General features: G+C 43.8%; 1 protein-coding gene across 1 annotated transcript; it reads left to right on the top strand.

Annotated features, from left to right (window-relative positions):
- Positions 1-829: 829 nt before the first annotated feature.
- LOC147120768 (peptidyl-prolyl cis-trans isomerase H-like) lies at positions 830-22677 on the top strand. The gene is made up of 6 exons (XM_085987005.1): positions 830-914; positions 6360-6402; positions 6760-6852; positions 7003-7090; positions 12600-12640; positions 21785-22677. The coding sequence occupies exons 1-6, from the start codon at positions 850-852 to the stop codon at positions 21851-21853; spliced, it is 399 nt and encodes a 132-aa protein (XP_085843131.1). The 5' UTR covers positions 830-849; the 3' UTR covers positions 21854-22677.
- The last annotated feature ends 38720 nt before the right edge of the window (positions 22678-61397 follow it).

The raw sequence follows: 61397 nt of genomic DNA, 5'->3' as shown, positions 1-61397 counted from the left end.
AATAAGTAAGTCTCCACACTGACCAGTGATTTACCAGCTGTCATCAGGGAGCTATGTTGTATATTCTACTCATGCAGGTGAGTGAAGAGTGGGTAAGAAATCACCATGTGGTAAATGATGGTTGTGAATGCTTATTCTCCACACATGGGCGGTACTCGAGCATGCCTTCTGCTATATACTCTTGCTCACTGTCCCCTCATTTGCCACTGTTCGATCAGTTATATAATAGGTTATGCACCAGTGACAAGCAGCTATCACTGAAATGATTTTGCTGACTGCATCTCAGCCGGCTAAATGCAGTTGTTTAATTTGTGTTCTGGGGTCCAGCCTCTACTGATTTTTGGATTGGAGTTTTAATTAGATAAGACCCACAAGCTTCAAGATTAGCAATTTGTGTCAGTTTCAAGTACAGGAAACTCTTTGGTATCCAGCACCGACGGGATCGGGATGGTGCCGGTTGATTAAAAATTCCGGATGACGGAGAGGGTTATCTACCGAGGCTATTTTTAACAAACAAAAATAAAAAAATGTGCAGTATAATTGGGTACTCACCTACAGAATGTTGTGTTAAAGAGACCACCGGCAGCGCGGGAGAGTCAGACTCCTGTTATTGAGGTGTTCGGACTTCCGACAGCGCCAAGAAGCCAAGTAGTGGCAGTTTGGAGAACTACCCCCACTGACTAACTCGGCCACCACGGGAGACTTGGACTCGGCAACATTTCCGGTTATTGAGGTGTTGTTTTCGGAGTATGAACTTTGCCAGTTAATAGAGAATTCCAGATATTTAAGTGACGTTTAAACGAGAGTTTCCTGTACCTTGAATTAATCTATTAACTCCATGGATTGAAGATGGCTTTTTTTTTCAACAGGAAGGATGGTGTCCCTATAGGTTACAAAGGAAGTACGTTCCACAGGTATGCCCTGAAATTGAAGACTCTTTTTAATCCCAGTTTTGCATTTTGGGTTTTGACATAGTTATAGCACGAGGGGTCAGCTTCATTCACCACTCCGTAAGATCTTGGGTCCCTTATGGACCAGAGTGTGTCTTTATTTGCCCAGTGTTTAGGTAAATGTAGCAAGACTCAGGGATTCAACAGAGAACCTTTGACACTGGATTCTGGCTTATTATAATCTTGTATCGTACCTTGGTTAGACCACACTGGTGAGTATTGTGTGCAGTTCTGGTCACCATATTATAAACAGGAGGCATTGGAGAGGCTGCAAAAAAGATTTACAAGAATTATACCTGAACTGCGAGGTTATAACTATCAGGAAAGGATGAACAGGCTGGATTTTTTCTTGAAAAGAGATCGCTGAGGGGTGACCTAATAGAGGCCTTTAAGATTATGAAAGGGTTTGATAGAGTAGATACAGAGAGAGTGTTTCCACTTGTGGGGAAGAGCAAAACTCGATTTTACATTTGTCTATTCTAGGATATTTGTATGTTTAATGCAAAGATTTTTGTTGTAAGATTTGGATCTGCGGAACTATTTCGTCATGTATGAAAAACAAAAAATGGTCAGTTGGCATCTATGGGGACAACAGGCAAGTTAATGTTTCAGGTGTAACCCTTCCTCAGAATTGGAACAAAATTACAGATGAACAGCAATTAAAAAGAAACAGAAGGTGGAAGAGGGAGGGGGAAAACATACTGGAGAGAAAGTAGAATGACCTGTAAAGTGCTTAAGAGGAAAACAGGAGATAGCTAAAAGACCGAAGGTGGTAGGAGAAAACATAGAATAATAGAAATTTACACCACAGAAGGAGGCCATTCGGCCCATCGTGTCTGTGCCGGCCGAAGAGCTATCCAGCCTAATCCCACTTTCCAGCTCTTGGTCCATAGTCCTGTAGGTTGCGGCACTTCAAGTGCATATCCACGTACTTTTTAAATGTGATGATGGTTTCTGCCTCGACCACCCTTTCAGGCAGTGAGTTCCAGACCCCCACCACCCTTTGGGTGAAAAAAGTTCTCCTCAACTCCCCTCTAATCCTTCTACCAATTACTTTAAATCTATGGCCCCTGGTTATTGACCTCTCTGCTAGGGGGAATAGCTCCTTCCTATCCACGCTATCTAGGCCCCTCATAATTTTATACACCTCAATCAAGTCTCCCCTCAGCTTCCTCTGTTCCAAAGAAAACAAACATGTGTGACAAGCTAATGCAGGTCTGTAATGGAAACAGGCCAATTTGGTAAAGTGCTCGATTCTGTTCCACTTTGCCAGGCCCTCCTATTTCCATTTTAGACCTCCCTCACACCCACCCAGTTGTCTTGGCTATTCACATGTTCTCCGTCTCTCTCAAATGTCTTTTAATTCCTTTTTAGAATGCTCTTTCCTATCATCTCTTGTTAATATTGCTTTAGCCATTTAACCATCTCCTATTTTCTTTTTAAGTACTTTACAGATCATTCTTCTTCTACGACAACATGCATTTATATAGCTCTTTTTTAATGTAGAAAAAAACAGCCCAAGGCACTTCAGAAAAGTAATCAACAAATAAAATAGATGTTAAGCCCAAAGAGGTGGATTTTAAGGAGGGTCTTGAAGGAGGTGAGGAAGGTGGAGAAGCAAAGGGGTTTAGGGAAGAAATCTATTTCTTCTCACATTTATCTCTTTTATTGCCTTTTCCCTCACTTTATGTTCAGTTTTAAATGCTGTTCATCTGTAATTTTTTCCAGTTCTAATGAATGGTTACACCTAAAACATTAGCTCCTCTGTTCTCTGTACAGATGCTGACTGGCCAGTTGAGCGTTTCCAGCATTTTGTGTTTTTATTTGATTTCCAGTATTTAAACTAATTTGGCAGGGGGCACCAGACTGTACCATTAGAAGGCAGAAACAAAGTGCAGAAAGGATTGGGAGAGACAGCTAGCACTAGAGTAAGAAATAGCCTGGTATTCGGTGGGGTCAGATTAAGAGAATACAAGAAGGTCCAAGAGGTTTATAGTGCATGTGTGGAAACACAAGAAGCCTGGTAAATAAGGTTGGTGAGCTACAGGCGCAAATAGCCACATGGGATTATGATGTTGTGGCGATAACGGACCCCGGCTCAAAAAAGGGCAGAATTTGGTATTAAATATTTCTGGATATAAGCTGTTCAGGAAAGATAGGGAAGGAGAGGAGGTGAGGTGGCACTCTTGGTAAGGAGAATGTTACAGTGCTGGAGAGAGAGGATGTCCTGGAGGGGACAGAATCTATTTGGTTAGAGTTAAGAAATAATAGAGGTGCCATTACACTACTAGGTGTATTCTATAGGCTGCCAACTAGATGGAAGGATATAGAGGAGCAAACTTGCAAGGAAATTACAGCGAGTTGCAAGAACTATAGAGTAGTGATAATGGGGAACTTCAACTATCCTAATTTAGACTGGGATAGTAATAGTGTAAAGGGCAGAGAGGGGGAAGAATTTCTGAAGTGTGTTCAGGAAAACTTTCTTGATCAGTATGTTTCCGGCCCAATGAGGAAGGAGGCATTGCTGGATCTGGTTCTGCGGAATGAGGTGGAGCAAGTGTCAGTAGGGGAACATTTAGGGAACAGTGATCATATCATAAGGTTTAGATTAGCTATGGAAAAGGACAGGGAGCAATCTAGAGTAAAAATGCTTAATTGGAGGAACGCCAATTTCAGTGGGTTGAGAATGGATCTGGCCCGGGTAAATTGGAATCAAAGAATGGCAGGCAAAACTGTAATAGAACAATGGGCTACCTTTAAAGAGGAGATGGTTCAGGTACAGTCGAGGTACATTCCCGGGAAGGGGGGGGGCGGGGGAGGAGAGAGAAAGGTAGGGCAACCAAAGTCAGGGCTCCCTGGATGACGAAAGAGATAGAGAGTAAGATGAAGCAGAAAAAGAGCGCATATGACAGATGTCAGGTTGAGAATACAAGTGAGAATCAGGCTGAATATAGAAAGTTCAGAGGGGAAGTGGGGGGAAAAAAATAAGAGGGGCAAAGAGAGAGTATGAGAATAGATTGGCAGCTAACATAAAAGAGAATTCAAAAGTTTTCTATAGGCATATAAATAGTAAACTGGTAGTAAGAAGAGGGGTGGAGCCGATTAGGGACCGGAAAGGTGACCTATGCATGGATGCAGAGGGCATGGCTGAGGTACTAAATGAGTACTTTGCATCTGTCTTCACCAAGGAAGAAGATGCTGCCAAAGTCATAGTGAAAGAAGAGGTAGTGGAGACACTGGATGGGATAAAAATTGATAGAGGAGGAACTAGAAAGGCTGGCTGTACTTAAAGTAGGTAAGTCACCAGGACCGGATGGGATGCATCCTAGGATGCTGAGGGAAATTAAGGTGAAAATCACGGAGGTACTGGCCATAATCTTCCAATCCTCCTTAGATACAGCAGTGGTGCCAGAGGACTGGAGAATTGCAAATGTTACACCCTTGTTCAAAAAAGGGTGTAAGGATAAACCCAACAACTACAGGCAAGTCAGTTTAGCCTCAGTCATGGGGAAGCTTTTAGAAAAGATAATCCGGGCCAAAATGAACAGTCACTTGGACAAGTGTGGAATAATTAAGGAAAGCCAGCACAGATTTGTTAAAGGCAAACCGTGTTTAGCTAACTTGATCGAGTTTTTTGATGAGGTAACAGAGTGTTGATGAGGGCACTGCGGTTGACGTGGCGTACATGGACTTCCAAAAGGCGTTTGATAAAGTGCCACATAATAGGCTTGCCAGCAAAGTTGAAGCCCATGGTGTAAAGTGTCAGTCGTGGCTCAGTTGGTAGCACATTTGCCTCTGAGTCAGAAGGTTGTGGGTTCAAGTCCCACTCCAGGGACTTGAGCACATAAAGCTAGGTTGACATTCCAATGCAGTACTGAGGGAGTGCTGCACTGTCGGAGGTGCCGTCTTTCGGATGAGACGTTAAACCGTGGCCCCGTCTGCAGGGGACTTCTCCCCGGTGTCCTGGGGCCAATATTTATCCCTCGACCAGCATAACAAAAACTGATTATCTGGTTATTATCACATTGCTGTTTGTGGGAGCTTGCTGTGCGCAAATTGGCTGCCGCGTTTCCCACATTACAACAGTGACTCCACTTCAAAGGTACTTCATTGGCTGTAAAGTGCTTTGAGACGTCCGGTGGTCGTGAAAGGCACTATATAAAATGCAAAGGGACAGTGGCAGCATGAAATTGGCTAAGTGACAGGAAACAGAGAGCAGTGGTGAACGGTTGTTTTTCGGACTGGAGGAAGGTGTACAGTGGTGTTCCCCAGGGGTCGGTTCTAGGACCACTGCTTTTCTTGATATATATTAATGACTTGGACTTGGGTGTACAGGGCACAATTTCAAAATTTGCAGATGACACAAAACTTGGAAGTATAGTGAACAGTGAGGAGGTTAGTGATAGACTTCAAGAGGACATACAGGCTGGTGAAATGGGCGGACATGTGGCAGATGAAATTTAATGCAGAGAAGTGCGAAGTGATACATTTTGGTAAGAACGAGGAGAGTCAATATAAACTAAAGGGTACAATCCTAAAGGGGGTGTGTAAACAGAGAGACCTGGGGGTGTATATGCACAAATTGTTGAAGGTGGCAGGGCAGGTTGAGAAAGCGGTTAAAAAAGCATACGGGATACTGGGCTTCATAAATAGAGGCATAGAGTACAAAAACAAGGAAGTTATGATGAACCTTTATTAAACATTGGTTCGGCCTCAACTGGAATATCGTGTCCAATTCTGGGCACCGCATTTTAGGAAGGATGTGAAGGCCTTCGAGAGGGTGCAGAAAATATTTACGAGAATGGTTCCGAGGATGAGGAACTTCAGTTGCGTGTATAGACGAGAAGCTGGGGTTGTTCTCCATGAAGCAGAGAAGCTTGAGAGGAGATTTGATAGAGGTGTTCAAAATCATGATGGGTCTAGACAGAGTAGATAGAGAGAAACTGTGCCCATTGGTGGGAGGGTCGAGGACCAGAGGACACAGGTTTAAGTGGCAAAAGAACCAAAGACGACATGAGGGAAAACTTTTTTACGCAGCGAGTGGTTAGGATGTGGAATGCACTGCCTGAAAGGGTGGTGGAGGCAGACTCAATCGTGGCTTTCAAAAGGGAATTGGATAAGTACCTGAAGGAGAAAAATTTGCAGGGCTACGGGGAAAGGGCAGGGGAGTGGGACTAGCTGAAGTGCTCTTGCAGAGAGCCGGCACGGGCCGAATGGCTGCCTTCTGTGCTGTAACCATTCTATGATTCTTTGATTTGCAGTTTTTTGCTTTTAATTTGTATTGTTTTTCATGTATATTCAAATACATTCTTGCTACAGTTTCAAGTAATTGTAGCTGTGATTGATTCTGTAAAGCAATTGTGCCTTAGTTCCATTGCATTACTGCAATAGAGTACTTTTATTTTTCAGGGTAATCAAGGACTTCATGATACAAGGGGGAGACTTTGTAAATGTAAGTAACGTATTGCAAGTTATTGTACACCAATAACAGCTCATCATTCTGCTTTAAATATTACACTTGATTACACTTACACTCACTCACATCAGGCAGACCAGTCCTGGCTGACTTTTCCCCTTCATCGTATGGGCCTGAAATCATTTGTAAAGCTCTCACTGCTGTTTCAAAATGAGATAACTAAATCAGATGGAACAGATGCACTTCCCACATGCTTTACATTCTTCCTGGTAGAAATTGTAGGAAATAACTCATTTATTTTCTACAAAATGTTTTCTCTTTTGCATTTGCTGATACTTTGCTCTTCTACTGTGTAAATATATCAATGCAGTGCTGCTAATGTCTTGCCCATAGGGAGATGGAACCGGTGTATGCAGCATTTACAGAGGGCCGTTTGCTGATGAAAACTTCAGACTCAAACACAATGCCCCTGGTCTCTTGTCCATGGTAAGGGAGCCTCATTATTTATGTAACCTTTCTGTAAAATTCACTCCAATTTAAAATTTGTATTTGTTAAGGATGGAAACCCTAAAATGATATTGAAACTTTCCATTTAAGTACTGTATTAACCAAGTTATTTTTTTGTATCTCTAACAGGCAAACAGTGGCCCAAATACAAACGGTTGTCAGTTCTTTATTACGTGCTCTAAATGTGATTGGCTTGATGGGAAGCATGTTGTTTTCGGTAAGGAAAGGATTTCATTTGAAGCAGTTGTCCATTGACCTGGGAATGTGGCTACAGATTTAGAGCCAATAGAAAAGTAAATCATTCATTAAATACAGAAGTGTCAGATTTCCACACTTTTTGTCCAGATTTTACAAATAAAACCATGCAACAGAACTCTGTCTCAGAACATAAGAAATAGGAGCAGGATTAGGCCATACGGCCCTTTGAGCCTTCTCCACCATTCAATAAAACGTGGCTCATGCGCTACCTCAACTCCACCTTCCTGCACTATCCCCATATCCCTTGATTTCCTTAGTATTCAAAAATCTATCAATTTGTCTTGAATATAATCAGTGACTGAGCCTCCACAGCTCTCTGGGGTAGAGAATTCCAAAGATTCACAACCCTTTGAGTGAAGAAATTTCTCCTCCTCTCAGTCCTAAATGGCTGACCCCTTATTCTTAGACTTTGACCCCTAGTTCTAGACTCTCCAGCCAGGGGAAACATCCTCCCAGTATCTACCCTGTCAAGCCCCTTAAGGATTTTAAATATTTCATTGAGATCACCTCTCAGTCTTCTAAACTCTAGGGAATATAGGTCTGGTCTACTCGATCTCTCCTCATAGGGCAATCCCAGGAATTTGTCTAGTGAACCTTCGTTGCACTCCCTCTAAGGGTAGTATATCCTTCCTCAGATAAGGCGACCAAAACTGCACACAATACTCAGGGTGTGGTCTCACCAAGGCCCTGTACAACTGCAGCAAGACATCCTTGTTCTTGTACTCAAACCCTCTCGCTACGAAGGCCAACATACCATTTGCCGCCTTAACCACCTGCATGCTTATGCTTACCTTCAGTGACTGGTGCACAAGGACACCCAGGTCTCGTTGCACTTCCCCTTCTCCCAATCTATTGCCGTTCAGATAATAATCTGCCTTCCTGTTTTTGCCACCAAAGTGGATAACCTCGCATTTATCCACATTATACTGCATCTGCCATGCTTCTGCCCAATCACCCAACCTGTCCAAATCATACTGGAGTTTCTCGGCATCCTCCTCACAGCACACACGCCCACCCAGCTTTGTGTCATCTGCAAACTTGGAGATATTACATCTAGTTCCCTCATTTAGATCATTTATATGCCTGTATATTGTGAATAGCTGGGGTCCTAGGACCGATCCCTGCAGTACCCCACTAGTCACTGCCTGCCACTTGGAAAAAGAGCCGTTTATTCCAACTCTTTGCTTCCTGTCTGCCAACCAGTTCTTTATCCAAGTCAGTACCTTGCCCCCCAATCCCATGTGCCTTAACTTTACACGCTAATCTCTTATGCGGGACCTTATCGAAAGCCTTCTGAAAGTCCAAATACACCACATCCACTGGTTCTCCCTTATCTATTCTACCAGTTACATCCTCAAAAAATTCCAGTAGTTTAGTCAAGTACGATTTACCTTTTGTAAATCCATGTTGACTTTGTCCGATCCTGTCACTGTTTTCCAAGTGCTCTGCTATTACATCTTTCACAATGGATTCTAGCATTTTCCCCACTGCCGATGTCAGGCTTACTGGTCTATAATTCCCCGTTTTCTCTCTACCACCTTTTTTGAATAGTGGGGTAACATTACCCTCCAATCCATGGGAACTGCTCCAGAGTCTATCGAATTTTGGAAGATGAACAGCAATGCATCTACTATTTGTAGGGCCACTTAAGTACCCTAGGATGTAGATTATCAGGCCCTGGGGATTTATCGGCCTTCAATCCCGTCAAGATGTGAGTGTACAGGGCACAATTTCAAAATTTGCAGATAACGCAAAACTTGGAAGTATAGTGAACAGTGAGGAGGAGAGTGATAGACTTCAAGAGGACATAGACAGACTGGTGGAATGGGCGGACACAGGGCAGATGAAATTTAATGCAGAGAAGTGCGAAGTGATACATTTTGGTACAAAGAATGAGGAGAGGACATATAAACTAAAGGGTACAATTCTAAACGAGGTGCATGAACAGAGAGACCTGGGGGTATATGTGCACAAATTGTTGAAGGTGGCAGGGCAGGTTGAGAAAGCAGTTAAAAAAGCTTACGGGTTCCTGGGCTTCATGAACAGAGGTATAGAGTACAAAAGCGTGGAAATTATGATGATCTTGTATAAAGCACTGGTTCGGCCACAACTGGAGTATTGTGTCCAATTCTGGGTGCCACACTTTAGGAAGGATGTGAAAGTCTTATAGACGGTGCAGAAAAGATTTACGAGAATGATTGCAGGGATGAGGAACTTCAGTTACGTGGATAGACTAGAGAAGCTGGGGTTGTTCTCAGAGCAGAGAAGGTTGCAAGGAGATTTGATAGAGGTGTTCAAAATCATGAGGGTTCTGGACAGAGTAGATAGAGAGAAACTGTTCCCATTGGCAGAAGGGTCGAGAACCAGAGGACACAGATTTAAGGTGAAGTCCCATGTTAGCTGATATTGTTAACAGTTCTCGCTCCTCCAGTACTGTCCCCTTCTCCATCAAATCTGCCATCATCACTCCTCTCCTCAAAAAAACAACCTTTAATCCCACCGTCCTTGCAAACTACTGCCCCATCTCCAACCTCCCTTTCCTCTCAAGTCCTTGAACGTGTTGTCGTCTCCCAAATCCGTGCCGATCTTTCCCGCAATTCCATGTTTGAATCCCTCCAATCAGGTTTCCGCTATTGCCACAGTAGCAAAACAGCTCTCGTCAAAGTCACAAATGACGTCCTTTGTGACTGTGACAAAGGTAAACTATCCCTCCTCCTTCTTGACTTGTCTGCAGCCTTTAACACGGTTGACCACTCCATCCTTCTCCAACGCCTCTCCATCATCGTCCAGCTGGGTGGGACTGCATTCGCTTGGTTCCATTCTTATCTATCTAATCGTAGCCAGCGAATCACCTGCAACAGCTTCTCTTCCCGCTCCCACATCATTGCCTCTGGTGCCCCTCAAAGATCTATCCTTGGCCCCCTCCAATTTCTCATCTACATGTTGCCCCTTGGCGACATCATCTGTAAACACAGCATCAGTTTCCACATGTACGCTGACGACACCCAGCTCTACCTCACTACCTCTTCTCTCGACCCTTCCGCCATCTCTAAATTGTCAGACTGCTTGTCCGACATACAGTTCTGGATGAGCAAAAATTTTCTTCAATTAAATATTGGGAAGACCGAAGCCATTGTTTTCGGTTCCTGCCACAAACACCGTTCCCATGACACTGACTCCATCCCTCTCCCTAACATCTGTCTGAGGCTGAACCACACTGTTCGAGACCTTGGTGTCATATTTGACCCTGAAATGAGCTTCCGACCACATAGCCGCAGCATAACAAAGACCGCCTACTTCCACTTCCGTAATATCGCCCGTCTCCGCTCTTGCCTCAGCTTATCCGCTGCTGAAACCCTCATCCATGCCTTTGTTATCACTAGACTTGACTATTCCAACGCACTCCTGGCTGGCCTCCCACATTCCACCCTACGTAAACTTGAGGTCATCCAAAACTTGGTTGCCCGTGTCTTAACTCGCACCAAGTCCCGTTTGCCCATCTCTCCTGTGCTCACTGACCTCCATTGGCTCCCGGTTAAGCAGCGCCTCGATTTCAAAATTCTTATCCTTGTTTTCAAATCCCTCCATGGCCTCGCCCCTCCCTATCTCTGTAATCTCCTCCAGCCCCACAGCCCCCTGAGATATCTGTGCTCCTCTAATTCTGCCCTCTTGACCATCTCTGATTATAATCGCTCAACCTTTGGTGGCCGTGCCGTCTGTTTCTTAGGCCCTAAGCTCTGGAATTCCCTGCCTAAATCTCTCCGCCTCGCTACCTCCCTTTCCTCCTTTTAAGATGCTCCTTAAAACCTACCTCTTTGACCAAGCTTTTGGTCACCTGCCCTAATTAATCCTTATGTGGATCGGGGTCAAATTTGTTGTCTTAAAATACTCCTGTGCAGTGCCTTGGGATGTTTTACTACGTTAAAGTCGCTATATAAATACAAATTGTTGTTGTGATTGGCAGAAGAACCAAAGATGACATGAGGAAAACATTTTACTCAGCGAGTGGTTAGGATCTGGAATGCACTGCCTGAAAGGGTGGTGGAGGCAGACTCAATCACGGCTTTCAAAAGGGAGTTGGATAAGTATAGAATCATAGAATGGTTACAGCACGGAAGAAGGGCATTTGGCCCGTCGGATCCGTGTCGGCTCTCTGCAAGCTTACTTCAGCTAGTTCCACTCCTCCACCCTTTCCCCTAGTGCTGCAAATTGTTTTCTTTCAGGTACTTATCCAACTCCTAGTTATTTTATTCGCCAGGGCTCTGGTCCGAATCCGGTTTAAGTAGAGCCTGTCACAATGGAACAGCTCCCTCTTTCGTCAGTACTGGCTCCAGTGCCCCATGAATCGAAACTCCTGTCTCCCACACCACTCTTTCTGCCACGCATTTAACCTTCCAATCTGTTTGTCACTATGTCTCCGTGTCATCCCTGCCACAATCATTCTTGGGAGCTAAAGTTAACGAGGTAGATTGTGGGAGCCCCAAATTACTGACCGGTGATGAACCTGTTTTGATAATGCCAAGTACCTCACCAAAGTGGCTATTCCTCATGTGCTCCCTTGCAAGTGAGTTGAAATGAGGCATCATAGTAATCCTGATTCTGTTATCATCCAATGCCCAGAATTCTAGTCGGGCTTACTGGGTAGTGACCAGGAGCAGGAATCCTGGCTAATTTCCCCCTCCCTAATCCGGTGGAGTTGAGGCCAAATGTAGCACTCCTAAAGCCACCAGAATCTGTTCTGGAGTACCTTAAGGTTTATATATTTTTATTTTTCGTTCATGGGATGTGGGTGTCGCTGGCAAGGCCAGCATTTATTGCCCATCCCTAGTTGCCCTTGAGAAGGTATCTTGAGACTGTAGCATCCTACAGACTACATGCCGACAATTTTGGAATTTACCTTCCAAAACTGCTGTTTTGATGATGAGAGAGGGCAGAACGGCTTTTTTGTTCTTCATGAAGTCGATGATTCTCATTTGTGGAAATGGAAATGTTTCCAGATGTTTCTACAGAAAAACATGTTGGGAAATCAATATTAAAAAAGAAAATGTTAGCATTTCTTCTCCGTACTTGTGCATTTTAACTCTCCTCTCGGAGTCTTGATGTGATTCTCCAACTGAGGAGATCGCCATACAATCTGCTCCATGGCCTGTGCCAATGCTATTCTGTAGCTGGCCACTAGGGAGTGCTGAAATGTTCTGGGTGGAGTCGCCTGCGCATGTTTTCCTGTCCGCCCTGCGGGACGAGCTTGGTTTCTGCTCAGCGCTCTTTCCCTGTCAGCATAGATCAGGACAAGAATTCATCGTGCGGAAAAACTTAAGTGCAGCCACTTGGTCTGTTACAGATACCTTGCACCAGGAGCTCCCTGTGCCACTGCACCTCCCTTGTAAGGTTACACTTAAAACATTTAGAATGTATTTAGTCTTTAGAAAGAACTACTAATACTATTTAAAAAATCTTATTTTATCCAGGTAAAATAATTGATGGATTGCTTGTAATGAGGAAAATTGAGGTAAGCAGCAATCTATTTTGGTAATATTTATAGCTGAAAAGCAAATAATGTCGCTAAGTTAAATATTTGCTATGCAAGAAATGTTTAGGTAGTGTCTGCTGCCAAAATAATTTGGTTTGCATCTAATGTGCACATGTATTTCATCTAAAAAAAAAAATAAAAAAAAATGACGTGGGTTTTTCAGTGAGGACTGTGGGGGCGGGTGCAGGTGGTTAAAAGGACCATTCTTTCCTGGTTCCGATAAATAAGATGCAGCATAATAACTAGAGCATGGAGTATGGACCAAGAAAAGGCCATTCAGTCAATCATACAGACTCTTGCCAAAAACCTATGTGTAGTTGCACTCATGAATTTTTCCCCACATTGTCTAATCCCCTGAGGGAGGTAAAGTTTTGAGAGGATATAACTCTCCAACAGTCCACAGATTCCTCCCTGACCCCTGCGAGCGATTGAGCTAAAACTCCATTAGGATGTTAACTTAATATTACAACCAACTTTAACCTTAACCAATTGCATTCCAAAAATCACAACTTTATGGTCTTGGCAGGATTGGAGTAAAAGTGTTCCATAGTGTATTTGTTCATCATTTTCTGTACTCCGGATGGCTGGCAGGCTGCTCCTGGTCCAAGTTCCTCAACAGCGACCTAGTGGCATGCAAAAACTCAGCATTGTCAACTGAACCAAATATTATCCATGGAATCACTGCCACTATTTTACCTCTGATGGTGTGAAAACCACAGGCCTTCGACAGAAGGAAAGCCGCAGCAACTAGTGCGCGCCCACTTGCGCACAAGCAAGGCCCCCATTTCCTGGTGCAGTTCTTGCATACCAATCTTAGTCCATTCTAGGCTTTTGTAACCCCAGCAAGCTGAGGAGCATTTTGTTAACACCTCACCTCAGAGTGCCATTTTGGCAATTTTTAACCCCATGCTGTTCAATTTGAACCATGTGATGTGAAACTGCACCCTTGCGTGTGATTCTGGCTGTTAGAAACATAGAAATATAGAAGATAGGAGCAGGAGTAGGCCATTCGGCCCCTCGAGCCTGCTCTGCCATTTAATGAGATCATGGCTGATCATCCAAATTCAAGTCTCTTCTGCTATTCTATTAGATCATGGCTGATCTGTACCTCTACCCCATTACCTCCCATAGCTCCATATCCCTTTGATTTCCTTACCCAACAAAATTGCATCAAACTCACTCGGAAGTTTCAATTGGTCCAACATCAACAACTTGCATTTATACAGTGCCTTTACCATAGTAAAATGTTCCAAGGTGCCTATCAGACTAGTCTGATTGGGAGTGCTAGGATTTTTGACCCAGCGACAATAAAGGAATAGTGATACATGTCCAAGTCAGGATGGTGATTGACTTGGAAGTGATGGTGTTCCCATGCACCTGCTGCCCTCGTCCTTCTGGGTGGTGGATTTGGGAGGTGCTGCCGAAGAATCCGTGGCAAGTTGCTGCAGTGCCTCCTGTAGATATCACACACTACAGCCACGGTGTACCAGTGGTTAAGACGGTCGATCTTTAGGCTTCTGGGTGAAGTGACGATCAAGCAGGCTACTTTGTCCTGGATGGTGTTGAGCTTCTTGAGTGTTGTTGGAGCTGCACTCATCCAGGCAAGTGGAGAGTATTCCATCACACTCCTGACTTGTGCCTTGTCGGTGGTGGCGAGGCTTTGGGAGTCAGGAGGTCACCCACTCGTCAGAAATACCCAGCCTCTGACTAACCTTTTCCCTTACCATCCCTACGCCCAGCCCCCAACTGGACAACATCATTTCCTTTGTTACCAGACCGCTCCCTGTGTCTATCCCTTATCATCCTGAATGTTTCCTGGCCACCACCTCCATCATTCTTGGCCTACTTTCATTATTCACCTGCTCTCTAACTATGCTTCATCTGAATGCTGCACTTGGTTTTGACTCCCCATATGTAACCATATTAAAGATTGACTAGTTTACTAAGTTTGTGATTCTGGAAATAAAGCAGCCTGTTCTATAGGATCATTTTCCTGTTTATTATGTAGTCATTGCAATCAGGGAGGAGGAGCGTGAAATATTAGATGAAATAAACATAATGAAAGAGGAAATATTAAGGGGGTTAGCAGCTTTGAAAGTGGATAAATCCCCAGGCCCGGATGAAATGTATCCCAGATTGTTAGGAGAAGTTAGAGAGGAAATAGCAGAGGCTTTAACCATCATTTTCCAATCCTCTCTGGCTACAGGTGTGGTGCCAGAGGACTGAAGGACTGCTAACATGGTAGCGTTGTTTAAAAAGGGAGAAAGGGATCGACCGAGTAATTACAGGCTAGTCAGCCTAACCTCGGTGGTGGGAAAAATATTGGAAAAAATTCTGAGGGACAGGATAAATCTTCATTTAGAAAAACACGGATTAATCAGGGACAGTCAGCATGGATTTGTTAAGGGAAGGTCGTGTCTGACTAACTTGATTGAATTTTTTGAGGAGGTAACAAGGAGGGTCAATGAGGGTAGTGCGTTTGTAGTCTACATGGATTTTAGCAAGGCTTTTGATAAGGTCCCGCATGACAGACTGGTCACGAAGTGAAAGCCCATGGGATCCAAGGCAAAGTGGCAAGTTGGATCCAAAATTGGCTGAGGCAGGAAACAAAGGGTAATGGTCGAAGGGTGATTTTGTGACTGGAAGGCTGTTTCCAGTGGGGTTCCGCAGGGCTCAGTACTGGGTCCTTTGCTTTTTGTGGCATATATCAATGATTTGGACTTGAATGAAGGAAGTATGATTAAGAAGTCTGCAGATGATACAAAAATTGGCTGTGTGGTTGATAATGATGAAGAAAGCTGCAGACTGCAGAAAGATATCAATGGACTGGTCAGGTGGGCAGAACATTGGCAAATGGAATTCAATCTGGAGAACACATTGGCAAATTGAATCTGGAGAAGTGTGAGGTAATGCATTTGGGGAGGGCTAACAATGCAAGGGAATACACTATAAATGGTAGGACACTGAGAAATGCAGAAGATCAGAGGGACCTTGGAGTGCATGTCCACAGATCCCGGAAGGTAGCAGGACAGGTAGATAAGGTAGTTAAGAAGGCATACAGGATACTTGCCTTTATTAGCCGAGGCATAGAATATAAGAGCCAGGGAGGTTATGCTTGAATTGTATAAAACACTAGCTAGGCGGTAGCTAGAATACTGTGTGCAGTTCTGGTCATCACATTACAGGAAGGATGTGATTGCACTAGAGACGGTGCAGAGGAGATTTATGAGGATGTTGCCTGGGCTGGGGAATTTGAGCTATGAGGAAAGATTGGATAGGCTGGGGGGGGGTTCTTTGGAACAGAGGAGGCTGAGGGGAAACTTGATTGAGGTGTATAAAATTATATGGGGCCTAGATAGAGTGGATAGGAAGGACCTATTTCCTTTAGCAGAAGGGTCAATAACTAGGGGGTGTTGTATCCGTGTGTTAATGGAGACACGGAATGCAGGAGTTGGTTTAACAGGTGTTTACTGAACAAAGTCTGGAGGTGAACTAAAAGATACAAGACGCTATACAGGCTTATATACCCGAGTGGTCACTACCGGTATTACAGTACATAGGGCTCTTAAAGGTACATACACTACAATTCCTCCCCTTTTAGATAATTAGTACATAACATTTTAAGTAATCATTAATTAACATGTTTACAAGAACAATAATCTACACATTTGCTGCAGTTAATCAATTATAAGTCAGTCTCTCTGGAGGCTTCCTGACTCGGTCCGGATAACGCCTCGGTGGTGCAGTAGGTTCTTTTGGCAAGGTCGATTCGGCTTGAATGCCAGTGTCGGGTTCATCTGGTTCCAGTATCACCGGATCGGAGGTAGATACTATGGGTATCTCTGCTTCATCATTAGGTGTAGAGAGTTGTGGTGTAGGTTGTCCCTTTTCGGATGACTCTATGATCTGGTCAGCATGGCGCCTTATTATGCTTTCACCAATGTCCACGGTATACATCAGCGGTCCTAGTCGTGTGCAAATAGTTCCAGGCTGCCATTTCTCGGTACGGTAGTCCCGGGCCAAAATTTGTTGACCTATCTGGAAGGTTCTAGTTGACCTTTCATTCATGCCTTGAAATTGCCGGTTCTCTACGTCCCTTCTGATGTTTGGCTTGATCAAATCCAGCCGGCATCTTGGTCTTCAATTGAAAAACATCATGGCGGGAGCTTGGTTTGTAACCACATGTGTTGCATTCCTGTACGCAAACAAGAAGTTATCTACCTTATGTTGTAGATTTATGTCTTCATTACCCATGGCCTTTATGGCCTTCTTGAAGGTCTGGACAAACCTTTCAGCTAATCCATTGGTGGCGGGATGGTATGGGGCGGACGTGTAGTGCTTAACCCCATTGTTTTTTAAGAACTTCCTGAATTCTTCGGACACAAATTGCGGTCCATTATCAGAACAGATCTGTTCAGGCAGCCCATTCCTGGCAAATATGGTCCTTAATACTGTGATGGTTTTTTCCGTGGTGGTGGAGGACATCTTTATTACCTCCGGCCACTTGGAGTGTGCATCAACCACGATTAAGAACATTGAGTCCATAAATGGACCAGCAAAGTCGATATGTACCCTTTGCCATGGAGATGAGGGCCACTCCCATGGATGTAGAGGGGCTTGTGGTGGGGCGTTTTGGACCTTCTGGTATCCTAGACAGCTCTTGGTCATTTCTTCGATGTCTCCATCGATACCTGGCCACCACACAAACGCTCTGGCTAGGTTCTTCATTTTCACTCCACCCAGATGCCCCTCATGAAGCTCCTTTAGTACTTTATCCTGGAGTTTGGGTGGAATCACCACTCTGGATCCACACATCAAGGTTCCTCGGCACACTGACAGCTGTTCTCTTCTTTGCGAGAATGCTGGCAACAGTGGTTCGCCATGTGCTGGCCATCCCTTCACCGTTAAATCGTAGACTCGTGAGAGAGTCGGGTCATTTCTCGTTTCCTTTTCAATAGTAGAATTTGTTACTGGTAGACATTCCACTATGGTTGAGTGGAACATCTCCACTGGGTCCACTGTAGGTGCCTCTTCTACCGTTGGCAACAGTAGGCGCGATAAACCGTCAGCATTCCCATGCTGTTTTGTTCCTTTGTATTCTATGTCATATTGGTGTGCCCCTAGGAAAAGGGACCACCTCTGTAGCCTTTGCGCTGTCATAATGGGTGATGCGCTATCAATTACTCATAAAAGACTGAGAGTTAAGAGAGTAACTAAAGGCTTTTATTAACATAAGAATGAAGGTCTGCCTCGAGTGGTCGACCGGTCCAGAAATAAAAAGGGCTGGGGAGCAGTCACCTTTATACTAGGACTTGTGGGAGGAGTCAGCCGAGGCATGTCCAGGCATGTACACAGTGGAATACAAACGGTGGTTTACCACAATGGGAACGCCCTTTTTAGGGTTGAATATGGAGACGAGGGGTTGATGGTCAGTCAACAAGGTAAATTTTTGTCCGTGTAGGTAATGGTTGAATTTCTTCACCCCCCACACCAGGCTGAGTGCCTCCCTGTCGATCTGGGCATAGTTACGCTCAGCTGAGTTCAATGAGCGTGACGCAAAAGCTATCGGCCGCTCCGAGCCATCAGGGAATCTATGCGATAATACCGCTCCTACGCCGTAAGGGGATGCATCGCACGCCAGTCTGATTGGCAGTGATGGGTTGTAATGAGCCAACACTTCCTTGGACGTGATCAAGCCTTTGCATTTATGGAAGGCACGTTTACAGTCTTCGCTCCATTTCCAAATTACTCCCGTTTGTAGCAGTGCGTTAAGAGGGTGCAGAACAGTTGACAAGTTTGGTAAAAATTTATGATAATAATTTATCAATCCCAGGAACGATCTTAATTGTGAGACATTTTCAGGTGCTGGGGCTTTTATGACCGCTTCAATTTTTTCAGGTGACTTATGCAACCCTTCTTCGTTAATTATATGGCCACAATATGATATTTGTTTCTGGAAAAATTTGCACTTGGGGCGATTTGCTCGTAGGCCCCGTTCTCTCAGCCTAGTGAGCACCTGCTCCAAATTGGCAAGGTGCTCGTTGTCGTTTTCTCCTGTTACAAGGATGTCGTCTAGGTAGCATTGAGTCCCCGGAATCCCTTGGAAGACTTGCTCCATAGCTCTTTGCCAGATAGCTGGAGCGGATGCTACTCCGAAAACCAGTCGATTGTACTGGTACAGGCCTTTGTGTGTGTTTATCGTGAGATACTTTTTAGAGGCCTCCTCAACCTCCATCTGTAGATATGCCTGTGCCAAGTCAATTTTGGTGAAATGTTTCCCTCCGGATAGTGAGGCGAAAATATCTTCTATCCTCGGAAAAGGATACTGTATCGTGTGAAGGACCGGGTTTACAGTCACCTTGAAGTCCCCACAGGTGCGAATTTTTCTCTGTTCTTCAGATTTATCATTATTCAACGTTTTCTTCATGACCGGGACGATGGGTGTTGCCCACTCGCTCCAATCTACCTTGGATAACACGCCTGCTTTTTCCAAATTCTCCAGCTCTGCCTCAACTGCTGGACGAATTGCGTATGGCACCGGCCTTGCCTTAAAAAACTTGGGAATTGCCGCATCTTCCACTTTTATTGAGGCGGTGACGCCTTTCAAGGTTCCTAGTTCCTGTTGAAACACTTCTTTGGCGTTAGCCAAGATGTCTTTTAATTGTTCAGGTATGACGTCATCATCATTTTTTATCTTACTGGTCACCGTCAGTGCCTGAATGGAGTGCCAGTCTAAACGTATCTTCCTGTTCCATTCCCGGTGGACCACCATCTTGCAGAACGTATAAATACAACTTCTGTATTTCCTTGCCGTTGTATAAAACAGGCACCCTTATTTTCCCTCTGGGGTATACTTTCTGCCCCGTATATGTCTTCAAGATAATGGATGTGTCTTTCAAAGGTATATGCGGAAATAGCCGCTCGTAATCCCATCGACTTATGACGGTCAGAGCTGATCCTGTATCTAGCTCCATTTTAACTGGGGACCCCGCTATCGTGAGGGTAACCCAAATGGTCTGGTAATCTTCTTTGGCAATTACATTATGTAATTTGAGACAGCTTAGTCTCTTGTTTCCGGAGTCGCTATCGCTCTTCTGGTCTTCGGAGCTACTGTCCGTCATCATTTGTACCTTTCTGTACTTTTCCTTATTGATTTTTTTTTTCTGTCAATGGATTTTTTGTTTCCAGATCGGCATACACGTGCAATGTGTCCCATCTTTCCGCATTGCCTGCATGCTTTGTCCTTGAACCAGCAGTCCCTCTGGTCATGGGTGGATCTGCCGCAGGGATAACATCTCTCGCAACCCTGTGTCATTTCATGGGTGCTGAAGTCCTGTGGCTTTTGCTGTATCTCTGCAGCTGCTCTTGCTGCTGCTTCGTATGATACAGCCACACTGAGAGCCTTGTCCAGTGTCAAATCTTTCTCAGAAAGTAGCCTTTTCTGTGTTCCTTCGCTTAGGAGACCACAGACGAATTTGTCTCGTAGAGAATCTGCCAGTCCTGCCCCGAATTGGCAGTGCTTTGACAGCTTTCTTAATTCCGTGAGGTAATCAGCGTTACTTTCATTCTTGTGCTGATTCCTCCTGAAGAATTTGAATCATTCTGCTATCAGCAGCGGTGTTGGGTTTAAGTGCTCCTGTAGGGTATCAACAATCTCCTTAAAATTCTTGTCCATCGGTTTGGCTGGAGTGATTAAGTTTCGTAACAGCCCGTATGTCTTTGCGCCCATCAGATTTAGAAGTACCGATGCCTTTTTATCATCCTCTACTTCATTCGCTGTGCAATATACCTCCACTCTTTCCACATGTGTGGTCCAATCCTCTATCACTATCGAAAGCAGTAATATTGCCAGTCTTAGGCATCCTGAAAATCAAAAATGGCACCTCCCGCGCTTTCCTTTCTTCCCTGCCGAGAAAAAAATGGCGTCTCCCGCGCTTTCCTGCCGCTGCTGACAACGTTCTCCGCGGTTTTTATTTACACAGATATTTTTAATAGGTGGAGACTCGTTCCCGCCGGACTCTCTGGGACTTTTCCCTCCCTCTGCTTGGTCCGAACGCCGACCTGCTTTGCAGCGCCGGCCGTCTCCCGAGTGCTCCACCCTCCATCTCTGTTTGCCTCCGCCTTCCGACTCGCTGCTCGGCACCGCTGCAGAGCCAGCCGATCGAGCCCCAGCCCGCCGCCCAGGAAGGATTAGTGCAGTACCTGCCACCAGCCCGGCTAGCTGGTGAAACCACAGGTTTTTTTCTTCGACCTTCGTCTGAGGAATCGATATCCTTGAGGTGCTGCCGAATTGCAAGTAAGTCCGTTTCCAATTCGTCGCCACTGTTGTATCCGTGTGTTAATGGAGACATGGAATGCAGGAGTTGGTTTAACAGGTGTTTACTGAACAAAGTCTGGAGGTGAACTAAAAGATACAAGACGCTATACAGGCTTATATACCCGAGTGGTCACTACCGGTATTACAGTACGCAGGGCTCTTAAAGGTACATACACTACAGGGGGCATAGATTTAACTTTCTGGTATCCGGCACTGACGGGACCGAGCTGTTGCCATTCCATCAAAACTGCCGGAGAAACCAGCGCTAATGTTAAAACATACGGAGCTTCTGAGCTCCGTGTGAAGCAACAAACCCTGTTGCTAACAGTCGGCGTAGCTTGCAAGCGTCTCTGTAGCTAAGCAACAGCTTCAGCTCGACCTTGCAGGGCCACGACTGGAGGAAAAAAAGCAACGAGAAGTAAAAAATCTTATCTGAACCGACTCCTGAATTTTGCCGGTGGATAGAGCTTTCTGGACATTTTAACCTCCGGTTAAACGAAAGTTTCCTGTAATTGGTCAGAGGTGTAGAGGGGATTTGAGGAGAAATTTTTTCACCGAGGGTGGTGGGGGTCTGAAACTCACTGCCTGAAAGGGTGGTGGAGGCAGAGACCTCCACCACGTTTAAAAAGTACGTGGATATGCACTTGAAGTGCCGTAACCTGCAAGGCTACGGACCAGGAGTTGGAAAGTGGGGTTAGGGTGAATAGCTCTTTGTCGACCGGCACGGACACGATGGGCAAAATGGCCTCCTTCTGTGCTGTAAATTTCTATGGTTCTCTGATGATTTCTATATCTTCTGCCTGCAGAATGTTCCCGCTGGACCCAGCAACAAGCCTAAACTTCCTGTGGTGATTGCACAGTGTGGAGAAATGTAGAGTAAACTGGCAGAGAGAAAAGTCTGATTCTTCACCTCAACACCATTTGTTCAGAAGTATAAAGCGACCTGCATACTATTTATGGTGTTCATGGAAACGAGACAGTCCCTTGTTGGTTTAAAGAGTTGCACACGGCTGGTCTAGGGTTTTCACTACCAGGTTTCTTTCTCTGAGATGTTGTGCTGATCAGAGGAAATTCCTGTGCTCTGTGCTATGCGTGTGAGCCATTCCAAAACCATTTCCTCTATTTATTTTTTAAAATCAATTTGGTGTAGTTATTTCAAATAACAACAGAAAAAGCTGGAAAAACTCAGCAGGCCAGGCAACATCCGTGGAGAGAGAAAGAAACAGAGTTAACATTTCAGGTCGAAACCCTTATTCATCATTCATCCTTCACCCTTTTGCTATCATGGTGTAGTTATTCGATGTCCTGTCTTTTTTTAAACCTTATCGTGAGACAGAAAGATGCACTGGCGAACAGCTGGATCTCAAATCGCCTAGTGCATTTTCCTGGAAACATTTCTAGCCAGACACAAACACAAAGGGACTGCAGCAGAAAGGGACCTTCCTGCTTGTAAGTATAATCTTGGTTTAATTGTCCTTTTAATGACCAAGACTTCAAATCATTGATTTTTATTTTTGAAAAAAGAGTCTGCAACTACTGTCAAAATGGTGACTTTCCAGCGATAGCAAGACAGAACGTAAGGTGTGTTGCATCAGCTCTGGTTACAGCTTCAGTTTATATTTGTTTTGCAGACCACAGTAGTTTCTTTTGAACCTTATATGGACTTTGTACACAAATAAATATGAAAGATATGACTGTTGCCGGCAGTATTATTTAGTGACAGTGACTGGTGATAATTTCCAGTAATTATTCATTTCATGGAATCCTTTCTATGAAGTTTTGAAACCCAAATATTGGATGAATGGGCAAAGACAGAAGCACTTTGGATTTCATTTATTTCTGAAATTCACTGTAAATGCATTATAGCTCTTGCTTTCTGATTGAAGTGCATGCACTGGCAGCAAAAGGAAGGGATCTGGCCCAAAATAAGTGGACTGAAAAGTTTAAAAAATGGACCAATAAATCAATAGTGGGAAGTCTTTAAATACAAAAGTACAAAATAAATATATTTCTATAAGGCACCAAGAATAAGAGTTCCATCGAAAAATAGAGAGCTAAAAACTAAGCTGAAACTTAAAAGGGATGCTAACAATACAAAGGAAAACCAGGAAAAGCTTTGGGGGAGGTAAAGAGGGAGATTAAAAGGGCTAATATGGATATGAAAAAAGGCAGCGGGTAATATAAAAGGAAATAATATGGACCTTTTATAGTCATATGAACAATAAAAGGAAAGTTAGAAAATGGGACCTCTTTTAGGCAGTCCCTCGGGAACCGAGGATGACTTGCTTCCACATTAAAAATGAGTTCTCAGGTGACTGATGAGTCCAATGCAGGACCTACAGTCTCTGTCACAGGTGGGGCAGACGGTGGTTGAAGGGGCGGGTGGGTGGGTGGGGTGCTTGGGTTGACGTGCGCTCCTTCCGCTGTTTGCGCTTGGCTTCTGCTTGCTCCAGGCGAAGAGACTCGAGGTATTCGGCGCCTTCCCGGATGCTTCTCCTCCACTTTGTACGGTCTTGGGCCAGGGATTCCCAGGTGTCGGTGGGGATGTTGCAATTTTTCAAGAAGGCTTTGAGGGTGTCCTTGAAGCGTTTCCTCTGCCCACCTGGGGCTCTCTCGCCGTGTCGGAGCTCAGAGTAGAGCGCTTGTTTTGGGAGTCTCGTATCGGGCATGCGAACGATGTGATCCGTCCATCGGAGCTGATCGAGCGTGGTCAAAGCTTCGATGCTGGGGATGTTGGCCTGAGCGAGAACACTGACGTTGGTGCGCCTATCCTGCCAATGGATTTGCAGGATCTTGCGGAGGCAGCGTTGGTGGTACCTCTCCAGTGCTTTGAGGTGTCTGCTGTACATGGTCCATGTCTCTGAGGCATACAGGAGGGCGGGTATCACTACTGCTCTGTAGACCATGAGCTTGGTGCCGGGTTTGAGGTCCTGGTCTTCAAACACACTCTTCCTCAGGCGACCGAAGGCTGCACTGGCACACTGAAGGAAATAGGACCAGTTGGACGATGGTGGCAGTCTAATTGTGGGGAGTATATTGTAAATATTAAACATTTTGTATTTTCTACAAATGGTGGTGGAAGTGAGACTAGGTGTACGTGAGGATATGGAACGATTATTAGAAATAATTGCAGAAAAGGAATTGGTTCTTTAACAAAAAATGAGCAGAACCCGAGATGGGTGTGTTAGCGAGCCCTGCTGACATACACCTTAGGCTATTGAAAGAAGTCAGGGAGGAATTAAGCAGATGCTCTGGGAACAGTTTTTCAGTCCTCCGCATATTGTGCCATGGGTGTGGAGCTTCGCCAATTTAACACCTTGGTTCAAAAAGGAGAAGGTTAAACCAGGTAACTATAGACCAGTTAAAATAACATTAGTTGGGACAAACTTTTAGAATCCATATTTCAAGATAAAATTTAGAAATGCATGCATTAATCAAGGACAGCCAGCATGGATTTGTTATAGAAAACTTGTGTTTGATCAATTTAACGACCTTTTGAAGAGATGACTAGACAGATAAAAGGAATACAGTAGAAGTACTGTATATGGATTTGGAGAAGGGATTTAATAAGCCGTCTCAAGAGGCTTGTTAGAATATTTTGGGCATATCCTATGAGGAAATGTAGCAGCATGGAAACAAAGGTAGAGTAATTGGGTTTTGCCTCAATTGGCGATTTATTGCATTAAATAGAAACTTGTAAGTGACTGAGCATAGATTATGATGTGGGACCCATCAAGATAGATCTCTTATTTTGGTCCATTGAAGAAATATAGAGGCCATTTAAAAAATATTTACAATGCAATTATCATTCCATAGTGTATCCCAAAGCTATTTGCGGAAAAGGAAAGATGGAAGAGTAAATTGGCAGTGTTTTATACTGAGGTGTGGGTTGAATGTGGTTGCTAGACCCAGGATCCTACCAACTGGAATGATTGTGACTGAAACTTTCAAAATAAGAGTCTGCAGCATCAGGCCCTTCGGCCGAGCCTCCTCCCACCCCTCCACATCTCACCCTAATCGGATGGATTTGGACAGAGTGCTTTGGTTGGGAATTTGGAAAGAGTGGGAATTTCTGCTAAGTATTGGGTAAGTAGTAGCTGTAAAAAGTGAAATTTAGTTTAAGATTTTGATTTTAACATAGAAATTTAAAACTTGAAAAACTGTAGTTAACAGAAGCTGCCTGCCAGTGGCGGTTAACTGTCAGTCAGGTGGAAGTGTTTGTCTTGAATAGGCGCTAATCACCGGGAGCAGGATCATCACTTGTAAATTGGGTGATGCTGCAAGTGTATAAAAGTCAACATTTCTGCAGAGCACAGAGTGGGATTAAGCAGAGTGGACTTGAACAGAGTGCTTTGGTTGGGAATTTGGAGAACAGGGGGAAGGAGTTGCTGCGTTTTGCCTACACTACTTGTAGTGCTCTGTTACAGGTAGATATTTAATTGCAGTACCTTTTAATTTAATCTAAATCAAGTAAGTAGTCAAGAAACTACACTGTAAACTAAGTTACCTAATTACAAATTTAATTAAATAAAACAAGGTCATATAGGGATGGCAGTGCAGGAATTGTGCCACAACTGCAGCATGTGGGAGTTTGTGGAGAGCATTGTGATCCCGGACAACCATGTTTGCAGTAAGTGCCTGCATCTTGAGGAACTTCAGCTCAGAGTTTTTGAGCTGGAGTCTGAGATGCAGACGTTGCGGGGCACCAGGGAGGGGGAGAGTTACCTGGACACTTTGATCCAGGAGGCAGTCACACCCCTTAGGTTAGGTAGTGGTACAGGTCTGGTTAGTGGTCAGAGACAGGAGGGTGTGACTGCAACTCAGGCAGGTAAGGGGACCTCAGGTGCAGTGCTGGAGGAGCCTCAGCCTTTGCCCTTGTCCAACAGGTATGAGGTTCTTGCTGCCTGTGGGGATGAGGGAAAAGCCTGCAGGATGGATGAGCAGGCTGACCATGGCACCATGGTGCAGGAGGCCATTGAAGTGGGGGTAGTGAAAGGGAATGTAGTTGTGGTAGAGAACAGTATAGTCGGGGGGGATAGATACTGTTCTCTGCAGCCGCGACCAAGAGTTCCGAAGGTTGCGTTGCCTGCCCGGTGCCAGGGTTAAAGACATCTCCTCATGGCTGGAGAAGAACTTGGAGGGGGAGGATCCAGTTGTCATGGTCCACGTAGGAACCAACGACATAGGTAGAACTAGGAATGAGGTTCTGCTGAGGGAGTTTGAGGAGCTAGGATTCAAACTAAAAAGCAGAACCTCAAAGGTAATGATCTCTGGATTGTTACCTGAGCCACGTGCAAATTGGCATAGAGGTTTAAATTCATGGCTCAAAGAGTGGTGTGGGAGGAAGGGGTTTCAGTTAATGGGGCACTAGTACCAGTACTGGGGAAAGAGGGAGCTGTTCCGTTGGGACAGGCTGGGACCAGTGTCCTGGTGAACCGAATAACTAGGGCAGTAGACAGGGCTTTAAACTAATGATGAAGGGAGGGCGGGAGGATTCAGGAAAGAGTAAATTTAAAAGCAGCGAGAGAAATGTCAAGGCTCCAGAGCAGAGTACAATTTTGGGTAAAAAATAAGCAAAGGTAATAAGGCATCAGTGACTAAGGTAACATCAGGGAAAAAGAGAAATAAGTCAAAGCTAAAGGCACTATATCTGAGTGCGCGAAGCATTCGCAACAAAATAGATGAATTAATAGAGCAGATAGAAATTAACAGGTTTGATCTAATAGCCATAACGGAGACGTGGTTGCAAAGTGGCCAAGGTTGGGAACTAAATATTCCATGATACTTTTAGAAGAGATAGGCAAAATGGAAAAGGAGGAGGGGTAGCCCTGATAATAAAGGATGGGATAAAGACAGTAGAGAGAAAGGATCTTAGCTCCGAAAATCAAGAAGTAGAATCAGTGTGGGTGGAGCTAAGAAACAGCAAGGGGCAGAAAACATTGGTGGGAGTTGTTTATAGTCCCTCAAATAGTAGTTGTAATGTAGGGCAGAGTATAAATCAGGAAATTAGAGGCGCATGTAACAAGGGTAACACAGTAATCATGGGGAACTTTAATCTACATATAGACTGGGCAAACCAAATTTGCATTAATAGTGTGGAGGAGAAATTCATGGAATGTATGCAAGATAGTTCTCCAAATCAGTATGTTGAGGAACCAACTAGGGGAACAGTCTATTTTAGATCTAGTATTGTGCAACGAGAAAGGGTCAATTAATAACCTTGTAGTAAAGGGGCCATTAGGGAAGAATGACCATAATATGATAGAATTTTATATTGAGTTTGAAAGTGACTTATTAAATCTGAAACTAGGGTCTTAAATCTAAACAAAGCAAACTATGTAGGTATGAGGAGCGAGTTGGCTAAGGTAGATTGGGAAACTACATTAAAAGGTATGACAGTGGACGAGCAATGGCTTGCATTTAAATAATTAATACATAATTTATAACAAATATACATTTCTTTAAGGCACAAAAACTCCACAGGAAAAGTGGTCTAACTGTGGCTAACAAAAGAAGTTAAAGATGTATGTATGTAAAAAGGAAAAGATCAGCGAAAGTAAATGTGGGTCCCTTACAGGCTGAGACAGGAGAAATTATAATGGGGAATAAGGAAATGGCAGAGAAATTAAACAAATACTTTGTGTCTGTCTTCACGGAAGAAAACGTAAAAAACTTCCCGGAAATAGTGGACAACCAAGGGTCTAGCAAGAATCAGGAACTGAATGATAGTAGTAATAGTAACAAAAGTAGTACTGGAGAAATTAATGGGACTGAAAGCCGATAAATCCCCTGAACCTGACTGCCTACATCCTAGGTTTTTGAAAGAGTTGGCTATAGAGATAGTTGATGAATTGGTTGTCATTTTTCAAAATTCCATAGATTCTAGAACAGTTCCCGCAGATTGGAAGGTAGTAAATGTAACCCCACTATTTAAGAAAGGAGGGAGAGAGAAAACGGGGAACTACAGACCAGTTAACCTGACATCATTCCCTAGATGCGGGGGAGGTGCCTGAGGATTGGAAAGTGGCAAATGTGACCCCATTGTTCAAGAAAAGGTATAAGGACAATCCTAGTAACTACAGGCCGGTCAGTTTAACATCAGTGGTGGGTAAAGTTTTAGAAACAATAATCAAGGAAAAAATTAACAGGCACTTGGGAGAGGTTTAAGCTAATTAAGGAGAGCCGACATGGATTTGTAAAAAGCAGATCATGTTTGACTAATTGAACTTTTTGATGAAGTAACAGGGAGGATTGATGAAGGGAATGCAATGGATGTTGTCTACATGGATTTTCAGAAGGTGTTTGACAAAGTACCACATAGAAGGCTGGTTAACAAAATTTAGGCTCATGGAATAGGCGAGACTCTGGCAGCTTGGATAAGGAATTGGCTTAAGGACAGAAAACAGCAAATTGTGGTAAATGGCTGTTTTTCACATTGGAGGATGGTGGACAGTGATGTTCCCCAAGGGTCAGTACTGGGGCCACTGCTTTATTTTGATATATATAAATGACCTGGATATTGGAATACAAAGTATAATTTCTAAATTTGCCGATGACACCAAACTTGGGGGTGTGGCAAACAGTGAGGATGATACCAATTGACTGCAACAGGACATAGAAAGGCTAGCAGAATGGGCAGACAAGTGGCAGATGGAATTTAATACAGAGAAATGTGAGCTGATTCATTTTGGCAGAAGGAACAGGGAGAGGCAACATATACTTAATGGCACAGTTTTAAAGAGTGTGCAGAGGCAGAGGGACCTGGGAGTTAATGTGCATAGGTCCCTGAAGGTGGCAGGACATATTGAGAGTGGTTAGCAAAGCATATGGGATCTTAGTTTCATAAATAGAGGTATTGAGTACAATTGAGAAGTTATGCCGAACCTTTATAAAGCGCTGGTTAGGCCACAACTGGAGTACTGCATCCAGTTCTGGTCACCACACGTTAGGATGTATGTGAAGGCCCTTGAGAGGGTGCAGAGGAGATTTACCAGAATGGTTCCGGGGATGGGGGATCTTAGCTACAAGGACAGGTTGAAGACACTGGATTTGTTTTCATTAGAGCAAAGGAGGCTGAGGGGTGATTTGATCGAGGTGTACAAGGTTATGACGGGTTTGGATAGGCTAGACGGGGAAAGGCTGTTCCCACTAGTTGATGGTACAAGGACTAGGGGACACAGATTTAAGGTTTTGGGCAAGAAATACAGAGGGGAAGTGAGGGCAAACTTTTTTGCGCAGCGAGTGGTGATGACCTGGAACTCGCTGCCGACGGAAGTGGTGGAAGCGGAGACACTCAATGTTTTCAAGGGGAGACTGGATAGGCACTTGAGGGAAATAAACTTGCAGGGCTACGGAGATAGAGTGGGGGAATGGGACTGACTGGATTGTTCTACAGAGAGCCGGCACAGACTCGATGGGCCGAATGGCCTCCTTCTGTGTCGTTATGACTCTATAAAAGCAGTAGTAGGGAAAATGCTAAAATCTATTAAGGACACGGTAACAGAGCACTTAGAAAATAATAATAGGACTGGGCAGAGTCAGCATGGATTTATGAAAGGGAAATCATGTTTGACAAATCTCTGAGTTTTTTGAGGTTGTAACTATCAGAATAGATATGGGGAAACGAGTGGATGTGGTGTATTTGGATTTTCAGAAGGCATTCAATAAGGTGCCACAAGAGGTTATTAAACAAAATTAGGGCTCATGGGATTGGGGGTAATATACTAGTATGGATTGAGTGAGGATTAGTTAACGGACAGAAAACAGAGAGTAGGAATAAAAGGGTCATTTTCGGGTTGGCAGGCTGTAACTAGTGGGGTACCGCAAGGATCAGTGCTTGGGCCTCAGCTATTCACAATCTACATCAGTGATTTGGATGAGGGGACCAAATGTAATATATGCAAGTTTGCTGACGATACAAAGCTGGGCGGGAATGTAAGTTGTGAGGAGGATGCAATGAGGCTTCAAGGGAATATAGACAGGCTAAGTGAGTGGGCAAGAACATGGCAAATGAAATATAATGTGTAGAAATGTGAAGTTATCCACTTTGGTAGGAAAAGCAGAGTAATTTTTTAAATGGTGCGAGATTGGGAAATGTTGGTGTTCAGAGGGACCTGGGTGTCCTTGTACACGAATCACTGACAGTTAACAGGCAGGTACAGCAAGCAATTAGGAAAGCAAATGGTATGTTGGCCTTTATTACAAGAGAATGAGTATAAGAGTAAAGACGTTTTTACTGCAATTATATAGGGCCCTGGTGAGACCACACCTGGAGTATTGTGTACAGTTTTGGTCTCCTTACCTAAGGAAGGATATATTTGCCCTAGAGTGTGTTGTATCCGTGTGTTAATGGAGACACGGAATGCAGGAGTAGGTTTCACAGGTGTTTACTGAACAAAGTCTGGAGGTGAACTAACAGATACAAGACACTATACAGACTTATATAGCCCGAGTGGCCATTACCGGCATTACAGTATACAGGTGCTCTTAAAGGCACATACACCACAATTCCTCCCCTTTTAGACAACCAGTACATAATATTTTAAGTAATCATGAATTAATATATTACAAGAACAATAATCTATACATTTGCTGCAGTTAATCAATTATAAGTCAGTCTCTCTGGAGGCTTCCTGACTCGGTCCGGATAACGCCTCGGTGGTGTAGTAGGTTTTGGTGGTGTAGTAGGTTCTTTTGGCAAGGTCGATTCGGCTTGAATGCCAGTGTCGGGTTCATCTGGTTCCAGTATCACCGGATCGGAGGTAGATACTATGGGTATCTCTACTTCATCATTAGGCGTATAGAGTTGTGGTGTAGGTTGTCCCTTTTTGGCTGACTATGATCTGGTCAGCATGGCGCCTTATTATGCTTTCTCCAATGTCCACAGTATACATCAGCGGTCCTAGTTGTGTGCAAATAGTTCCAGGCTGCCATTTCTCGGTACGGTCGTCCCGGGCCAAAACTTGTTGACCTATCTGGAAGGTTCTAGTTGACCTTTCATTCATGCCTTGAAATTGCCGGTTCTCCACGTCCCTTCTGATGTTTGGCTTGATCAAATCCAGCCGGCATCTTAGGCTTCTATTGAAGAACATCATGGCGGGAGTTTGGTTTGTAACCACATGTGTTGCATTCCTGTATGCCAACAAGAAGTTATCTACCTTATGCTGAAGTTTTATGTCTTCTACCCATGGCCTTTATGGCCTCCTTTGAAGGTCTGGACAAACCTTTCAGCCAATCCATTGGTGGCGGGATGGTATGGGGCGGACGTGTAGTGCTTAAGCCCATTGTTTTTTAAGAACTTCCTGAATTCTTCTGATAATGGACCGCAATTTGTGTCCGAACAGATCTGTTCAGGCAGCCCATTCCTGGCAAATATGGTCCTTAATACTGTGATGGTTTTTTCCGTGGTGGTGGAGGACATCTTTATTACCTCCGGCCACTTGGAGTGTGCATCCACTGCGATTAAGAACATTGAGTCCATAAATGGACCAGCAAAGTCGATGTGTACCCTTTGCCATGGAGATGAGGGCCACTCCCATGGATGTAGAGGGGTTTGTGGTGGGGTGTTTTGGACCTTCTGGCATCCTAGACAGCTCTTGGTCATTTCTTCGATGTCTCCATCGATACCTGGCCACCACACAAACGCTCTGGCTAGGTTCTTCATTTTCACTCCACCCAGATGCCCCTCGTGAAGCTCCTTTAGCACTTTATCCTGGAGTTTGGGTGGAATCACCACTCGGGATCCACACATCAAGGTTCCTCGGCACACTGACAGCTGTTCTCTTCTTTGCGAGAATGCTGGCAATAGTGGTTTGCCATGTGCTGGCCATCCCTTCACTGTTAAATCGTAGACTCGTGAGAGAGTCGGGTCATTCCTTGTTTCCTTTTCAATGGCAGAATTTGTTACTGGTAGACATTCCACTATGGTTGAGTGGAACATCTCCACTGGGTCTACTGTAGGTGCCTCTTCTACCGTTGGCAACGGTAGGCGAGATAAACCGTCAGCATTCCAATGCTGTTTTGATCCTTTGTATTTTATGTCATATTGGTGTGCCCCTAGGAAAAGGGACCACCTCTGTAGCCTTTGCGCTGTCATAATGGGAACACCCTTTTTAGGGTTGAATATGGAGACGAGGGGTTGATGGTCAGTCAACAAGGTAAATTTTTGTCCGTGTAGGTAATGGTTGAATTTCTTCACTCCCCATACCAGGCTAAGTACTTCCCTGTCGATCTGGGCATAGTTACGCTCAGCTGAGTTCAATGAGCGTGACGCAAAAGCTATCGGCCGCTCCGAGCCATCAGGGAATCTATGCGATAATACCGCTCCTACGCCGTAAGGGGATGCATCGCACGCCAGTCTGATTGGCAGTGATGGGTTGTAATGAGCCAAAACTTCCTTGGCCGTGATCAAGCCTTTGCATTTATGGAAGGCACGTTTACAGTCTTCGCTCCATTTCCAAATTACTCCAGTTTGTAGCAGTTCGTTAAGAGGGTGCAGAAGAGTTGACAAGTTCGGTAAAAATTTATGATAGTAATTTATCAATCCCAGGAACGATCTTAATTGTGAGACATTTTCAGGTGCTGGGGCTTTTATGACCGCTTCAATTTTTTCAGGTGACTTATGCAACCCTTCCTCGTTAATTATGTGGCCACAATATGATACTTGTTTCTGGAAAAATTTGCACTTGGGCGATTTGCTCGTAGGCCCCGTTCTCTCAACCTAGTGAGCACCTGCTCCAAATTGGCAAGGTGCTCGTTGTCATTTTCTCCTGTTACAAGGATGTCGTCTAGGTAGCATTGAGTCTCCGGAATCCCTTGGAGGACTTGCTCCATAGCTCTTTGCCAGATAGCTGGAGCTGATGCTACTCCGAAAACCAGTCGATTGTACTGGTACAGGCCTTTGTGTGTATTTATCGTGAGATACTTTTTAGAGGCCTCTTCAACCTCCATCTGTAGATATGCCTGAGCCAAGTCAATTTTGGTGAAATGTTTTCCTCCGGATAGTGAGGCAAAAATATCTTTTATCCTCGGAAGAGGATACTGTACCATGTGAAGGACCGGGTTTACAGTCACCTTGAAGTCCCCACAGATGCGAATTTTTCTATGTTCTTCAGATTTATCATTATTCAACATTTTCTTCATGACCGGGACGATGGGTGTTGCCCACTCGCTCCAATCTATCTTGATAATACACCTGCCTTTTCCAAATTCTCCAGCTCTGCCTCGACTGCTGGACGAATTGCGTATGGCACCGGCCTTGCCTTCAAAAACTTGGGAATTGCCGCATCTTCCACTTTTATTGAGGCGGTGACGCCTTTCAAGGTTCCTAGTTCCTGTTGAAACACTTCCTTGGCGTTGGCCAAGATGTCTTTTAATCGTTCAGGTATGACGTCATCATCATTTTTTTTCTTACTGGTCACCGTCAGTGCCTGAATGGAGTGCCAGTCTAAACGTATCTTCCTGATCCATTCACGTCTCAACAGCGGTGGACCACCATCTTGCAGAACGTATAAATACAACTTCTGTATTTCCTTGCCGTTGTATACAACAGGCACCTTTATTTTCCCTTTTGGGTATACTTTCTGCCCCGTATATGTTTTCAAGATAATGGATGTGTCTTTCAAAGGTATATGCGGAAATAGCCGCTCGTAATCCCATCGACTTATGACGGTCAGAGCTGATCCTGTATCTAGCTCCATTTTAACTGGGGACCCTGCTATCGTGAGGGTAACCCAAATGGTCTGGTAATCTTCTTTGGCAATTACATTATGTAATTTGAGACAGCTTAGTCTCTTGTTTCCGGAGTCGCTATCGCTCTTCTGGTCTTCGGAGCTACTTTCCGTCATCATTTGTACCTTTCTGTACTTTTCCTTATTGATTTTTTTCTTGTCCGTGGATTTTTTGTGTCCAGATCGGCATACACGTGCAATGTGTCCAATCTTTCCGCATTGCCTGCATGCTTTGTCCTTGAACCAGCAGTTCCTCTGGTCATGGGTGGATCTGCCGCAGCGATAACATCTCTCGAAACCCTGTGTCATTTCATGGGTGCCGAAGTCCTGTGGCTTTTGCTGTATCTCTGCAGCTCCTCTTGCGGCTGCTTCGTATGATACAGCCATACTGAAAGCCTTGTCCAGTGTCAAATCTTTCTCAGAAAGTAGCCTTTTCTGTGTTCCTTCGCTTAGGAGACCACAGACGAATTTGTCTCGAAGAGAATCTGCCAGTCCTGCCCCGAATTGGCAGTGCTTTGACAGCTTCCTTAATTCGGTGAGGTAATCAGCGTTACTTTCATTCTTCTGATTCCTCCTGAAGAATTTGAATCGTTCCGCTATCAGCAGCGATGTTGGGTTTAAGTGCTCCTGTAGGGTATCAACAATCTCCTTAAAATTCTTGTCCTTTGGTTTGGCTGGAGTGATTAAGTTTCGTAACAGCCCGTATGTCTTTGCGCCCATTAGATTTAGAAGTACTGATGCCTTTTTATTATCTTCTATTTCATTTGCTGTGCAATTTTCCTCCACTCTTTCCACATATGTGGTCCAATCCTCTATATCGCTATCGAAAGCATTAATATTGCCAGCCTTAGGCATCCTGAAAAAAAAATGGCGCCTCCCGCGCTTTCCTTTCTTCCCTGCAGACAAAAAATGGCGCCTCCCGCGCTTTCCCGCCGCTGTTGCTGCTGACAACGCTGTTCTCCGCGGTTTTTTTTTTTCAATCGGTGGAGACTCGTTCCCGCCGGACTCTCTGGGACTTTCCCCTCCCTCTGCTTGGTCCGAACGCCGACCTGCTTTGCAGCGCCGGCCGTCTCCCGAGTGCTCCCCCCCTCTGTCTCTGTTTACCTCTGCCTTCGCTGCTCGGCTCGGCTGCAGAGCCAGCCGATGGAGCCCCAGCCCGTCGCCCAGGAAGGACCACTGCAGTACCTGCCACCAGCTCGGCCAGCCGGTGAAACCACAGCCTTTCCCTTTTTTTTTAATTTCTTGTTTTTCTTCGACTTTCGTCTGAAGAATCGATCTCCTTGAAGTGCTGCCGAATTGCAGGTAAGTCCGTTTCCAATTCGTCGCCACTGTTGTATCCGTGTGTTAATGGAGACATGGAATGCAGGAGTCAGTTTCACAGGTGTTTACTGAACAAAGTCTGGAGGTGAACTAACAGATACAAGACACTATACAGGCTTATATAGCCCGAGTGGCCATTACCGGCATTACAGTATACAGGGGCTCTTACAGGCACATACACCACAGAGTGAGTGCAACGAAGGTTCACCAGACTGGTTCCTGGGTTTGGGGGATTGTCCTATAAGGAGAGATTGAGTAGACTAGGCCCATATTCTCTAGAGTTTAGAAGAATGCGAGGTGATCTCATTGAAACACACAAAATTCTTACAGGGCTTGACAGGGTAGATGCAGGGAGGATGTTTCCCCTGGCTGGGGAGTCTAGAACCAGGGGTCACAGTCTCAGAATAAGGGGTCGGCCAATTAGGACTGAGATGAGAAATTTCTTCACTCAGAGGGTGGTGAATCTTTGGAATTCTCTCCCCCAGAGGGCTGTGGAGGCTCAGTCGTTGAGAATATTCAAGACAGAGATCGATAGATTTTTGAATATTACGGGAATGAAGGGATATGGGGATAGTGCAAGAAAGTGGAGATGAGGTCGATGATCAGCCACGATCTTATTGAATGGCGGAGCAGGCTCGAGGGGCCGAATGGCCAACTCCTGCTCCTATTTCTTATGTTCGTATGTTCTTATTCCCTTCTATTCCTTTCTCCCTTGTGCTTATCTAGCTTCCCCTTAAGTGCATCTGTGCTATTTGCCTCAACTACTCCTTGTGGTAGTGCATTCCACATTCTGCCACTCATTGGTTGAAGAAGTTTCTCTTGAATTTCCTATTAGGTTTATTAGTGACTATCTTGTACTAATGACCTTTAATTTTTAAATCCCCTACAAGTTCCGACATTACAACAGTGACTACACTTCAAAAAAAATACTTCATTGGCTGTAAAGTGCTTTGGTCATGAAAGGCACTATATAAATGTAAGTCTTTTTACAAGTGGACACATCTTCTCTATGTCTACCCTATCGAACCGCTTCATCATTTTAAAGGCCTCGATCGGGTCACCCCTCAGCCTTCTCTTCTAGACAAAAGAGCTCCAGCCTGTTCAGTCTTTCCTGATAGTTATAACCTCTCAGTTCTAGTATCATCCTTGTAAATCTTTTTTGCACCTTCTCCAGTGCCTTTATATACTTTTTTTCATAATTTGTTTATGGGATGTGGACGTCGCTGGCAAGTCCAGCATTTATTGTCCAGCCCTAATTGCACTTGAGAAGGTGGTGGTGTTGAGCCGCCGCCTTGAACCGCTGCAGTCCGTGTAGTGAAGGTGCTCCCACAGTGCTTTTAGGGAAGGAGTTCCAGGATTTTGACCCAGCGACAATGAAGGATTGGCGACATACTTGTAAGTCAAGATGATGTGTGACTTGGAGGGGAACTTGGAGGTGGTGGTGTTCCCATGCGCCTGCTGCCCTTGTCCTTCTAGGTGGAAGAGGTCGCGGGTTTGGGAGGTGCTGTTGAAGGAGCCTTGGCGAGTTGCTGCAGTGCATCTTGTAAATGGTACACACTGCAGCCATGGTGCGCTGGTGGTGGAGGGGGTGCCGATCAAGCGGGCTGCTTTGTCCTGGATGGTGTCGAGCTTCTTGAGTGTTGTTGGAGCTGCACTCATCCAGGCAAGTGGAGAGTTTATAATATGGAGACCTCTGCACAGTACTCCAAGTGTGCTCCAACCAAGCTTCTATACAAGTTTAACATGACTACCCTGCTTTTGAATTCTATCCCTTTAGAAATTAACCCCTGTTTTGGTTGCTTTTTTATGGCCTTATTAACCTGTGTCACTACTTTAGTGATTTGTGTATCTACCCCCAGAGCCCTCGACTCCTCTACCCCATTTAGACTCTTATTATCCAAGCAGCCTCTTCTTCCTACCAAAAATCGCCACCTCACACTTCTCTATATTGAAATTAATTTGCCAATTAAACACCCATTCTGCAAGTTTATTAATATCTTGTATTTTGTCACAATCTTCCTTTTGTATTAACTCAACCCCCCCAATTTGGTGTTGACCGCAAATTTAGAAATTGTTGTTCCGAGTCCAAAGTGTTAAATGTAAATTGTGAACATCAGGATTTCAAATTTCCAAATCTCGGTCCAGCTGTGTAACGTGGTCTAGATTCACTTCTCTTTTTAAGTAAAAAATCAAAATTAATTTTTCTGTTCATAGGAGAATAGTTTAGCAAACATTTCCAGATGGGAAAGAATAGTATTGTAAACCGTACAGATGGAGAAATGTCACTAGGTGAAATAATTAATGAAATTACATCTTGGCTTGAAGTATATATCTGCAAAAGGAAATGAAAACAATATAAAGTGTATGTGGACAAATGCTTGTGAATTTAGATACTGACTAATTATGCTGTTTCCTTCCTCGAGCCCAATCTTTCAGTATTTGCTCATTGCTATTGTGCTCTATATATTCAGCATTGATTCTCCGATGTAAGTCAGAGTTTAAGTTTCATGTGTGGCAGCGAATTCTGACATTTCTGAATGGTCGTCTCAATTCTACGCAGATGCCCTGAATTCAACTTTTTCCATTTCAACACTGAGAACTTTAAAAATGTATCTGTGCTGAGCTCTTTAACCCAGTGTGGAAATGTTACCTTCATTTTTCAGGTTTTCCTATAAAATGCTGTTCTTGCTTTTCCTGATGAACACCATCAAAAATTGTACAACAGCTGTTCATACAAACAGTACTTCCAAACCGGTTATAGCAGAAACTCATGACCAGTTCTCTTCAACATTGACATTGTCATATTAGAAGCATAAAGAATCAAGCGAGCTGTAGATTCAAAATAAAAACAGAAAATGCTGAGAATCATCAGCATCTGAAAGAGAAAAGCCAATATTACGTGGCTTCATCAGAATCGGCATGGTCAGGCTGGAGAAGCCCATTAAATATGATTAGAGACAAGTGAGGACATGACCTAAAGAAAGGGAGAGGAGGGAATAACACTGGGTACTGGTAAAGAGTTCAAGTCTACGAACAGCTTTCAAAAAAGTGGCCGCTAATAGGTTTGATATTCTTCGCATTCTGCAATTATTTATGCCTGAATGGCTATTGGTGGATTTGAGATAGACTCCGATGGAAGTGTGCTGTTTGCACCCAATTTAACGAGTTCATTGGCATAGCTTGTACTGATTTCAGATGAGTATAGGGTGCACACTAGTGGTAGGTGTGGAAAATTGCATACAAGTGAAATGTAAAAGGTTGGGACAACTAAAGAAATTTCATAATAAGGGGACAACATTCTGAGAGATTTTAGACAGCCGAAAAAAGCATTTCGGCCCATTAGTAACCTTTGCAAAGGCTAAAGAGGCAGGCAAAAATGTAAGGAAAAGGAACCCACGGTGCAGGTATGCTTTGAATGACGAGAAGTGGAATAGCTCAATACTCAACTCTGGTTATTGAAACAAAAGTGCTGCTGCATGAGGTGGTTGCAAGAGTGTGGCCATCTGTGCCATTCCACAGTACCATCCCCATAAATCAGTATTGCAGTAAGGCTCGAAGGAGCTAGAGTCTAGTTTTAGAATGCAGTTGACTGTGACTCAGTGGATTTGTCAGCCCTATACTGCAGGTTTTCCTATAAAATGCTGTTCTTTTCCTGATGAACACCATCAAAAATTATACAACAACTGTTCATACAAACAGTACTTCCAAACAGGTTATAGCAGAAACTCATGACCAGTTCTCTTCAACATTGACATTGTCATATTAGAAGCATAAAGAATCAAGCGATTGGCATGTGGCATAGCTCTGCCTCTGCTGATCAGACCCTGTAAAGACACTTCCCTGCCATCTTTCCAGGTAGGTGTACCAGGACATGTAGAAATGGTTATACTGCCTTTTGATCGCCCATGTTTTTTTGCAGTGCGACTGAAAGTATGACACACTGACTGGAATACTTCTGAGCAAGCATCCAACAGTATGGTTAGCTAGGATGCATATAATTTATTAGTACCATTGGGCTTGCTGTGCCAGCTTCCTTCAGGAATAGGAGCTTCCACCTGCACTAATCATCTACCAAAATGAGGTATGTGCAGCTGGGTCTGAAGCGATGAATGTGCGGGTCCTGACAGATGAGCATGGAGCATTTCTCCTACAGTCTAATCTGCTCAGCAATGATGCTTTTATGTATCGAAGGCTCGTTTGGAGGTGGGGGTTTACGATGCGCACAAAGCCTCTTGAGAACCAAGTGCTAACAGCGAAAAGTAAACTAATTAAGAAATTTCTGAAATACATTTACTTTAATATTACTGTCTACTTTCTATGATCTCCAGTATAGTTGCCACTTGTAGCATTCATTGACGGCCATTTCAAATAGGCGTTCCTTACATGTAATGTTCTGTGTAACAGAATGGTGGAAAATGCCGTGTACATCCAATACACCTAAAAATTTATATCTAAATTAAGCGCACGCCCGTTTAAGAGGGTGTTTCCTCCACTGCTGGCCCTGCCCACAGGAAAGTGCACCAGGGCCCAAGTTTGGCACACTTGCAGCAGGCAGTACTTCCACCCAGCATCCGATACCGACCACTTGAAAATTGAGTGCTGCTCAGAAAATACGGATTATATCTTCTTTTGAATTTTATTTAGCTACGTTATCTTACTACAATTGGGTTTATCATTTTGCAATAATTTAACCAATGCAAAATTGGGGCGTAAATAATTTCCATACCACATTCAGATTTATCCTTTCACTTTATGTATATTTTATGTTTAATGCCATCTTTACAAGTCTTTTCATTTGCTTGAAGTCATCCAAAACTCGGCTGCACGTGTCCTAATTCGCACCAAATCCCTTTCGCCCATCACCCCTGTGCTCGCTGACCTACATTGGCTCCCGGTTAAGCAGCGTCTCGATTTCAAAATTCTCATCCTTGTTTTCAAATCTCTCCATGGCCTCGCCCCTTCCTATCTCTCTAATCTCCTTCAGCCCCACAATCCCCCGAGATATCTGCGCTCCTCTAATTCTGCCCCCTTGAGGATCGCTCAACCTTTGGTGGCCGTGCCTTCTGTTGCCTAGGCCCTAAGCTCTGGAATTCCCTGCCTAAACCTCTCTACCTCTCTTTCCTCCTTTTAAGAAGCTCCTTAAAACCTACCTCTTTGACCAAGCTTTTGGTCACCTGCCCTAATTTATCCTTATGTGGATCGGTGTCAAATTTTTTGTCTTAAAATACTTCTGTACAGCGCCTTGGGACGTTTTATTACATTAAAGGTGCTATATAAATACAAGTTGTTGTTGCTCTATATATTCAAAAGTACACTTGCATTAATGTCAAACTCCAGGTTTATGGGCTTGGGTTTGGACACGTTTCCTTAGCAGTCACAGTTTTAATCGAAGGCTTTTGAGCACCAGTTGATGTAATTTTGTTTGAATTAACTTGGTGATCAATTTTACATTTATTTTTTAATAAATCTTGCATTATATGAACAACTGGTGGTAAAATAATACCATACACAAAGAAAGTGGCTTTAATGGCTGATGACTACACTGAACCCTCCATTGTTACTTCCTTGAAACAACCCTTGTTACTGGTATGTTTTTAAAAAAGGACTTGGTATTTTAGAAAACTCAATGGCCCCATTGCATAGCTGTAGAAATCATGACTACTCAAACTCTGCCATGTTTTATTTTATCTCGCTCATTGTTGTAGGAAAGTAATATTCTTTGAATAAATTTAGCCAAGTAGAAATGGGTCAGAGCGCAAATCAAGCCTGCCCCGTGTCATAAACGCTGACCCTGCAATCATTTCCAGGATCAGCTCATTTTAATATTGTGAGCAAGCTTCAGCCATCAGAAGCACTTGTTGACTGAGGAAAAATAGCATGTTCCTTCAGGATTTAAAGGCTGTCCGCAGCTTAAAGGGGCAGGCAACATTACAATTGCCTTTGGGCCACAGAAAATAAAAAGATTTTTCAGGAAATGTCTCAGATCTGCAGGGTGCGTCTGGAAATGCTTCTGGAAGAAGGCAGGCGTAGGAGGGAAGCTTAAAATAGCTTTTCTAACACAAAAACGTAACATTTCACAATAATGTGATTGAACTTACCTATAAGTAGTTCTGCGTGATTTAAGTCGTTTTATTAATATTTTACATGAAGCCTTTGAAAAGCCTAGGCTTCAAGTTGAGTCGGCAAGCGGGAGGCAGGTAAACATCGGGAAGGGGCATGAAAAAATGTTTTGAGTTTTTATCTGAATTAATTTTCTAGGCAATGTTCATATTTTAGCAGCTATTTGTTTTTAAGCTCCAAGACACAGCATCGTGTAGATTTTCTGATCAGTGGGCTATTGTGAAACAGGCGGCAAACCAGAGACACAGATGGGCATTGTCTTTCCACACCCTAATTGAGATTTCTCCCCTCCCAATACAAAATCAAATAAGTTAAACTTTGTAAGTTTTTCAGGCAAACAAAGGTTTGTTTTGTTGATAGGAACTGTTAAGTGAACACTGAATGTGTTTACCCTGAGTTTAAGTGCTATGCATGCTGCACCTTAGAGTCCTGGCCTTGAGCTTTATAAAATGTGGTTGGTGAAGTCAGTCAAGAGGCTGCAGACGTTCTGGCAGGTTTTCTGCTTGTGGACTCATCGGCGCGTAAACTTTTCTTCCCCTGTCATTTTAAATTGACCGGAAAATCGCAGACTACTGAGCACGGAAGAGGAAAAACCCAATCTCTGACTCCAGTATTTCTGTTCCTGGAGAGTGTACATTTCAAATGATTAACTTTGTTTCTTTATACTTTTTTTTAAATGTGACATGAAAATTTGAGTGTTACACAGGAAATGTTTGCTAGATGGCCTCTTATATTAATAAATATATAGATTGAAGAGAATAACTTTGATTTCATGAACAATCATTTTTATTTGAAGTCTGAGATTTCCTACCTGTTAATAGTTAATGAGCAGAAAATCTAGCTCAATACCCAAAACAGATATGAGTATGACAACCATTTTACTAGAAACCAGTGATTGTAGAGAGAGTAATCGCTTTGAGAAAGAAAACTCCAGCATTGGGAGTGAGTTTAGAAGAATTCATCAGAATGTGCTGCAGTCTGGCCTTAGTCGGACTGACTCTTTGTTTCACAGTAGCTGTGAGTCCTTCAGGGTGCTATCACGTTCCACGATTACAAATTGCACCACGTGACTAGGCTTTGCACTGTTGCTTTCACTGTCACCTGTAGTTTAAAAAGAAACTGGAACAAAACTCCCAACAAAGAAGGATGTAAAATTAATTATGGCCATTAGACCAAAATACTTGAAACATCCACATATCACTGAAGCTCCATCAAACCACCTGCCAGTGTTCCAACTAAGCCAGCTTGTACCTACTGTACTCCATGATTCTCCCTATCAGTATAAGGTGGGTCTAACATTTGCTAACTTTGTTCTAATTGAAGCAAAATATTCAAACATTTATTAGCAGTTTTGTACAGGTCCATATTTCAATCTGGTTGGACCACACAATGGGGACTGAATTGGGCTGTGTAGCCCCCATGTTTTAGGTGTTATGCAGTCAATTAGGACTCTCAAATAGGGTCTGAGATGCATGCGCAGTTCCAATGGGAAATGCGCAGGATGCCACCTTGGTAAAGGGGTTTGTGCGCACTTGCCTAATGACTGCCGGCAGCATGCAGAACAGCGAGATGATGACACGAATCAGTGTGGCATCGCTGATTTGAAGCCACCGCTGACACTTTCCAACTCTACACTCCAGCTGAACGCGACATTAAATGGAATGCAGGACTGCTGACCAGCGCTATTTAAAGGGATCGTGAAGTACTTGCAGGTTAGTTGCTGGATCATTATTTCTAGCTGCTGGTGCAATTGTATGTGTTTTTTTCGAGGTTTCCTATACTTGTGTCTCTCGCATGTTCAGCCATTCTTCAATATATTACAGCAAGGATTCAGTTTATAAAAGACTGCCACCACTTCTTGCAGCCACAATATACCTCCCTTTAAGAGGTGCAGGCTGCATTTAAGTCGTGCTAGCCACCTGGGATATCGGGCCCCCTGCTGATGCGTGCAGCCAACAAGTAGCGCTGGCTGTACGCAGCATTCGTGTAAAACAGCAGGCAGCACCATTTTAACATGCCTGCATTGTAATAAACAGGCTCGGGTTAATCGTGTACCGCGATCCCCACACCTGTTTTCGGGGTTATCCAGTTTAACCCCCAATGTGCTCTTGCCTTCGTCACTGTCATTTGATTTGGTATATTCATTGTTTAAATGTATCACACTAGGATCTGCGTGGCATTGTCGGTTTCCAGCACCTCTAATTTCAGAGTGCTGCAGGTTCATTATTCAGGAATGTATCCTCCAATGCCATTCCTATGATTGCAATCCAAACATTTAATCTTGCGTTCCATTTTAAACTTCTTTTGCCCGTCTTTCGTTCAAGTTCCAACCTCTGGCATGCTACTCATTATTCCCTGGCTGAAAGGGCAACTGTGGAATCTGTTTATCTTTCAGCAATATAGATTTTCATTCAGTTACTAAGAGAGAACAGACTAGTTATTTTCCAATTTCTCCTCTCTATGACGCAGTTCTGGTGCATGGCCTCCTGGTACTATCTGCAGAAGTAAGGAAATCCAAGCTTGAATCCTCATTGTGTTGCTCAGTGGGCCAGTGTGTTACTGCACAAACCTGCTCCATGTTTACTCAAAGCTACTCCAGTAACTGAACTCTTGTTATCATCTGTATGGGGATGAATGAGGTGTTGACTTCTGTATAAATTGAAATGTTAAGAGTTGTTTAGAAGATATTTCTTTTAACATTACAGTGAAGAGCATATTATGAAGAGGGGGCCTTTACATAGTTTATCATTTCATTCATGGTGCCATACCATCCAAAATAGCAATTGACACCATGCAGTCATCACAGATCATTCCCTGTCTACCCCTGCTCCCTGCATGATCCTTTCAAAGACACCCCAATGGTTGGCCAGGCTGTTCCCAATGTGTTAGTGGTTTAATTTATAAATGGATGTTTTTATAGTCCTGTGTAAACAGGATGAAACCTAAAGCTAATTTTATTTTTTTAAATGTCAAATCAAAGTCTGATCTCCCAAATAATCATCTGATGCCCTGATTTTAATTTAAATGATTCATATTGACAAATCAGTCATTGTAATGAAAGATAATCATAGATGCATCTCAAACCTTAGCACCTGACATTTCTTTTTCGTTGTTGGAATCTTATTCTAGAGACTGATCTAAATCCCAGTTTTCCTCTAGTACTTGAACTGATCAGAAATATAATTGTCAAATAACTACAGAAAATGTTAATTTTTTAAAAAACTTTTCTGGAATCTAACTTCTGCTATGAATCAAGAGTGGTGAGAATGCTTCCAGTTACGCAATGCTTTTCTTTCTGGCTAAATTATATATCTTTACAGACAACTGATTTTTCGGTCTCCTTTCAGAATGCATTAGCTTTATTATAATTTACCCATCCTTTGTTACTTTATATTCCTGTGGCTCAAGTTCATGATGGGTCCATGGAGCCTGGGAGGGGCTGAGGAATTCTGGTGGGTTCAAGGTTATCAATAGATTCAGAGAACTCTTCTTCAGGCTTGTTGCTCCTTTGTTCTCTCGTGCTTCCAATTTTCTCCTATTGAAGCTACTGATTTGTGCTGGAGTATGGCTGCAGGGTGCAAAGTACCTCACCCTTGTGGCCATTGTTGATCTGTGAACCTATTATCAGCAGGCTATTTGGATGTGGGAGTGGGGTGGAGTCGGGGAGGGAAACACCACAAACTGAATCTTGTCCTCACCTGACATCTGCTCTCACACACTTTGAAGCACAGTGATTAGGAGCAGAAACTCTAGCCAGTTTTATCCCTCTTCAGCTCGTGGACGCTGACGCCAGTTGTACAATTTCTACTATTTGCTAAAATCACCCTGACTGAGGTCAGTTAACTGAGCACAGACAAGATTTGAAGCTGAGATCTTCTGGTCTGTATGGTTCCATTGTATGATATGCAATCCTTTCTGACTCGGCCATCTGGGGAGCATACTCCTATCGATATCTACAAACATTACTTTCTGTCACAACCATTACTACTTATTATCACATTTTTCATATTTTTATGTCAAAATTAGCATTGAAATGTCCTCTGTAATCGCTTATAATTGAATTTCCCTATGTAAACAGTTGGTGACTCAATTGAATCACTCAATGCTTTTTTGAAAAAAATTAACGTCATTTTTCTCACTTGCTGAAACTTGTAATGTCCAAAATAAGTTTGCAAAGTATACGTATTTCACAATAGCATGATTTAATTTACCCATTCAATTCTCCTCTAATTCTTTCACTAAAGAAGCTTCAGCCTCCATTTAAAAGCCTGGACATTTTACACCTCAACAGTTGCCCAGAACTTTCACTCATGTCTGCATTGAATGTGTGCAGTGCCCAGAATTTCCGAGCACACAATCTGCTTCAGTAGGTTTTCCCCTCATTCTTTCAGGGTTTGAGACTTCCTTTGATGTTTTCCCAAAAGATTTTGAAAGAAACTGTAGATTGAATTCTTGAAATTTTTATTTTGGGCATGTGATGGCGTACAAGTATATTTACAATTGTACTTTTCTGTTATGAATTCGTCACAAACAAACAATACTTGAGAGGCAGCACATGTGAACAGTGGCAACTGCTATTGTGGTTTCTTCATTGATGGAAAAGAACACAAAGTCTTATAGAGAATTGATGTTGAAAATTCAGTTTAAGAAATCTTTCTCTTCTGAACCATTTAAGCAATGAACATTTAAACATTGAGGTCATTTTTGTTTGTTTATGGCAATTTATGTTCATTAAAAACTACAACTCAGCAAACTGGCTAATAATGCACTAACTTTGCAACTTCACTTCATTTACTTGCTGGGGGTGCATTTCAGGAAATTCTGCATCCATTACTTTTAAAAAAAGCAGAAAATTGAAGGTTTTAAGATGGGAATATAGAGGCACAGAAGGAGGCCATTCGGCCCATCGAGTCCGTGCCGACAATCTGTAGAGCAAGCCAGTCAGTCCCATTCCCCCGCTCTATCCCTGTAGCCCTGCAAGTTTATTTCCCTCAAGTGCCGATCCAGTCTCCCCATGAAAACATTGTGTGTCCGCTTCCACCACTTCCGTCGGCAGCGAGTTCCAGGTCCTCACCACTCGCTGCGTAAAAATTCTTTTCCTCACATCCCCCCTGTATCTCTTGCCCAAAACCTTAAATTTGTCCCCTAGTCCTTGTACCATCAACTAGTGGGAACAGCCTTGCCCCATAAAGAACCAGCTGATCATGGGGAAAGTGGTGTAACTGAGGGTACAGGAACTACAGACTGGTCGGGGGAAGAAGCTGATGGATTTCGTCTAATGTTTCATAAGGAGCCTATAACAAATTGCATGCTATTCTCCTGGGCACACCAGGTCCCAGGGCTATCCTCAAGGTTAATGTCAACGTTCCTGGTCATAGTACTAGGCATACCACCCCTGTTCATTAACACCTTGGTGAGCAATGTAATATATTAATATCTTGTGCCTAGCACACTCTTTGTTTGTCATGCTTTTCTGTTATACATGCGTGTCACACATGGGTTTTACTTTTAACTGTAAGGTACTCATACCAGCCATTATACTTCCCTTTCAGCCCTCCCAACACAGCTGCTGCTCCAAGGCAGCTAAGTTTATATTTATTTTAATTTCTCTGCGCTGGTGTTCCCTGCAAGTCGGTTTTCAGTTTGTAAATTAATTTTTTTTTTTTACTCACTCTTTTGCCAGCTCCATGGATTTGGGTTTCTCTCCTTCCTATCCTCTTGCCTGCCCATCCTCAATGTCACAAGGCCTCGGGACTCGCGCCACTCAAACCCCTGCTGCCACCACCCACTATCAAAACATACGAAATAGGAGCAGGATATTCGGCCCCTCGAGCCTGCTCCGCCATTCAATAAGATCATGGCTGAACTTTTACATCAACTCCCACTTTCAGTGTCTCCCTCTTACCTGTCTCTACATTTTCATGTTGCTGCTTCTCTCCCTTTTGCTTCTGGGAAACCAGAAAAGAACGAAGAGGCCATGGGGGAGCGGAGCGGGATGCAAGGAAAATGTGGATGAAGCCTGCAGGCAGGCAAAGATGGCAGATAAGAGGGACTGTAGGAGGTAGGCTGAGTTCTGAGGCCCATAATAGTGGATGCATTGGTTGTGATCTTCCAAAATTCCCTAGATTCTGGAACGGTCCCAGCGGATTGGAAGGTAGCAAATGTAACCCCGCTATTCAAGGAAGGGAGAAAACGGGGAACTATAGGCCAGTTTGACATCAGTAGTAGGGAACATTCTAGAATCTATTATTAAGGGTGTGGTAACAGGGCACTTGGAAAATCACTATGATTAGGCAGAGTCAACATGGTTTCATGACAATCTATTCAAGTTTTTTGAGGCTGTAACTAGCAGGGTAGATGAGGGGGAACCAATGGATGTAGTTTATTTGGATTTTCAGAAGGCATTCAATAAGGTGCCACGTAAGAGGTTGGTACATAAGATTAGGGCTCATAGGATTGGGGATAATAGCATGGATTAAGGATTGGTTAACTGATAAAACAGAGATTAGGAATAAACGAATCATTTTTGGGATGGCAGGGTGTAATTAGTGGGGTGCTGCAAGGATCAGTGCTTGGGCTTCAGCTATTTACAATCTATATTAATGACTTAGATGAGGGTACTGAGTGTAATGTATTCAAATTTGTTGACGATTCAAAGCTAGGTGGGAAAGTAAGCAGTGAGGAGGACACAAAGAGCCTGCAAAGGGATATAGGCAGGTTAAGTGAGTGGGCAAGAGGTGGCAGATGGAGTATAATGCAGGGAAGTGTGAAATTATCCACTTTGTTAGGAAAAATGGAAAAGCAGAATATTTTTTAAAAGATGAGAGACTGGGAAATAAAAACAGAAAATGCTGGAAATACTCAGGTCAGGCAGCATCTGTGGAGAGAGAAACCGAGTTAATGTTTCAGGTCGATGACCCTTCGTCAGAACTGGACAAAGTTGGAGATGTAACAGATTTTTAAGCAAGTGTAGGGGCAGGGGGAGGGGAGGAAAGAACAAAAGCGAAGATCCGTGATAGGATGGAAGGCAGGAGAGATTAAAAGATAAAAGGGATGATGGTGCGAGGCAATAGGAGATGGTGAGGGGACAAGTTAAGAAACAAAAGATGGGTCTAGAGGAGGTGTAAATGGAAATGGCAGAATCATCAACAGCGGCCATGTGAAAAAAAATATATGGGCCGAGGTTATGGTCTGAAATTGTTGAACTCAATGTTGAGTCCAGAAGGCTGTAAAGTGCCTAATCGAAAGATGAGGTGCTGTTCCTCAAGCTTATGTTGAGCTTTGTTGGAACAGTGTAAGAGGTCAGAGTGGGAGAATTAAAGTGACAGTCGACCAGAAGCTCGGGGTTACACTTACGGACTGAACGGAGGTGTTCCGCAAAGCAGTCACCCAATCTGCGTTTGGTGGCCTCAATGTAGAGGAGACCGCATCATGAGTAGCGAATACAGTAAACTAAATTGCAAGAAGTACAAGTAAATCGCTGTTTCACCTGGAAGGAGTGTTTGGGGCCCTGGACAGTGGGAAGGGAGGAGGTAAAAGGGCAGGTGTTGCATCTCCTGTGCTTGCACGGGAAGGTGCCAGGGGAAGGGGTGTTGGGGGTGATTGAGGAGTGGACCAGGGTGTCGCGGAGGGAGCGGTCCCTTCGGGATGCTGGGAGGGGAGGGGAAGATGTGTTTGGTGGTGTGATCATCCTGGAGGTGGCGGAAATGGCGGAGGATGATACGTTGAATGTGGGGGGCTGGTGGGGTGAAAGGTGAGGACAAGGGGAACCCTATCGTGGTTCTGGGAGGGAGGGGAAGGGGTGAGAGCAGAAGTGCAGGAAACAGAACGGACACGATCGAGGGCCGTGTCAACCACGGTAGAGGGGAATCCTTGGTTGAGGAAAAAGGAAAACATGTCGGAAGCACTAGTATGGAAGGTGGCATCATCAGAGCAGATACGACGAAGATGGAGAAACTGGGAGAATGTAATAGAGTCCTTACAGGAAGCAGGGTGGGAGGAAGTGTAGTCCAGGTAGCTGTGGGAATCAGTGGGCTTATAGTGAGTGTTTGTCAATAGCCTATCCCTAGAAATGGAGACAGAAGTCTAGGAAGGGAAGGGAAGAGTCGGAGATGGACCATGTGAAGGCGAGGGAAGGGTGGAAATTGGAAGAGACTGGGAAATGTTGGTATTCAATGGGATGTAGGTGTCCCTGTACACAGAAAATTAACATGCAGGTACAGCAAGCAGTTAGGAAGGCAAATGGTATGTTAGCTTTTATTGCAAGGGGATTAGAGTATAACAGTAAGGAAGTCTTTCTCCAATTATATAGGGCTTTGATGAGACCACACCTGGAGTACTGTGTACAGTTTTGGTCTCCTTTATGAAGGAAGGATTATACTTGCCTTCGAGGGGTGCAACAAAGGTTCCTGGGATTGGGGGGATTGTCCTCTGAGAAGAGATTGCGTAAACTAGTTTAGAAGAATGAGGTGATCTCATTGAAACATACAAAATTCTTAAAGGGCTTGACAGGGCAGATGCAGGGGGGATGTTTCCCCTGGCTGGGGAGTCTAGAACCAGGGGTCACAGTCTCAGAATAAGGGGTCGGCCATTTAGGACTGAGATGAGAAATTTCTTCACTCAGAGGGTGGTGAATCTTTGGAATTCTCTGCCCCAGAGGACTGCGGAGGCTCAGTCATTGAGAATATTCAAGACAGAGATCGATAGATTTTTGGATACTAAGGAAATCAAGGGATATGGGGATCAAAGGTGGAGTTGAGGTCGATGATCAGCCATGATCTTACTGAGTGGCGGAGCAGGCTTGAGGGGCCGAATGGCCGACTCCTTCTATTTCTTATGTTCTTAAGTAGTTGTTGTTGTCAGGGTCAGCAGTAACATAGTCACTCTAAGTTCAGTATGTAGCTTCCTGAAACTTCAGAACATCTGCAAATAAATTCAGAATCTCTACTTTGCTTTATTTCAGACATCAGTTAATTTTGATTTACACCTTTCTAATTGATCGACGTTGTGAGCTGTGAAGTTACCAGTTGTGTGTGAAAAGTAAATTGCCATGTTCAGTGCATGACAGTCAGTGCCGTGTATAAATCTGCACATTTAATTTTTCTAACTATTCAACATCCTTGCATTCATTATTATGGAAGAAAGCTCTGAAGAGCATATTGCATAATGTGAAGAGTAATTTTCATTTAGTGTCAAATTTTGCAATCTGTGCTTTGCCTAAAGAAACAGATTCTTTTTCAGTTTAACAGCAATATGTTCATCTAAGTGGATCTTTTCAGCTCTTCGCAGTGTACTAACTGCTGAAGTCTATTGAGTGTAAAGATATTAATCTATAGAATTAAACCATAAAAGATTGCAGCACAGAATGAGGCCATTCGACCCATAGTATTTGTTTTCTAGAACAATCCAAAACAAATTCCACTGTCCTCTCTCCCCATAGCCTTGTATCTTCCTCCTCTTCAAATGTTTGCAACCTTGGTGTCATATTTGACCCTGAAATGAGCTTCTGACCACATATCCGCAGCATAACTAAGACCGCCTATTTCCACCTCTCTAACATCGCCCGTCTCCGCCCTTGCCTCAGCTCATCCACTGCTGAAACCCTCATCCTAAGCTCTGGAATTCCCTCCCTAAACCTCTCCGTCTCTCTTTCCTCCTTTAAGACGCTCCTTAAAACCTACCTCTTTGACCAAGCTTTTGGTCACCTGCCCTAATTTCGTGTTGTGGCTCAGTGTCAAATGTTTTGTCTTATAACACTCCTGTGCAGCGCCTTGGGATGTTTTACTACATTAAAGGCACTATATAAATACAAGTTGTTGTTGTTTTAACTACTCCTTAAATGATGACATGGTCTCTACCTCTGAGGGAAAGCATTCCATGAAACTGCTGTAACGGTTCATTGAATCATTTTGTAAACCAACGCTTTTTCCCCAATTTTCTCTCCTTACATTAAGGCATCGACCTTTCCTTGGGTATGATTTCACATACACACTGGCAGCTCTCCACAGAACCATTGGAGGTTTGCAGCACAGAAGGGGGGGATTCGGCTATTGTGTCTGTGCCAGCTCTTTGCTTGAGCAATCCAAACCTCTCCCCCCCGTAGCTCTAAATCTTCAGCTGCTCAAATACTTATCCCATTTTCCGCTAAAAGATGCAATGGTCTCTATCTCAACCATTCCCTCTGGCAAGGTACTCCATGCTGCAATAAGCCTCTGTATAAAGAAACTTCTAACCTTTCTCCTCGCTCTTAGTGCCAATCTTAAATTGATGGTCCTTTGCCAATAACTACCCGACCAGAGGTAATAGACTTAACCTCATTCATTCTATCAAAACCCTTCATAAAAACATCTATTAAATCTCTTAGCCTTTCTGCTCCAATGGAAATAGTCCTGGTAACTCGAGACTCTCCTCCTAAACATAGTTTCTCATCCATGTCATCATCCTGGTGAATGTACGCTGCATGCTCTCTCTGGCTTTATTGTCCTTTCTCTAATGGGGACCAAAAACTGCACGCTCTGGTTTCACCAACGTCTCATTTTACAAATTTGTCATTATTGCTCTACTCTTGTACGCTTTGCCCAAATTAGATAACCCAAATACAAACAAAACAAATCCATGCCGGCTGTCCTTTATCAACGCATGCATTTCTAAATGTTCAATAATTATATCCTGAATTCTGAATTATCCAGTACCTTGGGTCTAACCTCGCACGCTCTGGCAGTCCTCGGGTATTTTGCAGGAGTGGCCATTCTTTGTATGTGATGTCAAACAATGAGTATTGGTACAGCTATCAATCATAGAGGACATTGCAGCCAAGCTTGATTCTGTCCTCATCTGTGCACATTTCAGCAAGCATCACTCCTTATAATCAGGAGTCCGATTATTTTTTTCCTCTTGCTAGTCTAGAAGTACTGAGGCTAGTTATGGCTACTATCTGCCATTCCTTCTAATTCACCACAGACTGGGAATTGAACCTGGGACTTCTCTGGTCTGGAAGGAGGAAGCACCATATGAAGGGCAGTGCATTAACTACAGCAATATTTTCAAAACAGTTCTGTACCACACATGTTATCCAACCACATTCCCTTTTGTAGCTGTAAAGAAAGAAGAAATGCAGTTCATTGGAAATTCGAGTATGTATGGGTGAAAATTGTGCACCATTCATTTAAATGTGTGGTGCAATCCTAGTTAATTTAAATGAGCAAATGTTGGGGGCAGGGATCAAGGGATGTGAGTAGCCTTGCATGACCTGAGTGCCGGATCACGTGCTGGTCTTGCTACAGCTGGAGCCATGCCTGAGAAGGCAGTAGCTTCCACTAACTGGCACTTCGATCCTTTTGATGCGACTGGTTTGGATGAAGGTGTGGTTCAGCTGTCCCTTCTCCCATGCTGTAGGTGTTGGGCATCTCCACAGGATCCCCTGCAATCTGCATGAAAACAAAGCTAGCATTGAAATGTGTGAATTCTGCTATCACGGTTCTTTTGAGCCAAATCCCAAGTCTGTAAAGTCTGGCAGAGATAGACTCTTGTAAATTAAAAGTCTTCATTGTCTGAGTCACAACATTCATGAGAGAACCTGTCTCAGCAATGGTGGTCCCTCTATCCTCGGGCTCTCCTGTGAAGTAGCCACTTGCTCTATGCTGCACTACAACTATGAAAATCTTTCATGCATTTAGATGGAGACATCGGAGATGCACCCCTTTACATTTGCCAGTAACCTCTGCAGAGTCCTTAGTGCTGCTGCGAAGGATGTCGTGAAGACCCTTTGGTCATCCAGCAACCGTCTGATGTCTGGCCCAGTAGGGTTACTTGCAGGGTGGAACAACTTGCCTCCGAACTCCCCCTCCTCCGCTCCTTCCATGGATTCAGGGCCAGGTTATGCCAATGGGCATCTTAAATTAAGCCAGCTGCTTTAAATGCTGTGGTTCACCCATCGTGCAAGTTTACCCATGGTAGTTGTAGGCTGCCTTTTCCTGGAAGTGCGCACAAGAGATCAGATGGTAGAAATTGGCAGAGCACCCAGAAAGCCAGTCCTGTGACCAGCTCGCATCCCTCCTTGAGAGGGTAACCCAATGCAGCACGTGTGCAGGTTCTTTGGGCAATGCAGGTACACAGCGCAGTCGTCTGTCACAGTGCCAGCTGTTTGTGTGCTGGCCAGAAATTGTATGTTGCAGTTTTTTTTTTGTAATTGTATAAAAAGGTGGAAAGTTACATAGAATTACATTGAATGTACAGCACAGAAACAAGCCATTCAGCCCAACAGGTCTGTGCCAGTGTTTATGCTCCACACAATTTTCCTCCCACCCCTCTTCATTTCACCTTATCAGCATATCCTTCTATTCCTTTCATGTGTTTATCCAGCTGCCCTTTAAATGCATCTCTGCTATTCGCCTCAACCACTCCCTGTGGTAGAGTTCAACATTCTCTGGGTAAAAAAGTGTCTCCTGAATTCCCTATTGGATTTATTAGTGACTATCTTATATTTATGGCCACTAGTTTTGGTGTCTTGCACAAGTGGAAACACCTTCTCTAAGTCTTCCCTATCAATAATTTTAAAAGACCTCTACCAGGTCACCTCTCAGCCTTCTCTTTTCTAGAAAAAAGTGCCCTAGCCTGTTCAGCCTTTCCTGATAGCTATAACCTCTTAGTTCTGGTATCATCCTTGTAGATCACACACAGTTTGTTTGGATGCTTTCTGTGGCAGGATCAGAGGGTGCTATAGCTCGCGAGTTTGGTTTGTGCCATGTATACTATGTTCCAATATTAATAACTTATGCAAAGTGTGCACACTTACTGTGGCATTCTGGATCCATTAAAAATAATTCTTTGTGTATCCATATGCAATGGACCTACTATACTCTATTGTGTCTCTCCGCTACCTCCAGTGATGCAGCTGCTTCCACTGAAGGGTGGCCTTCTGCTCCAGCCAGCACCATGTTTTTGCACTCTTGTAATGAACACCTGTAAAGCAGCTTCCTGGAAAGGGCTAGTTCTTCCCCCATTGTCTTGACTCCATTACAGCTTCCACAAAACTTTTTCACTAAATACATAATTGAGCACTCCCTTTTAGGGGCCAGCAGCAGCCCTTTAAAAGCTGCTGCCTGGCTGAAATTCCTGCCCAGCAGCCAATCACATTTCCTACCTGGCTTCCAGTGCCCATTTTCTAGGTAGTGGGAGGGGCTAGCCTTGCAGTTTCTGGTGAGACCAGCCCTCCCTGTTGATGCTTGCCAGCAAAGTTGAAGCCCACTGAATAAAAGAGACAGTGGCAGCATGGATACAGAATTGGCTAAGTGACTGACAGGAAACAGAGTAGTGGTGAACGGTTGTTTATCGGACTGGAGGAAGGTATACAGTGGTGTTCCCCAGGGGTCAGTTCTAGGACCACTGCTTTTCTTGATATATATTAATGACTTGGATGTGGGTGTACGGGGCACAATTTCAAAATCTCTGACACAAAGCTTAGAAGTACAGGAAACTCGATTTACCAGCACCTAAATAACCGGAAATCTCTGTTAACCGGCAAAATTCAGGAGTAGGTTCAAGTAAGTTTTACTTCATAATAGTGGCCTGTTCCTGGATCTGTGACCGGGTTCCTGCACCTGTTGCTAAGCAACAGGGACGCTTGTATCTTGTGGTCCGAGTTCCTGCACCTGTTGCTAAGCAACAGGGACACTTGGACCTTGTGGTCGGAGTTCCTGCACCTGTTGCTAAGCAACAGGGAAGCCTGGATTTGTTGCTGTGTACGGAGCTCTCCTACCTTTTACTATACCTCTCTGTAATCCGGACTTTTTGATAAACCGGCACCACGCCGGTCCCATTGGTGCCGGATAAAAAAAGAGTTTCCTGTATAGTGAACAGTGAGGAGGATAGTGATGGACTTCAAGTGGACATAGACAGGCTGGTGGAATCGGCGGACACGTGGCAAATGAAATTTAATGCAGAAAAGTGCGAAGTGATACATTTTGGTAGAAAGAATGAGGAGAGGAAATATAAACTAAAGGGTACAATCCTAAAGGGGGTGCATGAACAGACCTAGGGGTATATGTGCACAAATCGTTGACGGTGGCAGGGCAGGTTGAGAAAGCAGTTTAAAAAAGCTTCCAGGATCCTGGGCTTCATGAATAGAGGGATAGAGTACAAAAGCGTGGAAATTATGATGAACCTGTATGAAATAGTAAAATATTTTATCGGCACATCAATTTAAAAAATGAAGGTTGGCATGGGAATAGGCCCATTAAGGGATAGTCAGGATAATACCACAGGTAACGATAGAGAGATGGCAGAAATATTAAATCATTATTTTGCTTCGGTATTTACCAGGGAGATAGAACAGGTGGACATGACATTGGATGATGAGATTAGTAATGAGATAAGTGCATTTAAAATTTAAAAAGGGATATTAAATAAATGAATCAAACTCAAAAGAGGATAAAAACCCTGGTCCGGATGGATTATATCCGTGCATTTTAAAAGAATCTAGGGAAGAGATAGCAGAGGCATTACTACACATATTTAATAATTCATTAGAAAAAGGTGTAGTGCCAGAGGACTGGCGGATAGCTAACGTAATACCGATATTTAAGAAGGGGGATACAAATGTCCAGGGAATTATAGACCAGTCAGCTTAACATCGGTGGTAGGAAAAATAATGGAATCCCTACTAAAGTAGAAAATAGAAGAACATCTACAAACCAAAAATAAAATAATGAATAGTCAACATGGATTTCAAAAGGGAAAACCTTATTGAATTTTTTGAAGAGGTAACAGAGAGAGTAAACAATGATAATGCAGTAGTTGTAATTTATCTGGATTTTCAAAAGACCTTCGATAAGGTACCCCATAATAGACTGATGAACAAGGTCAGAGAATGCGGAGTCCGGGGACAAGTAGCAGAATGGATTGCTGGCTGGCTTCAGGACAGAAAGCAGAGAGTGGGAGTAAAGGGTAGCTATTCACAGGGGCAGAAGGTGGGTAGTGGTGTTCCACAAGGATTAGTGCTGGGACCACTGCTGTTCACAATTTACATTAACGATTTTGACTTAGACCCTGGCTCCTGCTCTCTAACCGTCTTAAACCCCTCTCCCCTGTCTCCTGCACTCTCACCTCCAATAACAAGTGTGAGGAGCTCATGGATTTCTTTGTCTCTAAGATTGAGACCATCCGTTCAGCTGCCTCTGCCCTTTCCCTTCCTACCTCTAGCCCACTGGGCCAAACTTCCTCTAAGGTTCCACCCTAGCCCTGAACTCGCATCTTTCTCCAGTTTCTCTCCGATCTCAACTCATGACCTCTCTGCGCTCATCTTGTCCATGAGACCCACCTCCTGCTCCCTCGACCCTATTCCCACCAAGCTGCTGATCACCCAACCTCTCTTTCTGGCTCCCATGTTAGCTGATATTGTTAATGGTTCGCTCTCCTCAGGTATCGTCTCCCCTCTCCCTCAAATCTGCCATCATCACCCCTCTCCTCAAAAAACCAACCCTTGACCCCGCCGTCCTTGCAAACTACCGTCCCATCTCCAACCTCCCTTTCCTCTCCAAAGTCCTTGAACGTGTTGTCGCCTCCCAAATCCGTGCCCATCTTTCCCGCAATTACATGTTTGAATCCCTCTAGTCAGGTTTCCGCCCTTGCCACAGTACCGAAATGGCTCTCTTCAAAGTCACAAATGACATCCAAAAACACAGTCAGTTTCCACATGTACGCTGACGACACCCAGCTCTACCTCACCACCACTTCTCTCAACCCCTCCACGGTGTCTGAATTGTCAGACTGCTTGTCCGACATACAGTTCTGTATGAGCAAAAATTTTCTCCAATTAAATATTTGGAAGACCGAAGCCATTGTTTTTGGTCCCCGCCACATACTCCATTCCCTAGCCACATACTCCATCCTTCTCCCTAACATCTGTCTGAGGCTGAACTACACTTCGCAACCTTTCTGTCATATTTGACCCCGAAATGAGCTTCCGACCACATGTCCGCAACATAACTAAGACCGCCTATTTCCACCTCTATCATCGCCCGTCTCCGCCCTTGCCTCGGCTCATCCGCTGCTGAAACCCTCATCCATGCCTTTGTTGAGAAATTATATTGGCTCAGAAGATCAAGATGTAGAATCAGTTTGGGTGGAGATAAGAAATAATAAAGGAAAGAAGTCACTGGTGGGAGTAGTCTACAGGCCCCCTAACAGTAGCTACACTGTAGGACAGAGTATAAATCAAGAAATAATGGAGGCTTGTAAGAAAGGTACTGCAATAATCATGGCCGATTTTAATCTTCATATAGATTGGACAAATCAAATTGGCAAAGGTAGCCTTGAGGAAGAGTTCATAGAGTGTATTTGGGATGGTTTCTTAGAACAATACATTGTGGAACCAACCAGGGAGCAGGCTATTTTAGATCTGGTAATGTGTAATGAGACAGGATTAATTAATGATCTCATAGTAAAGGAATTTCAAATTCAGTCTGAGGGTGAGAAACTTGGGTCTGAAGCTAGTGTCCTAAATTTACTTAAAGGCAATTACAAAGGTATGAAGACAGAGTTGGCTAAAGTGGACTGGGAAAATAGATTAAAGGGTAAGATGGTAGATAAGCAGTGGCAGACATTTTAAGGAGATATTTCATAACTCTCAGCAAAGATATATTCCAGTGAGAAAGAAAGACTCTTAAGAGAAGGATGAACCATCCGTGGCTAACTAAGGAAGTACAGGATGGTATCAAATTGAAAACAAAGGCATACTATGATACAAAGATTAGTGGTAGGCCAGAGGATTGGGAAATCTTTAGAAACCTGCAAAGGATGACTAAAAAAACAATAAAGAGAAAGAAGAGAGATTATAAGCGTAAACTAGCAAGAAATATAAAAATAGACAGTAAGAGCTTCTACAGGTATATAAAAAGGAAGAGAGTTACTAAAGTAAACATTGGTCCCCTAGAAGATGGGACTGGGGAATTAATAATGGGAAACCGCAGAGACTTTGAACAAATATTTTGTATCAGTCTTCACGGTAGAAGACACTAAAAGCATCCCCATAATAAATAATCAAGGGGCTATAGGGAGGGGGGAACTTAAAACAATGACTATCACTAGAGAAAAAGTACTAGGCAAACTTATGGGACTAAAGATGGACAAGTCCCCTGGACCTGATGGCCTGCATCCTAGGGTCTTAAAAGAAGTGGCTGCAGAGATAGTGGATGCATTGGTTGTAATCTACAAAATTCCCTGGATTCTGGAGAAGTCCCAGCAGACTGGAAAACTGCAAATGTAACACCCCGGGTGGGCAGAGGAAACGCTTCAAGGACACCCACAAAGCCTCCTTGAAAAAGTGCAACATCCCCACCGACACCTGGGAATCCCTGGCCCAAGACCACACAAAGTGGAGGAGAAGCATCCAGGAAGGCGGCAAACACCTCTAGTCTCTTCGCCGGGAGCAAGCGGAAGCCAAGCGCAAGGAACGCACGTCAACCCAAGCACCCCACCCAGCTGCCCCTTCAACCACCGACTGCCCCACCTGTGACAGAGACTGTAGGTCCTGCATTGGACTCATCAGTTACCTGAGAACTCATTTTTAATGTGGAAGCAAGTCATCCTCGGTTCCGAGGGACTGCCTGAGAAGAGAAGAAGATGATAGGCCCATTCTACACAATCTCTCAATCTTATCACTTGGAAGGCGAGAGTCTAGGTGGGGTAGAGGAACAAAGGGATCTGGGAGTACAAATACACATCACTAAAAGTTGTGACACAGGTTAGCAAGGCCATAAAAAAAATCAAAACAAGCACTAGGTTCTAGAGGGATAGAATTGAAAAGTAGAGAAGTTATGCTAAACCTGTATCAAACCTTGGTTAGACCACACTTGGAGTACTGCGTACAGTTCTGGTCGCCATATTATAAAAAGGATATGGAGGCACTGGAGAGGGTGCAGAGAAGATTTACAAGGATGATCCCAGAAATGCGAGGGCGTACATATCAGGAAAGGATGAACAGGCTGGGTCTCTTTTTCAAAAAAGAAGGTTGAGGGGTGACCTAATAGAGGTCTTTAAAAATTATGGAAAATGTTGATAGAGTGGATACAGAGAGAATGTTTCCACTTGTGGGGAAGAGCATAACTGGAGGACATCAATATAAGATAGTCACCAAGAAATCCAATCGGGAATTCAAAAGAAACTCCTCTACCCAAAGAATGGTGAGAATGTGGAACTCGCTACCACAGGGAGTGGTTGAAGCGAATAGTATCGATGCATTTAAAGGGAGGCTGGACAAACATATGAGCGAGAAAGGAATAGAGGGTTAAGCTGATAGATTTAGATGAGGAAAGATGGGAGGAGGCTTGTGTGGAGCAGAAATGCCGGCATGGACTGGTTGGGCCGAATGGCCTGTTTCTGTGCCGTATATCCTAATTAATTAATCCTATGTAAAAACACTGGTTCGGCCTCAACTGGAGTATTGTGTCCAATTCTGGGCACCGCACTTTAGGAAGGATGTGAAAGTCTTAGAGACGGTGCAGAAAAGATTTACGAGAATGATTCCATGGATGAGGGACTTCAGTTACATGGATAGACTGGAGAAGCTGGGGTTGTTCTCCTTGGAGCAGAGAAGGTTGAGAGGAGATTTGATAGAGGTGTTCAAAATCATGAGGGGTCTGGACAGAGTAAATAGAGAAACCGTTCCCATTGACCGAAGGGTCGAGAACCAGAGGACACAGATTTAAGGTGATTGGCAAAAGAACCAAAGGCGACGGGAGGAAAAACTTTTTTACGCAGCGAGTGGTTAAGATCTGGAATGCACTGCCTGAGAGGGTGGTGGAGACAGTCTTAATCACGGCTTTCAAAAGGGAATTGGATAAGTACCTGAAAGAAAAACATTTGCAGGGCTACGAGGAAAGGGCGGGGGAGTGGGACTAGCTGAAGTGCTCGTGCAGAGAGCCGGCACAGGCTCGACGGGCCGAATGGCCACCTTCCGTGCTGTAACCATTCTGTGATGGTACAGGTACGACCACACCATGGGTGGGTGCGGCTCGGAGTTCTCGGGTTTCCACTTATCCAGTCTTTTCACAAATCTCTAAATAGCCCAGCAATATGGTGACTTTGAGCTGAATTGATTGGAGTGAGGTAAACTGACTCTCTTCTGTCTGTGATACAAAATTGCGCACACAATGTGATGACAATTGGAAGTGGCCTGTCGCTAACTGCTGCTGTAAATCCTTCACGTTTGTGAGTTTTATGGCAGTTTCACCACTTTTGCATCTTTTCTGGAGTTCAAGTGACTAGCAGCTTTTTTAAGGCAATGGAAATGACAGCAAATCAATCATGCCATTCCAAATGTTGCTTTTTGTACGGTACTGTGATCTAGAGCAAAGTGTTCACACTAGCTGCATGCCACATTCTCGAAGTTCTGTTTGAGTCTCAAATAGCCTAAAGTATTTAATATTTTATCAGAAGCAAAGATTTTCAAGAGGGTAGCCAGTGAATCGCAGCTAACCGGTGTAAGACAGCTCACCTTCCATAACAGGAAATACAAGGGGTTCTTGATGCTCCTAATTTTTATAATTAAGGAAAGGTTAAGGGATCATTCTAATCTAAACAAAATCATCCTGTGCCAGTTGTAAAAAGTGAGGAAGTGTAACCGCCAAATTACATTCCTCCCACTTTGGTCTCTTGTCCATCCCCCACTCGCTTCACCCCACCATTGGTGGATGTGCTGCCTTCAGCTATCTAGGCCCTAAGCTCTGGAATTCTCTCCTGAAACTTCTCTGTTCTCCTCCCTTAAACCCTACCTCTGACTAAGCTTTTGGTCACCTCCTAATGTCTCCTTTGACTGGGTGTCAGTTTTTGAGTGATTACACTCCTGTGTGCACCTTGGGGATATACACAGCTTTTTCCAAATATGAATGTTCAAGAGTTTAAAAATGCTGAAAGCTGCTGTAGATGCTTGTTGGGGTTGGGAGATGCTGGTCAGGATTGGGATACTGGTCCACTTTTTTTGGCAGCTGGTATTGGCATTAAATACTCACCGGTCATGTGCATCACAGCAACAGGTGTGAACAAAAGCTTTAGCAGTGATAACGCGATTTGAGGACCTTGCTGTACATCTAATTCAAATGAAACGCGCAGCAACGCCACTGTTTTGTTTTAGGATATGTACCCTTCTAATTTTTATCCTGAGCTATTCTCTGCCTCCCTTCATCAGGTTCCCCAGGGTGTGCACCAACAGCATCGAAGTGGCCTCCTCCAAAGCCTCTGTCAGTACCATTCTTGA

This window comes from Somniosus microcephalus, chromosome 4 (assembly GCF_052327205.1).
Source record: "Somniosus microcephalus isolate GS21.2 chromosome 4, FLI_Smic_1.0, whole genome shotgun sequence".
Lineage (NCBI taxonomy): Eukaryota > Metazoa > Chordata > Chondrichthyes > Squaliformes > Somniosidae > Somniosus > Somniosus microcephalus.
The sequence above is the reverse complement of the archived record's forward strand: the minus strand, read 5'-3'. Positions and strand labels throughout refer to the sequence as shown.

Bases quoted from the DNA above. Each gene is read 5' to 3' on its own strand.
- LOC147120768 (XM_085987005.1), top strand. From the start codon at position 850: ATGGCTTTTTTTTTCAACAGGAAGGATGGTGTCCCTATAGGTTACAAA. The intron at 915-6,359 runs GTATGCCCTGAA...TTTATTTTTCAG, and splicing joins AAAGGAAGTACGTTCCACAG to GGTAATCAAGGACTTCATGA. The intron at 6,853-7,002 runs GTAAGGGAGCCT...TATCTCTAACAG, and splicing joins CCCCTGGTCTCTTGTCCATG to GCAAACAGTGGCCCAAATAC.